We start from the raw sequence: 71,272 nt of genomic DNA, 5'->3' as shown, positions 1-71,272 counted from the left end.
GGACAGTGTTTATTGTACAGTGACAAATAATTATTCAAAAATGAATCATAAGCTGCATTCACCTCTCCTACATAAACCCCTTTCCACTGCTCTTTAAGAAGGTCATCTATTATTGCATCCGCAGTTCTTACCCTTGCAACCCTATAACCAACTTTTTGCATATTTTTCTTCATTTGACAATCATATATTGAAAACACAGGTAAATGATCGCTTATATCATTAATCAAAAGGCCACCTGTAATGGTATTTTGCATCACATTTACAAAAATATTATCAATGAATGTTGCACCAGTCAAAGTAATTCTACTTGGCTTAGTAACCAATGGGTATAACCCTCTGCTGTATAACCCATCCAGAAAATCTGATGTGGCTTTATGTATAGAAGTGTTTAGGAGATCAATATTAAAACATAATGAATGTTTTCTTTTCGTTTAAGCCTCCCATTATCTTTTCCAACTTATCTTTAAATATTTCTATATTTGATGATGGTGTTCTGTAAACACAAGTCACAACAATATTCTTTACATTTTCCATTTCAATTTCCACCGTAATACATTCCATTAAATCCTCTATTGCTGTCATCACCAATTTGACTGGTTTGCATTTTAAATCCCTGTCTGCGTAAAGGGCCACACCTCCTCCCCTCTTATTACCTCTGTTCATATGATGCAATTCATAACCCTCAATATGCAACTCAGCACCTTTTTCATCATTAAGCCATGTCTCAGATAAAGCTATCAACTTAAACTTACTTTTAATGTAACTCAAATACTCATTTATTTTACTGAAATTTGCGTAAAGACTTCTACAATTAAAATGAATTAACGAAAATGTGTCATTTAATTTCACGTTATCATTAAACTCATCATCAGTATAATATCTGCAAGTGTCAATGTGGTTAAACACATGACTTTCTGGGTCAACATCATTCTCATAATCATACATTTTATACTCCACAGAATCAAAACTGGAAAAAAAATCACTTTCCAGTGTTTCAGTCATTTATTCGTTTTAGAACAGCAATTTTCCCACCTAGGGAGACTGGAATTTTGTCTTTTTTATATTATCAAAGCATACCTTTTTAGTCCTTTTGTTTTGCATGCCAATCCATATTGTCCAGTAATGTCTTTACCTCGCACATCAGGTCACTGGCTGGTTTCCTCCCGCCCTTGGCGCGGGTCGTCTGCCAGCCTGCTGCCCGTGTATAGCCTTGAGGTCCGGCTCCATGGCAGGTGTATCCATGGTAATGCTGTACTCATGTAGACCCTCCACAGGTACTTTAGGGTTGTCAAAACACCTTGAATTTCCCGTCGCTGTGAAATATTTTCAGTTTGGCTGGAAAGAGTGTGTGTGATTTGAATTTTCTTTCCTGGAGTTGTTTCCTCACTTGTTTGTATTTGGCATGCTCCTCAAACACCTGAGCGGTGAAGTCTTCATCAAAGTAAATCCTGCGTTCATTCACACAAATATCCTTCTTTGCCCAGGCGGCCTGTAGTACTCTCTGCCTTTCGCTGAAGTTTTGAAAGCGGACTATTATTAACCGGGGACGTTCATTGCGCGTTGTCATCTCTATTCTACAGTTTCAAACGTTTTCTTGCACCGCAAAAAAATATCTCAACTAACTTCCCTGAAAAAAATCTATTGTTTTAACAATTCCAATGGAAAAATGTCAGAATCCTCCCAATATTTGGATTGTTTCTGGAGCTTAAATCTCAGCAGCAGCACTGGCAGCCATCCTGCAAAAAAGTCAGTCCTCCTATTTCATCCTAAAACAGCTGTTGAATTTGACTTCAGGTTAAGTCTCACCTTTTAACAACAACCTGGTTATAGATTCATATTCTCTTGTAGTTATTTCACATTAAGAAAAGATCAGATTTTACTGTAAAACCTCCTCAGGTATCAAAAATAGATACTCAGTGCTTTGAGTAAATCTTAAATGACTTACTTTTTACTTTTTCTTGAGTAAATTTACAGATTACTACTTTTACTTATACTTAAGTATATTTTATTCAAAGTAAGTGTACTTTTACTTCAGTACAATATTCTAGTACTCCACCTCTGTCAGAAATAAACCTGCTGATGTCCTACACCCTCCCTTTAAAACACATCCTCCTCTTTCTGAAACAACATCACATTTTAGGATTTAGAGCCATAAAACACAATACAGAAGGCTAGTAGTTCATTTATTTTACATGCTTTTCACCTCAATTATAAACCCTATTACAATAACAGAGAGCTAGTTTTATATAATAAACATTTACTTTACAGCTCTTTAATGATCAGTATTAACATGAAATCCCCTCCTTTAGTCAGATATTATGACTTGATGCAAGCTTCGTCTTGGCTAAAATGGCTACAGATCTGTAAAGTCACGTCATTACTCCAATTATGTTAACTGTTATGTCTGGATAAATTCATTAAACCGTCTCTTACCTGATCGTATTTATGTATCCCTGTGGTTTGCAGATGCTGTCTGTGTGTAGGAGGGGATGACGACGAGTCTGCTAACTTTAATCCTGTTTATGTCCTTTCTCCCGATCCGTACTAAAACAATTAGACTCTACACAGCTCGGCTTTCCGCTAAGAGGAGACTAAACTGTGTGTGGAGTAATTTGGTAACAGAAACGTAAGAAAACCACGAGTTTAACGGGACTCCAGTTCGTGTTTAGCATGCCTGTACTGCTCCGGCGCAGAGACGCTGTTTGACTGTTGTGTGGTGCATTCAAGAACATTACGTAAATATTCGTTTTAATGAACAGACTTGAGAAACAGCCTAAAAAGACGTTATACGAATCCCCCGATATAAAACATCGACTTAAACTATTGAATCTGAGGTGGGGCTCTGTTTCTTCCTGACCTTTACTCTCAGCACTCCAGTCCCCCTCACAGCCTGGCTGATCTCACTATAGTTTGCTTCTGAACTGCTTGAGAACATTGACTTCCTCGCTCTTGGGGCCCCCTGGTTGCGACGGGGCCGCTTATGTCGCTTATGCCTCGGGCCAGCTCTGGGTGTCCCATATTAATGGGCGCAGCTCAGATGTTTGATCACGTGCTGTAAAATAAATGACATTTCAAACTCACCATTGCCCCTCTGATACTTCAGCTCGTTTTCTGTTTGAATGCTTTTCCCCAGATAAATAATTGATTTCTTTTTGATAAGAGATGAGAGAGAGAGATGAGATTTTAGACGTTTTATTCTAAAGTGGCTCATCCCTGGTTCCGTTTCCACGGAGTATTGTTGTTAATAAAAGTTTATTTTAGGATAAACGGTAAGGACTGAGGTGAAGGGATGAAAAAGGAGAGGAATAGCGCCACATTTAATACCGGTTTCAATTTAGTGTTGTCAGTTAGGCTGGCCTTTGTGGATTAGGTGCTACTTATAAAGAGGCTGATTTGTATGTGAGCGACACAATTTTACACTGAATCTTGAATCCTCTTACTCCTTACTTGCAGTGCATATGTGAGTACCTGTAGTAAATCTTCCCCTAATTATATTTAAAAGAGAAGCAAATTGTTTTAAAAGAAACGAACTAAAACAAGAAAAACTAAATTCTGGGGTTACCATAAACCTTTAATCATTTCCATTATCAGTATGTAGGCTAATTTTTTTTTTACAAGTTACACACTAAATTTAGTCTTTTCACTGAAAACAGATCCAGATAAATGAAGTTTAATTAATTCTATAATTAACACAGAGGGTGAAATATTTGACTTAGCGAAATAAAACGTAAATAGGTGATTAATAGCTGAGATTTTCTGGAGATAAACTTGAACCCCGATCAATAAGCGTTGTCGTAATGACGTCATGACGTGTGGAAATCCCCGAGAATCCCCCGAGTCTCAGAATTAAACATTTCTACACCTGAGCGCTTAAAGGAGCTACACAAGAGAGGAAAACTTCGAGGGACAGAGAAATACGTGGATTTTAGGAAGTGCACCAGGATTAAATATTTCAGTAAATCGAGGACTTCTACAGGAAGAGTCAGAAAAATGTCCACCGCGGGATTAACCCGAGAAAAGTACCTGCTGACTTTGGCCGTCATTCGTGTGCTGGATGAACGTTACGGTAAAACATCACTTTTAAGTTATTTGGTTGCTGCTAAGTTATTTAATAAAGCATTATATGCTGAGGACAAATAAATATCAAAGTAACACAACACAGCCCGGCTGATTTGATCAGTTATTTCTAGTTTTGGGGAGTAGCCTAGCTAAAATGTTTGACTGGGGCCTTATCACGATTAAAACCGACTTATTGCAGTTCTTTCAGGGTAAAACTCCAACAATGATCATTAAGAGCATGACAGGAGTTAAATGTGTGAGTTTTTCATGTACAGTATTTTGTCAATTTAGTTTTATTGTAATGAATTATTTTTGGAAAGTTAACATTGAAAGTATAGGACAAAGATGGCGCCCGAGTCACTTCGTTTCCATGGCGACCGTGGAATTTTTGGGGGGCAGATGTATGACGTCAGTGTGGTCAACTGTCATGAGCTGGAGAGAATTATGAACATAAATGTGACAAACTAATGTCAAAAACTGTTAGTTTTTCTTTTACTGTTAATTGTCCACAAGCAGAGAAAGACCTTAACTTTGCTGATGAAAATTATATAAATATATAAAATAATCTAAAGAAATGATCAGTTTCATTTATACAGGTCTAGTTTGGCGTAGGTCATAACAGAGAAACCATATTAATTTTCAGTCTGTTTCTTTTGTTTATTTGGGAAACTTTTTAACCTCTTTTTGCCATTTTTTCTAAATTTCTTTTTACCACTTTTCATCAATCTTGCAATTGTCCCCCTAATTTGCCTCTTTTTTTCATCTGTTTTAATCAAATTTTAACCCCTTTTCATCACTTGTTCCCCACTATTTTTTTGCCACTTTTTAACCCCTTTTCACCACTTTTGTCCCATTTTTTCCACTGATAAACCATTTTTGCTCGTATTATCCCATTTCACCCCATTTTCTGCCACTTTTTTAAAACCCTTTCCGTCATGTTTTTCTTCCCATGCTGCCATTTTGTCACTTTCTGCCACCTGTTGTCAATATTAATGCCTTTTTACCACTTTTTTTGTTTTTTTTATTTATTTATTTTTTACCAAGTTATGCCAATATTTACTGCATTACAGTCTTGGTTATCCTTATTTTGTCACTGGTAACTTTTTTTTTAACCTTTTTCTGCCTGTTTTTACGTTTTGTTTTGTTTTTTTCAGCAATTTTGTGTCTTTCTGCCCAGTTTTTGCTTCTGTTAACGCATTTTTTTTTGCCACTTTGTACCTTTGTTTTGCCTGTTATCCCATTTTCCCAACTTATTGCTAATATAAAACTATTTTTGCCTCTTTAATCTTATTTTGTCACTTTTAATCCAGTTTCCCCACATTTTTTCTGCCTATTTTGCAACAGTTAAGCCATTTTGCCACTATTCTGAACGCTGTCCACCGTGTTTTTCTGCCCATTTTGTCTCTTTTAACCCATTTTTTGCCTCTAATAAACCCTTTTCACCATTTTTTTTTAAACCAATTTGTGCTGATTTTTTTTTACATTTGACTCTTTGTTTTACTCATTGTTGCCACTTCTAACCCTCTTTCACTACTTTTTTGTCCTTTTTCTTTTACAACTTTTGTGACTTCGGCTTTTTTTTTTTGTTGCCCTTTAACCCACTTTCTCCTCTTCTAATCCATTTTTTCCATGTCACACACATTTTATTGCCTTTTTTATTTTGTGTCAAGAAAATGAAATTATACTACGACATAAATAAATAAATAAATAATTTGTTGCTTTGATAAGAGTGGTTGTAATTCAGATAAAATCAAGTATAACATGATTATCACAGCTTAAATTTACAATGGATCAGGATTTTGCTGACTTTCACAGGCCCCCATCTGGCTGGGCTCCAGAAAGCTCTCCCCTTTATCCCCCATTATGGGCTTCTATGCTACCAGATTGCCCATTTTAGATCCTTGCAGCTCACCTTTATTATAACAGGGCTTACCTGACTAAAAGTATTATTCTGCTTTTTAAAGGGTTTTGAATCAGTTCAGCACACCTGCAAAAAATGTGTTATGATAAATATCAATATACTGTATATTAATAGAATAGAGACTTTAAATGTGTCAGAGGATAATTCAAGAATTCATCAACTTTGGGCGTTTATGACCAAAACATGTATTTCCTCCTATACCATTTGACATTTCTTAAACAGTTCATTAAATCAGAAACTTCAGCCCTGATCTGTTTAAAAAATCTCATGCCTTTCATTTTTGACTGTTTACCATGCAAAAAGTGCTACCGATTTTTCTCAGTTTAGGTCTTTAAAAGCCTTAAATTTTAATTTTAAAGACAGGTAGGAACCCTCAAATGGAACCCTTAGATGTCAAAAGCTCTTCTGATGTTTAAATCCAGGCTCTGCTGAGTCCAGTCCTGTTGAGAACCATGTGACTGATGCTTTCCTATGTTCTTTGCTCTTGTTCTCATAGATGTGCCGAGGCCTGGACCCATCCTCCAGATGGTGGCTACAAACTTGAGGAACAGGCCTCTAAGGGATGAGGACACTCAGACCTTGTGCATGTTCATTTATGGCATGTACTACGACCTGGTCACTGGGTCAAAGGAGTACCCAGTGAACATGGTCCAAGGCTTTGCCAGTGTTCTCTTGATGGACACACCCTTTGGCAGGCTGGAGCATTTGGAGAACAGCCCTTCTCCTGTGTTGCAGGCACCAGCTGGTGTGATGGGGCCTCTGCCAGGTTCCAACCCTCCCCCTCCGACCATGCGGACTCCCGTTCATCCAGAGAGGCTGGACCTCGCTGTGCTGACGTTAAACAGGGATAACATCCGTACCATGGTCTTCAATGACAGAACGATCACCAGAGTCATCTCCACTGTGTCCAGCAGTGACGGCACTGTACTGCCCAACCGCTGGAGAGTGACCATCTACAGTGAAGAGGGGCACTGTCTGATGTCGGTCCTCTGTTTCTTTGTAAGAAAGTCAGCGAGGTACGCACAGCCTCCCCGACAAGAGAGGAAGAGAGATCGAGAGGACGACAGCGACAGCAGCAGCCAGGCTCCACAAAAGAAACGCCTGAGACTGTGACACATATCTGTCCTCCTGCAGCTTTTGGTCCAGCCTATGAGGATTCAGCCCATGGACTTGTACCTAGATCCATGAACTCATGCTCCCCCATCAGAAGAACCTGAGGGTTTCTTCATGTTCATTTGTAAATAGTTTATTTCATTGTAATGGTGCCACACAGGTCAGTGATTTTGGTGCTTCTTGCACGTTTCTTGATTTCTTGGCACTGGCCTGTGTGTCAAACATTTACACATTTTGGAGGGAGCTTTCTGGAGCTGTGACCTCTAAAGAAGTGGATTTTTACTGAACAGCTTTATGTAGAAAGCTGGATTATTGTGACCTCAGAGGGCTGGTCTTTGCGTCTGGCAGGACTAACACCCTCGTGGTCGTCCACATGGTCCCATGATGCTCCAGTTGTTCATAGTTTATTTCATCATGGTGGTGGAACACAGGTCAGTGATTTTGGTGCATTTCTTTGCACATTTCTTGATTTCTTGGCGCTGGCCTGTGTGTCCAACATGGTGACAACTTTGAGGGAGTTTTTTGGAGCTGGGATTGTATTTAAGGACCTGGGCTGATCATCATCAACCTCAAAATTTACTTGAAGAAAGACAGAATAAAAGGATGTACCGGGACAGCTGCAGGACCAAAATAAAAGCCAACACCACTGATCTGAAGAGGAACACAGAGAGGAGGAGGAAGAAGACCGAAGAAGAAGCAGGAAGTACATGAAGAGAAGAAAAGAAGCCAGTGAAGATGTTTGCCCCTTCTTCACTTTTTAGTCAGAGAACCAGACCAGCCAACCAGAGAAGAAGAGAAGAGGAGACGCCTTGCACCTAAGAACTTTATCATTTATTAATCATAACCATAAACATTTACACTCAATCATTCAATTTATGTGATCAGAAACTCTTTAAATGTTCCTTTTTTTCTCGTTTTTACTCATAATTGATTTGTCTTTCAGGAAAAGAAGAGGAGACCAGATGAGACGGGAGAAGGAGACAGCAGGAGGACCAGATGAGAGCAGAGGCTTTGAACCAGGACAGACCAGGAGGACCAGAACAGACCAGGACAGGACAGGACAAGCAAGGAGAGACCAGACCAGACCAGACCAGGAAAGGACAGCATACAATGTAAACTTTCTTCAAAAAAAAGATAAGTAAACTTGATTGTGTTTTTATCAGACATTGAATCCTGATCAGAGTTCTTCATTTGAAATTGTTTTGACTGAATGATTAACTCTTTCCTCTCTGTCTTTTTCCCAGTGAAGATGAACAGCCCCTTTAAAAAGCTAAGTATAAATTATTTTTTACATTTTGGTCTTCAGAGTTTGATTTATAGATGTTATTTGTCCTGGCTGCTGAAGATGTTCCATCATTTGTCTTTCAGAGAGAGGAGAGAAACGACAGGAGGAAACAACACCAGACCACAGGTATGTAATCAGTCAGTGATTATTAAAATCACCTTTAACAAAATATGAAGTATTTTTGCTCTTTGTCAAAAAATATTTAAACTTATCAGGTGTTTGTCTTAACTCATTTGACTACGTTGTGGACTTTTACTCCACCTCTGTTATTATTTTCAGTGAAGAGTCTCCTTCATCAGCAGCAGCAGAGCTATCAGAGAGCGTTTAATGTCCTGAAGGAACAAAATAATTTAATAAATAATTATTAAATAAATACTATTTTTTACCCCTTTTTTTGTCTTTGATAACCTTGTTGTCACTAGTTGAAGAACATTTTGGACTGAGGATTATTTTTCCTCTTAGATTAGACTACTTTTAAGAACTCAGTGGTTCATCAGTCAGGACAGATGAGAACAACAAAGAGTTCCAGTTTAATGTTTGATTTCTTTGAATGGTTTAACTGGTTGAATTGGTAAAAAGTGATAAGGAGAGATTAATTACAGACATTAGTTAGTACACTATAGATTAAAACTAAAAAATGATCATAAACATCCTTCATTAGTGGAAATGAATGGGTGCTACTTTACAACATTTACAGCGAAATCAGTGCAGATTTAGAGTTTGGTTACAGACTAAGATTCACAGCTCTGACGAACAGATCCTGTTTTTTTCACCCTCTAAACCAGAGGTGTCAAACTCAATCACAGCAGAATTAAGGTCTAACCTGAGGGCCTAACAGGGTCGACATTTAACCTTAAACTGTCAACCTCATTTTCAGCAGAAATGAATTATGGGGGAAAAAACTTAGCACTGATGAGAAATGATTTAGGCTACAACAGCTTATCTACATAAGATGGACTGTTATTGATGTGTAAAACAATCCAAAATTAGAGTTGAGAATAACATGTACAGCATCATCTGCAGAAAACAATCAATAAAACAGTCATATTAATATTTGGCATGGGACTTCTCATTCTCATGAATGAACAGAGGGACAGTGCTTCTTCCTCTCTGACTGATCATCTGCCGATAGATGATAAGAGAGCTGGGGGAATTTCAATCATTTATTGATCTTGGATAGCTACAGATTATGATAAAATAAAATTGAGTATTTTAGTTTTAGTTTTATTTTATTATTATTTCATCATGCCATACACCAAAAGAAGTGCCCAGCCCTCACGGGCTTACAAGACACTGAAATACAAAACAAATAAGAGCAATCAAGCAAAGATGAGAGCAACTCATCACAGTACATATCAGACAGGAACAGATCAAGTGTTAACAAAATGTTGCTCATTTGCAATTAGACTTTACACTTGTTATTAGACAGCAGCTTTAGTCAAATATAAAGTGTCCTCTTACGCTGTTGAAAAGCATTCAGCACAAATTGTGCAAGTTGAAACACTTTGTGAGTAAACAAAAAGTTGAGTCTTTCTTCATCAGACATAGAAAACAAATCAGGACACTCTGCAGACATTTTACAGAAAAGCTGACATCTTAGGTTGTGATACAGAGGACAATAGAATAAAAAGTGCATTTCATTTTCGACTTCACCCAAATCACACAACACACACATTCGCTCTTCCTCAGGAACAGCATGGAAGCGACCTGTTTCCAGGGCAAGAGGAAGAATGCCACATCTGAGCTGAGCACAGACAGATCTCTGAGCTCTGGTTAGGTTTAGAGTGACATAAAGCTCTGGACTGTACACTCTTTTAACCAGATTATAAGTTCTTAATTTAGGTTTACATAAAACTTACTCAGCCCAATTTTGTTTATACTTCTCAAAAAGTATTGATTTGATTTGGTTGACATGACACCTTAATTTATTCCTATGTATATATATTGGAGACCAGCCTTATCAAATATTTTTGCTACTTCTCTTGCCCAGGTGTAACTATTGGACATGTCCCAATTGAATATTTGTTTAGTCAGTCTGCTATCTGGCATATTGATCAATCTGTTCCATAGCCACACCATGTCACCCATATGTCTCACTGCACAAGGTTCCCAGCCCATATCACCACTGAATGCAAGTTTTGGGGCATTTTTATGTATGCCTAGAAAGCAGCAAATAGCTCTATTCTGAACTGCTTCACATCTGGATGGACTACAGTAACCCAAACCCCTGCCCCATAGTCTAATAAAGGGCAAACACAGGATGTATAAAGCTGTGTGTACATTTTGTAACCAAGATCACGACAAAGTTTAACTTTATTAAGGACAGCTCCCAGAGCTCTACCTGCAGATTCTGATAAAAGTTTAACTCCTTCAACAAATGTAAAATGTTCATCAATAGTCAATCCTAGATACTTGTAATTCTCAGTAAATAAAAGGGGAGTAGAACCAAAACAAAATTCAAACTCAGTTTGTGGCTGCCCCTTCTTCCTGAAATGCATAATCTGAGTTTTATCTCTATTTATTTTGAATCTCCATTTACTGCACCAACAGCAAACACTATTTAACAGATGCTGAAGATCGTTTTCAGTCTCTGCAAGGAGGACTATATCATCTGCATATAGCAGGGTGGCTACCTTTAGATCACCTACTTGAACACCAGTTGCTGTTTGTTTAATTTCAGTGATTAAATCATTTATATAGATTGCAAACAGTGTAGGAGAGAGCACATCACCCTGTTTTACACCAAAAGGTGTTGGGAACCAGCCTGTTCTATAATCATTTACCTGCACACAAGATACTGGGTTTTGGTAGATAGCTTTTAGAGAATTATAAAATTTTCCATCAATACCTACATTTAATAATTTGAAGTTGAGAAGCTCATGATCACTACAATCGAAGGCTTTCTGAAAATCTATAAAACAACAAAACGTAGACCTCCCATCTTGTATTCTAGCACAGACTATTGTGGATAAAGAATAAATGTGATCAATACAGGCTCTTTTATTCCGGAATCCATTCTGTTCTTCTGCCAACAAATCAGATGCTTCCAAGTAATAGTACAACCTCTCATTAAGAATACTAGAGTAAAGTTTATAAACACAACTGAGGAGACTTATCCCCCTATAATTCAACAGAACTCTCAGGTCATTATTTTGGGACTTGGGGATAGGTTTAATAATAGATTTAAGCCAAAAGGAGGGAACCAGGCAATACTCAAAACAAACAGTGAAAAGATTAAAAAGAACTGGAAATAGGGAAGGTAATTTTAATAATTCATTTGACAAATTATCAAAACCAGTAGCTTTCTTTGATTTCAGTCCTTCAATTGCCCTTTTTACTTCTTCCTCAGTGATATGAGAATTTAAGTACTGGTTAAAGGGGTAAGAATTATGTTGCATGGAAGCCTCTATGTTATTCTTGAGATCCACCACCTCTTCAAAATAAATGTCATCCCACTCAACTGAGCCACAACTTCTGGAAAATAAAGAACCAAAATCAATTTCCCACTTTTTTAGCACAGATTCAGTATCAAAAACAAAAGCTCCATTTTCCAAAACTAGTTCCATTGGTATCTTTTTGATTTAATATAGAAAATAGAAACCTAAAGGATACACAAAGGAAATGTCCCCTGCAAACGCCATGTGCCTTATTTTGCCTTTTATGTGGAATTAAAAGAAAATGATTTTTTTGTAAATTCCAGTATGCCACTAACTATCCCATGCTAATACCAAAACCAAACAATGATGTGAGGAGAGCATTAATTCGTTTTTTATCGGAGGTATCCAGGTATTACTAATCATGTGTAAAAGTTGAATAGGCTTACTTGGCTCAATAAGTGACAAGACTGAATTCCTTTGCACAAAATGAACCAGAAGTCCCTGCTCCAGGTGACTGCTTCCTTCCACAATATTGTAGTGTTAGAGGGGCGGGGTCATTCTCTACTGTGGGCTCATGACATCGTGAGTCCACACATTGGCCCCGCCCACATGAAACCAAGCCAGGAAAGAGATGAAATGGCCTAAATCCAGAATTCAGTCTCATGTAGATCTCAGAGTTTTCACATGTTTACAGCAACCATATTCCAACATTCCTAGAGTGTTAAGACAAAAACTTTGGATTTCACTTTACAGGGTCTTTAATTGATTTCAGCCCTGCCCATTGTTATTTCAAATCTGGGGGGCAGAGTTTTCCCATCATGCCTTGGTGCAGAGTGTTTAGATGTATTTTAGAAGTTTTAGATGTATTCAGTTATGTTTAGATGTTGCCTGTTGTACAGCTATAACTGTTGGAATTCCTTTGCTCATGTTTCTGGTGAATTGTTGCTGTTTTTTTATGTTAGACACTTCTGTACCATGAGTGTAGCAGTCTGTTCAGTTGATCATATCCTGACTGTGGTGATGGATTATTTATTGAATGCTAAACTCAGGGCTAACACAGATGCTGTGATTGCCTTATTGCTCAGTACATGCCATGAGATGCCTCACATTATCTGAGATGTTTGATGTGAGCTGGCAATTTATATTTAATACAAATTACTTTGCACTGTATAAAAAACCAAGAAAACATTCTGAGTGTTAAAAACTGACACTGTGAGAGATATTAATTTAACACTTTCCAGAGAACTCATATAAACCCTGGAAAAGTGTTAACACCATGGGGGTTAAATCAACACTGATGATTTACTAAGGTAGTGTTGATATTTTACACTATAAGAGTTGTTAGTTAACACTTTGCTAGTGTTAAAATTTTAACACTGAACAAAGAGTTAATTTAACACTCTATCAGTGGTTCCCATATAAACCCTGGCGTAGTGTTAATTTTAACTCTGAGGGTGTTAAATTTGCAGTTTCAAATTTGCAGTGTGGCTTTGGCTAGCTGGTTAGTGAAGTTGTCTGTCTTGGAGACTGGAGTTCAAGATCCAATGTGGGAACCCTCCGCTTTGCTACACAATACATGTATCCATTTAACTATTGTATGGCATGAAATGATGGAAAAGACTGTGGCAGAACAAGTACAATGAATTGATAAGGGTATTACAGATACATCTGCATTAAAAATACTATTTGAAACATGGCTAAACATTTGAATATTTGAGGGTATGTTCACATGGCTGGTTTGTTATGAATCTGAACCTGAACACAGCTGAGTCGCTCTCTCTGGCTTTGATGATTTGAGAATACTACACACGACCGGAGTAGTCGGGGTCTGATTTCAGGTCTACAAGTCGATTTCCAATTAATTTAGTGAACCAGAGAGTTTCCACAACTTCTGTATCACGTTGGCCCAATCTTGATGGATATGTGTGCGTACACAGTATGACCAATGTTGATCTTTTCAAAGCACAGATTTTAGTAAAGAAAGTCACAGCTCAATCATTCTGACTGTGGACCACTGTAACAGCTCAGAAACGTCATCAGAATCAAGCTGGAGGCTGAAATTAAACTGGAAGCATGTGCACACTTCACCCGATGAATACAGAGAAACACTTTTTTATGCCCATGTAGGGGCATGAGACTGCAGGGCAGTGTGCAAACACAGAAGGCACACAGGAGAGGAAAATCAGCAACATATCAATAACATCCACATTAAAATAAACTGTAAAATAATCACAATGCTTTGAAATTCTTCAAAACTTCTAAAGTGGATGTAGCGCTATAGTCCAAATAGCGTACACAACATTATATACCACTGTGAAATGGTCTGAGGAATGCATGGACTCTTAACAACCCTCACACAAATGCATGGCCCAGCATAGGAGAGACAACACATCAGGTCAGGATTCAGCTGATCACATCTCTTTGTCACAACGTTTGGATTTTGGCCATGGAAGATTAAGGTGGGCAAAGCAGATGGATTTGACAACCTTCACGTCTGTCATCAGGCAAACCCAGCTTGTAAAGCTCCAACTGACAACGTTGTAAGGAACTGAACAGGAAAATTTCCTTTTAAAGTCTACATCTTTTAGGATGTCTCTAAAGTTTATTTTCAGTTTTCTGCACAGCACATTTCTGGTGCCACTTCAAGATCACTCTTGACCTGCCTCCTAATATGACTGTGTATGCTACTGATAGAAAAGATCTTGCCCTAAGGGCTTTTTGTGTTTTGCAGTAGGGCTTACCGCTGCTATCAGGCCAAAACCTTGTATCTCCAAAATCACCCCCTTCCTGGGAATGCAAAAAAGTTATTTTAAAATTGATTTAATACTGAATATTCATAGTCAGCGCCTTTTGGACACTTATTAATGCTTTAGAATTTATTAAAACCCACTGACCAATGTAAAGGGCAATTGATAGCACTGATTTATGTCAAGAAAAACTAATAATAACAATGAAAAATGGAGATACAAGTTTTTGGCCCAACACCAGCGATATGTAATAAATAAAGGAAAAGATTGGTTGATAGTCTATTTTAAACTTTGAGTCATACAGGACTGTGAAACATACAGTACATGCTTGTCCTTGATGAACACTGCAGAGCTGAATTGTGGTTGTTTCCTTTGGGGGCTGACTTGTGCTGAGACTTCTAAAAAGATCTGTAAGACTGGTGTTTGTAATGACACATAGCTGCTGTGTTATATTTAGATATACAGTCAAGTGTTAACCCTGATGAGAACAGAAAAAAAACAGACTTAATGCATTGGCAAAATATGCTTCTCTTTTTTGTAGGTGTTATTTTTTTCTCTCATAAAGGAAATGCAGACACTTGTAACATAAAGTCACTGGATCTTTCCATGCATCACTAACAGCTGCAGATATAAGGAACTGCTCTTGCTTTAGTATGTTTGACAATCTTAAATTCGGCGAAGAACTGGAGATACAATGATACAGAAAAACATACTTTAGAAAAAATAAATCACTGCACAGATGCAGAAATCACACAGATCTAGATAAGGTTGTTCAAAGAGGATTCTCTTTAATATAACAAATTCCATTCAGCCCTGAATCAGTAAAAATGATTGAATACAGTACCTGGCACAGAAAGAAGGAAGATAACAAATCCAGTCACTGCTTCTGTTAAAATCATGGCTGCTCCTCTTCTCCCTGTTTGACTTCAGAAATATAAAATGTTAGCATGCGTGACCTGAACAAGAAAATATAAATAAAACTGAGATTTAATCATATATAAAACAGTAGGGACGCATTTTCTCTGCAGCAAATGATCCTCTGTGGTCATCAGAAGGCAGAAGACGAGCTGTGAAAGTGGTCCACCTCCTTCCCCTTCAGGTTATTAATATCTTTGAAGTTACGGACTGACTTTCAGTCATGACAATGTTTTAGAACCCATAGAAGGCCCTTACAGTGTTGTATAAGAAAGAAACTGATGTAGGAAATAGTTTTATTAATATGGCTAAATTGCAGCCATTGCACAATAAGGACAAAGGGAACCAATAAAAGTTATGATAAGAGTTTGTACAGATGATGCTGTGAAAAAGTGGCCCCTTCTGAAATTCAGATTTTATTGCATATTTACCACACCTAAATATTGTGTCCTGTGTATCTTCACTCTGTCCAACTCCTTTCTGGGCCTACTGTATGTTTGTTCGTGTGTGTGTGGGTGTGTATGCGAGCTCCAGGACAGATACTGAGAATTAACCCTCGGTCCCTTGTAATCTTTATCTACATCTGTCCTCGTTTGTCCTGAAAACGGACATGCAGACAGGTGTTAATAAAATAATCATTTTTCAACATTTTTTTTTACTTTCACTGCTTCAAATCTCTTCAACAACTTCAACCCTGACCACTAATTTTTTTTTTTATTCAGTGTTACACTCTGTTTATGCCAGTTATTGTACACCATGTCACTGCTATTTTTTATGGTTAAAAACACAAAAACACCATAATTCCCATATAAAATGATCTAGAAAAAAAAATTCTTTTTTTCAATAAATAGAGCCTGGGCCATGCCAGTGATAAGTAGTAAAATTGATTTTGATGCATTGAATTTTTTTCTGTAGTGCCAAATGCCATATTTTAGCTACATCTGTCCTTCAGTGTTACACCCTTTTTATGCCCTTTATTGTACACTATGCCTATGACTTGGATTCGTCCATGCTAAACAGATGAGTCCATCCGTGCGTAAAACACGCCAGTTTTACCCTCATTTTCTTGCATATCCTCCTCTACCAAATCATATGCGAGTGAATGCATTTGTTCATATTAGGTTTATTTTATGTACAGGCATAAAGAATCAGAGGATATATGTAGGATATGAACCACGAACACGCGCATTTCCACCTCTAACCAAAATGTGACCACAAATATGCCAATTATGTGCAGATATAAATTTACTGCATCTTTGAGATATGATATATTCTCTCCTATTGATTGAAAGGACACGTGCATCCTCATGCTTGTTAATCCACTTGCTATGAAGTGAGGGCAAAGTTGAAATTGTCCAAATGTCCCTCTTCCTTAGTCCCAGGCTGCAGAATCCAGTGGTAACATATCCTACCGTAAACACTCCACTTAACAGCATGTCCACTTGTAAACATACATGCAGATTCGCACCCGATCACACACGTAGGAGTACACAAACTTTTCCTTACACATCTAGCCCACTCTCAGACATCCATATCTAGTGGCATGAATCGGTTCATTTAATTCTGATGATGTTTAGCGGGTGAAATGGCGCTCCAAACACTGTGAGCGCACGGAAGGTAAACCATGTCTGCGCTGCTGAAAGGGTTAAAATGGTGTGCTGGCACTATCCACTGGATCACTGTTGAATGGTGAAATTTACATCCTTGGTGATTGACTGACTGCAAAAAAAACAGTCGCTATAAGTTGTTTTGGTGCCCTAGACACACAGTCAAAAAACGTGTTTTTAATGGAATCCTATGTGTCCGATTTCGGAAAAACAAGGCTGGATGTAGCTATTTCGTGTCATGGGCATTCTATGGGTGACACGGTTTTCATTTTTTTTTTAATATAAAGAAAAATAATAACTTTGGCCAAATTTGATGCTTCAGTCTATAAAAATGTGACTATTAACTCAAAAAAACGATGATAAAAATGATGAATGTCCTCAAAACATAGTAGGGTCCGAGGGTTAAACAGTTACAAGGAACATTTAAACTTGTCAGACTCATATCTGCAGCTATTTTCCTCTCTCACTCACACGTGTCTGGGTTTGTGGTTTCCTGTCTCAAAGCATCAAGTTATCTCTATTGCTCTAATCACCCCCCACCCCCCATGTGTGTATTGTTCCTGATGTATTTCAGTAGAGAGTAGTTTAAACCTGTATTTTCAAAGCTCAGCCAAAAAAGTATCAAAACGCTCTAAAAGCCAAATGGAAAATTGAGTTGCTTCAACTCAGCTGATTGCAGTTGAGAACTGAAGGACACTAAAGATGAAAACTTAAAGCCCTGTCTGCAGGAAACAGCAAACCTGACACACCAGATCGACCCATATGCGTGAGTATATTTGACACTCATGTGGGAAAGCTCCCATAGAAAAGGTTTGGGAAGGGCGGGACTTTTATATTTTAGCTCAGTCAGTAGAGCAAGAGCCATGTGGCATCTACAGTCCTCAGTGCTCCAACCAACTGTCTCACTTCTGTCTACCCTACTCTCTCTTCTCCGTGTCCCACCATCTGCCCTACAAGAATTCACAGTTGTGATGAGATTATTTTTAGAGCTTCCAGATTGGCTTTGGTAGGAAAATGATGGCAGGATGGTATGCACCTTTCACCAACCAGGACAGGAATGACAACAACAGTCCCATGTACAAGAAAGCTACTAGAGGGGCTCAATAAGAATCTCAAGAGGGCGACCATGAAGATCAAGCCTTGTAGGTCCTGGAGCATCCAGAGGGAAGATGGTGGACAGGAAGTTTGGTGTAGATGAGGAAGAAATCCTTCAGTTAGGGAGGTCAGTGAAGAGTTTCCTACTGTCCACTATCGTCCCTCTGGTCACTGAGATGTTTCTGGACGTACTAGATTTGATCTTCATAGCATTAGTCAGTCAGCATTATTAGGGCCTGATATGGCTTTAAGAAAAAACACCAACTTCATGCATGTTAATAATTTGAAAGGGGAAGGAAGTAGGGCACTTTAACAGCTTGACTTCTTCCTTCTGATGACCACAGAGGAACGTTTGCTGCAGAGTAAACATCTCCTCTCTGTTGTAAGTAGACTTAGTTATTGATATGATTATTTATTGACTCAGGTCATGTTCAGTCCTTCTGCCAGGGTCTTATTCTGTATTTCTGAAGTCAAACAGGGAGAAGAGGAGCAGCCATGACTGTGAGAGCAGCAGTGACTGGACTGGTTATCATCCTTCTCTCTGTGCCAGGTACTGTATTCAATCATTCATTCAGAGCAGAATTTAAGTGTTTGTGTGTTTTTTAGAAGTGAAGGCTCAGAATGAGAGCTTCAGTAGATCTGAGTGTGCTCTTCATGTGTGCAGAGATTTATTTTTTCTGAAGTGTGTTTTTGTATCATCATGTTTCCACATCTTAGCACGTTTAAAGTTTTCAAACATCTTTTTTATTATTAATGTTAAAAATGATAAAAGTTACTGCGCTTCCTTTATTAGAGAAACAACCACTAAAAAGGAACCAAACTTTTATCACATCCCTGCCCTTATCATCTCAAAAAAACGGTTTCACAGTTTTTTATGAATCCTCAGCACATTTAGACACCAGACTGAATGGTGAGGAAACAGACTGTCAATAAGCTACAATGCATTCCTGCTCTTGCAGGAAATAGTTTGTGTTTCAGCTTACCCTTATCGGTGTGAACCTTCCTCAGTTACAGAAAGTCCTCATCCATTATACAGAAGCAATCCTTTTCCTTAGTGCTGCTCTTTTATTACCTCCACCAAGGAGGTCATGTGATCGGCAGGGTTTGTTAGTTTGTTTGTTTGTTAGCAACATAACTCAAAAAGTCAGGGATGGATTTTGATGAAATTTTCAGGAAACGTCAGAAATGGCATAAGGAAGACCTGATTAGATTTTGGAAGTGATCACCGTCTGGATCCAGGAATTTTTTAAAGGATTCTGTGCTATTGGTAGATAGGGCTAATGGCGCTCTCTGAGTGCTTTTCTGGTTTTTGTAATGTCTCTGTCTGATAAGCTTTGGGGAGAGAGGATTTATTGCCAAGCACTCTGGACAAAGTATTTCCATAACCTATCAGGTTACTCTATTATAAATTCTTGTTTTCTGTTGTTGTTATGGTTCTGATGGTGTTTCTGATCTGTGTTACAGTGGTCCACAGTCAGGATGGCTGGGCTGTGACTCTCCCCTCTCCTCAGATCTGTGCAGTGAAAGGATCAACAGTGGACCTACCCTGCAGCTTCACATATCCAGAAACAATAGAGGGGCAGTCCACTATTGTAGAGAGCAGAAAGTGGTTCACAGACAGAGGTTATCCTAACCCTGACCTGAAATCAGACCCAGCCTACTCAGGTCGTGTGCAGTATCCTCCTACTGGGAATGACTGCACTCTGAGAATCACAGACCTGCAGGAGAGAGATGCAGCTGAGTACTGGTTCAGATTTGAGACCAACCAACCAGGTGGAGGAGCTACTTCTTCATCTGGGGTCACTTTGTCTGTCACAGGTAACCTTTTCATCATCATTTAGGAACATGATGTGAATGCTTCATGTTCATTTGTGAACTTTAAATGGTTAAAATGACATTTTGGTTCTGTTTTCCACCTGTTCAGACCTTCAGGTCAAAGTGAAAAGATTACAGAACCAGTTTGAGCTGAAGTGCCAGAGCAGCTGTGATGTGGCTGATAATCCTTCATATGTCTGGTACCAAAACCAATGGAAAATAAATGAATGGACATCCACTTTAGGAGTCTCTTTCCAAGATATCAACAAGTATTCCTGTGCATTTAGAGGACGAGAGGAGTACCGCTCTCCAGAAGTGTGTAAGTAATCTACAGTCCTTTTATTTTGTTGATTCATTTTTTCCTGAATCGTCTTTATAATTGGCAGTCCAAATGATTTTTCATTCCTCAACAATCATACTGTCATCTTGATTTTATTCACCAATATTACCAATGATGACAATGGCATTTCTTTGGAAAATAACTTAAAATGCAGTGTTCCAAATTATTTCCAGAGCCAGTTCCATATTAACATAGGAGCCCTTCTTTGATATCATCTTAACAACTCTCTCATCCATTGAACTTGTACGTCCATGTAGAGTGTCTGCCTTTATTTCCTTTGAGGATGCCAGAATTGCCTCCTAGAGCTTCTGTTTTTAGGTCAACTGCCCTCTGTCCCCCTTCATAGAACTTCCTTTCAAGGAAGCTCCACAGATTCTCAGTAGGGTTAAAGGTCAGGGGATGATGATGGCCACACCAGGATTTTTTCTCCCTTTATACCCACAGCAGCCGAGGCCTCAGTGAGATGTTTGCAGCATGGGATGGTGCGTTGTCTTGCATGAAAAAAAAAAAGATTTTTCTTCAGAAGGCACAGTTCTTCTTTTTGAACCATTACAGGAAATGGGCAGTTAGGAACTCCACACATTATGCTGAGGTCATTTTTACACCTTCAAGCACCTTAAAGGAGTCTTTCAACTCACTTCTTATGATTCCAACCTAAACATCACTCCACCTCCTCCTTGCTGAGCTCGTTGGGACATGGTGGTCATCCACCACCCATCTTGAACTCTATCCATCTGGACCATCCAGTGTAGCAGAGCATTCATCTGTGAATAAAACTGTTTGAAAATTAGTCTTCATATATTTCTGAGTTCACAGCAATCATTTCTTCTTGTGGGTATTGGCTAAGGGTGGCTGAAATACAGCACGTCAGCCAGGTATCTGGAGGATCCTGCATCCAGAGGTTGTTAGGACTCCATGGATTATCAGTTGCATCGATGATGTTCTCCCTCTGCATTGATGCAGAATCATCCTCATCCTCAACCTGATGCATCATGGAAAGAATGACTTTAAACCCCTTTACTCCAGCTTAGATGGAGATGATGTTTATGACACTACTTCTTACACAAAGATAATTCATGTTCATTTCTTTTTCTCCTCAAGATGCTCCAACATCTTGTTCAGTGTTGCTGAGTCCCACTGGTGAAATCAGGGAGAACAGTGGAGTGACTCTGACCTGTAGCAGTGATGCTAACCCAGCACCTGAGTATACCTGGTATAAGCAGAATGCCAGAGAAGCTCTCAGTAAAACGTCAGAGCTCATCTTCACTTCCATTCAGTCCTCTGACTCTGGATACTACAGCTGTGGAGCAAAGAATGAGCTGGGGGAGAGGATGTCTCAGTACGCTCATGTGGATGTGAAATGTGAGTGAGACATTTGATTCTAAAGGCATTACTCAGTTAATGTCCAGTTTTACTTTTCTTTTCTGTTCATCTCTGATTCCTTCATCTCTCTCTGCTTCATCCTCACAATCTACAGCCACAGATCTCTGATCATCTACAATTAATGCCAAAAAACCCACAGTGTGACAGTTGTCTACATGTAAAGCAAGAGAAATCTAAACCAAGAACTTGCAGGTGGAGGAAAGGAAGCCAGAAAGTAAACAGTAAAAACCTAGCAACTTTAGAGCCTTAGATAATTCTCAGGTCCTTTAGATCCTATCCACCTTATTCCATCCTTATGATACTCAGCATGAAATCCAGATGTGACTTTTGTCAGACTGGAGTTTTCCATAGTGTCTGAATCTAGTCCTTATCATTGGAGCAGTTCACCCTCCCAACTGCTCCTGTCTCCTGATGCTCCAAGGCTTCCCTCTGTGTCATCGAGTCCCTTCAGGAAAATCATGGAGGGAAGTTCAGTGGTCAGGGGGTCAAAGTATAATCCGTTTTTCTGTCAAAACCAATAAACAAAAAAAAGGAAAAAATGGCGCCCTTTTTCCTTTTCAACCAAAAACGAAAAAAAAAAACGTTTTTTTCTTCCTGAACAAAAAATGAAAAACGAATAAAAAAAAATCAAAATTAAATAACGGCCCCAAATTGGTTTTTGGATTTTCCCTTTTTCGTTTTTCCGTTTTAAGTCTGGAAACGAAAAAACGGAAGCGCGTGACCATGACGTAAATGGAGTCCCTACCAAAATAAAATCCAAACTTATAAATTAATAATAAAAAGATAAGTTACATTAAATAGCGCTTATATTTTTGAATAATGTTACAGCGTTTTATTATATACACCATTAGGATCATTATGATCATTTCAGGAAACAGAAATTAAAAATATACATAAAAATAATAGTGATATTGCGTGGCCACGAGATGTTTAATGAGCCGATATGAGATAGTTACTGCTGGCTAACAGTTAATTCACCTTCGCATTGGTGTGGTGTGGCACTCCGGTTGATGCTATTTATAGACGGTCATGATATAAATAAACACACCGGACCTGTGCAAGAAATATGAACCGCACTGTGGCCCACAGCCTACGATTTAACCCTCTGAAATACTCGCATAAGCCAACAGTCAGTGTGGGTGATTTATTAACCATGTCATTAGGAGCATTAACTTTGCAACATGAGCATCTTCATGACGTGTGCAGATACATTAACGTATACTGATAACTAACCAACAAATAACTGACAGGATCGCGGGTACAAGCGGCTGATATGATCCTCTGTAGGGTGTCTGGGCTCTCCTGAGAGACGGGATGAGAAGCTCGGTCATCCGGGATGAGCTCGGAAGTAGAGCCGCTGCTGCTCCGCGTTGAGAAGAGCCACATGAGGTCGCTCGGGCATCTAATTAGTTAGGATGCCTCCAGGACGCTTCGCTTGTGAGGTGTTCAGGCCACGCCCCACCGGTAGGGGACCCAGGACATGCTGGAAAAGCTATGTCACTCAGCTGGCCTAGGAACGCCTCGGTATCCGCCGGGAAGAGCTGGTCAAAGAGGCCGGGGAGAGGGAAGTCTGTCTCTGCTTAGACAGCTGCCCCCGCGACCCTGACAGGGACAAGCGGTAGAGAATGGATGGATGGATGGGATGACATGTAGGCTACTACATGCCATGGGTGTCACCAACCATGGAAGTCACAAGAGTAGAACATTACTTTCAAAATAAAACACAATGCACGGACTCCTGATCGTAATTCATCACTTTATCAACATTACGTCTCATCCTGCAGAGAGCAAAGGGTCACCGAGAGGTCAGTGGGTCACAGAGCTACAACAGCGTCATTGACCAGGAAAAGTTAACTTTTGGGGATATTTAGCCAAAGAATTTTGCTTAAAACCACAGATCCTTTAAGAAAACATTAACCTTTTAACCTCCTAATGTACTCACTCATTGGTAGAGTTTAATTTCTGTTTCCTGAAATGATCATAATGATCCTAATGGTGTATATAATAAAACGCTGTAACATTATTCAAAAATATAAGCGCTATTTAACTTTACTTGTCTTTTTATTATTAATTTATAAGTTTGGATTTTATTTTGATAGGGACTCCATTTACGTCATGGTCACGTGCTTCCGTTTTTTCGTTTCCAGACTTAAAACTGTAAAACGAAAAAGGGAAAATCCAAAAACCAATTTGGGGCCGTTATTTAATTTTGTTTTTTTGTTTTTTTTGTCATTTTTTGTTCAGGAAGAAAAAAACGTTGTTTTTTTTGACAGAAAAACAGATTATACTTTGACCCCCTGACCCTTGAATATGTATATCTCTTTTTTTTCAGCAGTTATTGCATCTTCAGTGGTAAAATGCAATCATTTTTACATGTCATTAAAACACATTAAGACATATTTTTCCTCTCCAGATGCTCCAAAGCCTCCCTCTGTGTCAGTGAGTCCCTCTGCTGAGATTAAGGAGGGCGGCTCAGTGACTCTGACCTGCAGCAGTGATGCTAACCCAGCAGCCACTTATGCCTGGTACAAAACACCATATTCACCACATCTCAGCACTAAAAACACACTTGACTTCAGCTCCATCAAGGTCTCTGACTCTGGGCAGTATTACTGTATGGCTAAGAACATCCTGGGGCAGGAATCTGGATCTGTTACTGTTGATGTGAAGTGTAAGTGAAACTACTTCTTTATTACAGAACATCCAAACAGCAGCCAGTTCATTCACTGCTTCACATCTAAAGAAATATTCCCATTAAATCACAGTTTAGAATTATTTTATATTAAAATGATCAAAAAATTTTCTTATGTTCTTCTACCTATGGAGAGTTCACAATTTCACAGCAGCTGCTGATATTATACAAAGATAAAAGATCTGAATCTCTGTTTGAGTATTTCTGAAAGGTCTAGACACGGGGGATAAATCTACAGCCAATGTCAGTATGCATCAATTATTCTCTCTCTCTGCATTGATGCAGAATCATCCTCATCCTCAACCTGATGCATCATGGAAATAAGGACTTCAAATCACTTTACTCCAAGCTTACACAAAGATAATTCATGTTCATTTCTTTTTCTCCTCAAGATGCTCCAACATCTTGTTCAGTGTTGCTGAGTCCCACTGGTGAAATCAGGGAGAACAGTGGAGTGACTCTGACCTGTAGCTGTGATGGTCACCCAGCACCTGAGTATACCTGGTATAAGCAGAATGCCAGAAAAGCTCTCAGTAAAACGTCAGAGCTCATCTTCACTTCCATTCAGTCCTCTGACTCTGGATACTACAGCTGTGGAGCAAAAAATGAGCTGGGGGAGAGGACGTCTCAGTACGCTCATGTGGATGTGAAATGTGAGTGAGACATTTGATTCTAAAGGCATTACTCAGTTAATGTCCAGTTTTACTTTTCTTTTCTGTTCATCTCTGATTCCTTCATCTCTCTCTCTGCTTCATCCTCACAATCTACAGCCACAGATCTCTGATCATCTACAATTAATGGCAAAAAACCCACAGTGTGACAGTTGTCTACATGTAAAGCAAGAGAAATCTAAACCAAGAACTTGCAGGTGGAGGAAAGGAAGCCAGAAAGTAAACAGTAAAAACCTAGCAACTTTAGAGCCTTAGATAATTCTCAGGTCCTTTAGATCCTATCCACCTTATTCCATCCTTATGATACTCAGCATGAAATCCAGATGTGACTTTTGTCAGACTGGAGTTTTCCATAGTGTCTGAATCTAGTCCTTATCATTGGAGCAGTTCACCCTCCCAACTGCTCCTGTCTCCTGATGCTCCAAGGCTTCCCTCTGTGTCATCGAGTCCCTTCAGTAAAATCATGGAGGGAAGTTCAGTGACTCTGAACACAGAAAGAAGAAACAAAAAAAGGGAAAATGACTTGCTTTTCTGTTTGTTTGTTTTTTTTTGTCTTTGTTTTTTTTGTTTGTTTGTTTGTTTGTTTTTTTTGTTTTTTTTCCATTTTCCATCAAAAACAAAAAGAACTGAATAACAAGAGTTTTTCCTGACTTCTGAGGGTTTCCAACAGGAAATGGAACAGCCAGAAAATACACTGACCCATGAGATGGAGATGTCTAGAGTTTGATTTCATGGGAAACAGAATCTCTTCATTTTGTCCTTGAACCTGTATATCTCTTTTTTTCAGCAGTTACTGCATCTTCAGTGGTAAAATGCAATCATTTTTACATGTCATTAAAACACATTAAGACATATTTTTCCTCTCCAGATGCTCCAAAGCCTCCCTCTGTGTCAGTGAGTCCCTCTGCTGAGATTAAGGAGGGCGGCTCAGTGACTCTGACCTGCAGCAGTGATGCTAACCCAGCAGCCACTTATGCCTGGTACAAAACACCATATTCACAACCTCTCAGCACTAAAAACAGACTTTACTTCAGATCCATCAAGGCCTCTGACTCTGGGGAGTATTACTGTACAGCTAAGAACGGCCTGGGGCAGCAATCTGGATCTGTTACTGTTAATGTGAAGTGTAAGTGAAATAACTTCTTTCTTACAGAACATCCAAACAGCAGCCAGTTCATTCACTGCTTCATATCTAAAGAAATGTTCCCATGAAGTCACAGTTTAGAATTATTTTACATTTTCTTACTTATGTTTTTCTACCTACGAAGAGTTCACATTTTCACAGCAGCTGCTGATATTATACAAAGATTAAAAGATATGAATCTCTGTTTGAGTATTTCTGAAAGGTCTAGACACGGGGGATAAATCTACAGCCAATGTCAGTATGCATCAATTATTCTCTCTCTCTGCATTGATGCAGAATCATCCTCATCCTCAACCTGATGCATCATGGAAATAAGGACTTCAAATCACTTTACTCCAAGCTTACACAAAGATAATTCATGTTCATTTCTTTTTCTCCTCAAGATGCTCCAACATCTTGTTCAGTGTTGCTGAGTCCCACTGGTGAAATCAGGGAGAACAGTGGAGTGACTCTGACCTGTAGCTGTGATGGTCACCCAGCACCTGAGTATACCTGGTATAAGCAGAATGCCAGAAAAGCTCTCAGTAAAACGTCAGAGCTCGTCTTCACTTCCATTCAGTCCTCTGACTCTGGATACTACAGCTGTGGAGCAAAGAATGAGCTGGGAGAGAGGATGTCTCAGTACGCTCATGTGGATGTGAAATGTGAGTGAGACATTTGATTCTAAAGGCATTACTCAGTTAATGTCCAGTTTTACTTTTCTTTTCTGTTCATCTCTGATTCCTTCATCTCTCTCTCTGCTTCATCCTCACAATCTACAGCCACAGATCTCTGATCATCTACAATTAATGCCAAAAAAACCCACAGTGTGACAGTTGTCTACATGTAAAGCAAGAGAAATCTAAACCAAGAACTTGCAGGTGGAGGAAAGGAAGCCAGAAAGTAAACAGTAAAAACCTAGCAACTTTAGAGCCTTAGATAATTCTCAGGTCCTTTAGATCCTATCCACCTTATTCCATCCTTATGATACTCAGCATGAAATCCAGATGTGACTTTTGTCAGACTGGAGTTTTCCATAGTGTCTGAATCTAGTCCTTATCATTGGAGCAGTTCACCCTCCCAACTGCTCCTGTCTCCTGATGCTCCAAGGCTTCCCTCTGTGTCATCGAGTCCCTTCAGTAAAATCATGGAGGGAAGTTCAGTGACTCTGAACACAGAAAGAAGAAACAAAAAAAGGGAAAATGACTTGCTTTTCTGTTTGTTTGGTTTTTTTTTGTCTTTGTTTTTTTTGTTTGTTTGTTTGTTTGTTTGTTTTGTTTTTTTCCATTTTCCATCAAAAACAAAAAGAACTGAATAACAAGAGTTTTTCCTGACTTCTGAGGGTTTCCAACAGGAAATGGAACTGCCAGAAAATACACTGACCCATGAGATGGAGATGTCTAGAGTTTGATTTCATGGGAAACAGAATCTCTTCATTTTGTCCTTGAACCTGTATATCTCTTTTTTTCAGCAGTTACTGCATCTTCAGTGGTAAAATGCAATCATTTTTACATGTCATTAAAACACATTAAGACATATTTTTCCTCTCCAGATGCTCCAAAGCCTCCCTCTGTGTCAGTGAGTCCCTCTGCTGAGATTAAGGAGGGCGGCTCAGTGACTCTGACCTGCAGCAGTGATGCTAACCCAGCAGCCACTTATGCCTGGTACAAAACACCATATTCACAACCTCTCAGCACTAAAAACAGACTTTACTTCAGATCCATCAAGGCCTCTGACTCTGGGGAGTATTACTGTACAGCTAAGAACAGCCTGGGGCAGGAATCTGGATCTGTTACTGTTGATGTGAAGTGTAAGTGAAACAGCTCATTTTTTACAGTGAAGTTGTTCTGCATTGAACAGTGACTGAGTTTTTATGAAAGTGCTTTTTAAATCAAATGTTTTTGAGTTGTTTTTATTTTGTTCATTGTGGAGTACAAAATCATCATTTAGAGTTAAATAAAAACACTTGTTAGAGTAAAAACAACTCTGAAATCATTCCTCTGCAAGCAGAGTGAATTTTACTCCAAATAGACTGGGACCAAATGTTATATTTTTCAGAGAAAAAATTTTACTCAATTTGAGTAAAATTTACTCAGGTAGATTTACTGTGTACAGCTGTGGAGCAAAGAATGAGCTGGGGGAGAGGATGTCTCAGTACACTCATGTGGATGTGAAATGTGAGTGAGACATTTGATTCTAAAGGCATTACTCAGTTAATGTCCAGTTTTACTTTTCTTTTCTGTTCATCTCTGATTCCTTCATCTCTCTCTCTGCTTCATCCTCACAATCTACAGCCACAGATCTCTGATCATCTACAATTAATGGCAAAAAACCCACAGTGTGACAGTTGTCTACATGTAAAGCAAGAGAAATCTAAACCAAGAACTTGCAGGTGGAGGAAAGGAAGCCAGAAAGTAAACAGTAAAAACCTAGCAACTTTAGAGCCTTAGATAATTCTCAGGTCCTTTAGATCCTATCCACCTTATTCCATCCTTATGATACTCAGTATGAAATCCAGATGTGACTTTTGTCAGACTGGAGTTTTCCATAGTGTCTGAATCTAGTCCTTATCATTGGAGCAGTTCACCCTCCCAACTGCTCCTGTCTCCTGATGCTCCAAGGCTTCCCTCTGTGTCATCGAGTCCCTTCAGTAAAATCATGGAGGGAAGTTCAGTGACTCTGAACACAGAAAGAAGAAACAAAAAAAGGGAAAATGACTTGCTTTTCTGTTTGTTTGTTTGTTTTTGTCTTTGTTTTTTTTGTTTGTTTGTTTGTTTGTTTTTTTTGTTTTTTTTTCCATTTTCCATCAAAAACAAAAAGAACTGAATAACAAGAGTTTTTCCTGACTTCTGAGGGTTTCCAACAGGAAATGGAACAGCCAGAAAATACACTGACCCATGAGATGGAGATGTCTAGAGTTTGATTTCATGGGAAACAGAATCTCTTCATTTTGTCCTTGAACCTGTATATCTCTTTTTTTTCAGCAGTTACTGCATCTTCAGTGGTAAAATGCAATCATTTTTACATGTCATTAAAACACATTAAGACATATTTTTCCTCTCCAGATGCTCCAAAGCCTCCCTCTGTGTCAGTGAGTCCCTCTGCTGAGATTAAGGAGGGCGGCTCAGTGACTCTGACCTGCAGCAGTGATGCTAACCCAGCAGCCACTTATGCCTGGTACAAAACACCATATTCACCACATCTCAGCACTAGAAACCGACTTTACTTCAGATCCATCAAGGCCTCTGACTCTGGGGAGTATTACTGTACAGCTAAGAACAGCCTGGGGCAGCAATCTGGATCTGTTACTGTTGATGTGAAGTGTAAGTGAAACAGCTCATTTTTTACAGTGAAGTTGTTCTGCATTGAACAGTGACTGAGTTTTTATGAAAGTGCTTTTTAAATCAAATGTATTCTGACTATTATAACAGCTTGTCCAGCCAGGCCTCATATCCACATAAATCTTTCCACAAAATCCTGTTTTATTTTGATTTCATGTTAAATGATTCAAACATCTTTATGAATGCATTGTTTTCCCTCTGTGTCTCTGTGTCACACTGGTGTCTACCTGAATAGATAAGAGGGTTTCATCCAATGGACTTAAATGCTCTAACAAGTTAAAAAAATTATTCTTATCCATGTTTTACTACCTGTGAAAAACTCACATTTTACAGTACGTGCTGTTATTATAAAGATGAACAGATCTGAGTGTGTACAGGACATGAGGGCTCTTATTCACTATGTAACAGCTAAATGAGGGGCATAGTTTTAGTATTTTACCAGCTACATGATATTTATTAAGAAAATGTAATAATTGCAATCATGTTATTCCCTCTTGTATCTATTATTTTCTTCAGATGCTCCAAAATTGACCTCAATATCAGTGGATCCTGGTGAGATAGTGGAGGGCAGCTCAGTGACTCTGACCTGTAGCAGTGATGCTAACCCAGCAGCTGTTTACGCCTGGTACAAGAAGAATAGAAATCAGACCCTTCAAATGTCGAATAAAGGACCACAGCTTTCCTTCAGCTCCATCCAGTCGTCTGACTCTGCAGAGTACAGCTGTGTAGCAGACAACAAACTGGGAAAACTGACGTCTAAATGGATCCTTATTGATGTGAAATGTGAGTGAATGTTTTTTTAACTTTATTACTGTATTTGTTCAAGCCTAGATCCGCCTGTCGGTTCAGAGCTCTCAGATCTGGTGAAATCTCATCTTAAATTGTGTTACAATCAAAATCTTTTGTATTTGACTTCCTCTATTTGGACAGTATTACCAGACTAGAGAATACAGTATTAAAAGTAATGGGGCTGAGGGAGCATCCTACCCTTCAGCAGCTCAGTGAGGCAGTCGTCAGACAGACAAGGAAACCACTGCTGACTTGGGCCGTACACTAACTACGGGTATATTGTCATGTGATCCTTGATATTTGTATAAATACAGGTGTCACAGAATAGGTGTGGACACAAATGCTGTGGCTGAGGTTTTAGAATGCACATCCCTTACAGTACAGTTAACAGAAAAGGTAGCAGTAGATGTTAGACTGCATGATGCAGGACACGCCCCATATCAGAACAAAGTATCGGTAACATGGATGAGAAAGTCTACAGGCTGACAGCAAGACTGGAAGCAACCTACACTCAAAAAAATGATTTTTGACTGTCCTAGGTATTAGATGAACAAATTAAATTGGTTTTACTCAGTTACTTAGTTATTCTAAATAGATAAAACCAATGTGATTCTTTCTAAGTTTGAGTGAATTCAAATGAATTACATGAAACCAATGTGATTTGTTTACATAACGGTTCGGTCAGTAGGTGGCAGTATGCATCTGTAAAGTTGTATTGTGGTCGCAGGTAAGACCAAAGAACAAGAATAGTTGTTGTTTCTTTGGAGGAATGTTGACTCCTTGTTGTTCAACTAATTCCTATGACAGTCAGAAATCATGTTTTTTTTTAGTGTACCGTGCCATATTCTAACCATGCTGAATCCCATTTGACCCCCTCCCCTGTCCCCCCCCTTTGGCTTGCACTCACACTGCTACACGCATCCAGGCCTGGGCATGGATACGTCATGCACCGACGTCATCACATGAAGCGTCCACCGTTGATGAATTTATATGAGTTGATGACTCAGTATATACAAGTTTTGTCTTTTAGGCTGTAAAATCGCAAAAGATTGATACGATCTCTGATCTGACACTGGGATTATTTCAGCAGATGTGGGATCAGTAGCTATGTTAATTATACAGAGCCCAGTGAGGAGAGAGAGAGAGAGAGAGAGAGAGAGAGAGAGAGAGAGGGAAAGCGGTTCATAGCTGAGAATTATCACTCATCTGGAGTCTGATCAGAGCTCCAAGCACTTCTGATGAATGAAACCTGGACTTTAAAACTCAGATGAGCCCCTACAGCCGCTGTTCTGCGTGTCCTTATACTAACTGAATCCCGTGGAGTTCTTTTACAGGCCATGAACTGAGCCTTTTCTCTGCATTTGGATGCCTTTCAGTGCTTCACCAAACAAGCTTTCATGTCACAGGACAGCCTGTGTCCAGAGCAGGATTAAATGTTCAGATAAAAGATTTTTTTAACAGTGATGAGATCAATTTTAACCACCTGATGAGAGCTGGAGGTGAAAACGCCTCAGGACTAATAAACGATGTTCAGTTCAAACGTGATCAAGATCACACTTTCACTTCTTGATGACATGAAATAGAATTAGAGGTAAGTTGATTCAGTGGATGATAGTATGATATCATAATTTCACAATAAGAGAGGTTAAATCAGCTGTGAGATTAACCCCGGCACACACTTGTCCGTGTATTTGACACTCTTCTTTACACACGGAGGATGAAAAGTGTGTGTCATCCCGTGAGCTGCTGTTTGTGACTCAATTAAGGGAAGAAGCTTTATTTCACAAACCAAAAATCCTCTCACAGTGGTTAAAGCCTGACTTTGCTCAAAACTGGTCAGAAATGTGGACTGGACTGGGATGCATTAGAACGAGGTCGTAGTGAAGCTGTGAAGTTAAATTCTTCAGCTCTCGTTGAAATTCAATGAGACAAAATCTATAGTTCTCTCTATCTTTCTAGAAAAAACATGCTGTCTCTAGCATGCAGCTGCTGTGCTCTCTGTGCTCTGAAGCAGGTCCCTCTGTTGTTACTTCACGCTACGTCACATTCCCACACCTGTGCTCCTTCATTTGCATCCGTGCTGCGCTTAGGCCCACCTCGTCCTTCTGTGCCAGGGCCGCGAAGTGTGCAGCGCCAAAGCACAGAGCGACTGCACTCACACCGGCTAAACGTACCAGACTTTAGGCTGAAACGGGCCCAGGCACGGTACAGATGGCCTGGTGTGAGTACACCCTTAGTCAGTGTGGGAAAGTGAATGATTGTGGGGTAAATGTCGCTCAGTACGTGGTTGGCCGTCCCACATTCAGAAGGTCGTGGATTCTATCTATTCTATACTGATGTGTCCTTGGGCGAAATACTCAATCCCAATTTGCTCCTCTTCTGATTTGTGGGTGGGATGTAAATGGGTATGGATGCATTTGAATGGGATAAGCTAATGTTGAAGGGCTCCATAGAAACCTCTGACATCAGTGAGAAATGTGAGGTAGATGGGTGGGAACGGGTAGGTGTGACCTGCGGTGTAAAAGTCCTCTCAGAAGTCAGATGACTAGAAAAACACGATACAAGCTCAAGTCCATTTACCTTCATAGATTTCTTTCTTTTTTTTTTTTTTTTTTGCTTTTCTTGGATTTATTAATGAAAATAAATTATTTTAGATCATAAATCTTAGACACTGATGTTTTCTCAAAAGCAGTAAATAGGTGTGGTTTAACAGGACATGAGGACTATGGCTGTACAGACGATTAAATTCTCCATATTGTATTAAAACACAAATCTTTTCCTTCAGCTGCCCCAAAACAATCTGACTACCCAGACTAGTCTGTACCAGACTTAAAACAGTACCAGAATTTTTAATTTCCATCCAATAATAGTTAGAATCAAATAATACTGATACTGTACAGGACTGGCACTGCTATTTTTTAAATAATTTCAGCATTTTATAATTTCTATTGGATGGATGGATGGAAAAAATACATTTTCAGAGTACTTTTGTTCTACCTTTAAAAGGGAATATTAGCAGCTAGTAAATAACCAGGAAAAACGCGCATGACTGCCTTCTTCACTCGTCTGTATTAAGTAGAGAAACAGAGCGCAGACTCTCCTCACTGCAGCCCCTAGGCTTAAGCAGTCGATCCCCGAGAAGTCAACCCTTATAAACAAAGATCTAAATGAACTTTTACCGTTCTTTTCTTATAAACACTGACAAAATAACCTCAAGACAAATACTAGTGCAAATAAACAACTGAAGATTAAACAATTTCTGTTGAAAAAGAGCAAAACTATGACAAATGCAGTACAGGAAAAAGAGATGAATGAATAGTTATGCCTGGCATATACTTTATTTCGTCAGTAGAAAAGTATTAAAACGGCAAAATAACCTTGGAGAGGGATAGAATGGATTTCACTGTCTCTGTAATGGTTGCTTTTGTGCTGTTTTCATTTTTTCCATGAATAATCTTTATTAAACATATTTTTATGTTGCAGTCTTTTGTCCAAACCTTGAGGACAAAATTAATAAATCTTAGCTCTGAAATTTACATTTTTGAATCAGTGATTCCTTCTAGAAGGGTAGTGGAGGGAAAATCTGACTCTGACATGTAGGAATGATGCTGTCATGCTGTGATAACATTTACTTCTTTTCATATTTGTTACCTTCCAGATGGTCCAAAGCCTCCCTCTGTGTCAGCCAGTCCCTCTGCTATAGTAGAGGAGGGCCAGTCAGTGACTCTGGCCTGTAGCAGTGATGCTAACCCAGCAGCTAATTACACCTGGTACAAGCAGAATGAAGACTCACCAAAAGCTGCAGGGCACAATTACACTATCAGCAATGCAGGATCTGAACACAGTGGGAATTATGTCTGTTCCACCCGAAACACAATAGGGCATCATAACTCCACTATACATCTGACTGTGATGGCAGCAGGTAAGCTTTACTCACTGCTCTTTAAATCAGACCTTCTAGACTGGGTTGGATGTAATAATTCAGGCTGAAGCAACATTGTTATACTAACACAAAATATGTTATCATGCCAAATATTCTTGTAAATTGCAGTTTGCATCCCCATAAAGCCAGCGGGGATGCATGACCTTAACATCTTAAAGAAAGGTGTAAAGAATATCTCTAAAGCTGGAAAACATGGCAGCATGGCTGTCAGACCTGATCTGCTCCTCCCTGAATAAAGATTTGCCAGTCAGTGATCTCCAGGTGAATCTCATCCAAACCCCAGACCTTTCCACTCATCAGCTTTTATTGATCTCTACTAGAGGAGTTATGGGAGCTAAAGTACTTATCGTATGCCTCTTTTAGTTTTTGTAAGGGTTCCTCTAAGTTCTCTGAGCACAGCTCAATAAGGTCAGAGTTCCTTTTAGCTTCCTGGCACATTCATGCTGCTTTCAGAAATCTCTGGTCCAGCCTAGCATGGACAGACTCTTTCTGAAGTTGAACACTCTCCTTCAACACTGATTTCTTCTTGAAGGCTTGAAGGTTGACACCTCATCAGACATCATGTCCCCTTCCACTACCTAAAGGCATTCAGACTTGAACTTGGATTCCCTGACCCAGCTACCAGGGATACAGCGGACATTTTTCTTGTGGCAGTAGTCAGCCAGTCAATCAGGCCACATTGATCAGCTGATAGGTCAGCTTTTCTGCCAAAAACATACCACCACAGATTGGTCCAGAACATCACAAACTCCTTCAACCATTAGGGGCCTGTGTCTCTAGCTGGTGCTGTTGGTGTTGGCAGCGCTTGTTTTCAACACAAAGCAAATGCAATCAAGCATTTTCAGCACACAGCATCCTAAGCAGAAAAATCCTCCTCAGCATCAGGTGTTTGGACGCTGCGCTCCCAGTGCTCTTAGTTGAAAAGTTCAGATTATAGAACAGCACCACGCTCCACATTGTCACAGGGGGACTTTTGGTAACAGTGGACGCATAAATGATCAGACTTCTCTCTTCAAGGGAAAAGTTTTCAGGTCTACAGCTGCTACATTCAGAATGTGGTTTTTTTTTTACCTGTTGCAGTTTTATTGTCAATCTTTAAAAATGTTGATCACTATGTTTGCTTTTCTGTTTGAGGAGCATGGAGAGTAACTACTTCTGTGACTGTTCCTGCTATTCTTGTCACCATCATTCTCATCTTTGTCTTCATCTGGATCATGTGAGCACTTTTCTCATCAAATAATAGTTTATCTTCAAATGGATTTATTGTACAATTCAAGATGATGCTATGGCAAATTTATCTCCATAAATTCACCTCAGTAGAAAGAGGAGGGCCTCCAAGCAACCGTCTGAGCCAGGAGAAAGAGCAGACAACAGTGAACAGGTGAGAAAGTCTACTTTTATGAATTAGTGGTAGCTGAACACTTTAAATTGTGTTTGACTTTTTTCCCCCAAAGTCATAAGCTCTTTCTTTTTCATTTGAGTAAAAACCACGTCCATCTTTATGAGTCAATGATTCCTGAAGCAATGATAGGGGGCTTGGCAAGGCTTTATAAAAAAGTGCTCCTTTACGTGCTGCCAGCACAGTGTGAGAAATGTTGTAAGACTTCCAGGTGTATGTAGGGCTTACAATTTATTTACAACAGACAAGGCTTGAAAACTCTTAAATCTGCATGGTAGAAAAAGTATGGAGACCACTGTTTTAAGATAAAACAAGCTTGAATTAAACCCTCTCTCTAAGTCCAACTATTTAGATTTATTCTTGGTCTGATTTTCACAGATACAGCCATCAGAGCAGCAGGAGGAGCTTCATTATGCCTCTGTGAACTTTAACAAAAACCTGGCTGAACCTGTCTACTCCAACATTCAACCAACTAAGCCCAACAGACACAAGAAACAACAGAAGGAAGACGAGATGGTGGAGTACGCTATGGTTAAATTTCATGGTGCCAGTACAGTCCAGAGGTAAACCAGAGAAAAAAACATGCAGCATTATAATTATTTTAATAATGTACCATAACATCTGCATGTTCTGTTCCTTTTTCAGTGCCGGCAGTCAAGAGGCTGCAGAGGATCCAGCTGCATTGTACAGTACAGTCAACAAACCCAGCAAAACCCATGGACAAAGACACTTCTAGCTTCCACAGAAATTCCAGTAGAGAACCCTCTAAAGCTGAGGCCAGGTTACACATTTGAGCTCTACTGTAGTCTGATCTGACAGCTGTAGGGTGTGAGAACCGTCAGCCTTGAAAATCAGTCCTTTTTCCTTGTGCAGTGGGTCTGAGTTAGCGTTGAACGCCTCCTGACCTCCTGACAGAAGTCTGGCATCTTTGGAGTTTGTCTTCTATAACATGTTATATCAGTGAAGTTGACCAATGAGAGTACAAAATGCCCTCCATGTGCAAAGGTCACAAAGGTAAAAAAAAAACTATCTGATGAAACAAAAGGAGAATGATGTTCTGTCAGATGAACTATGAGACAGAGGAAAGGTTTGTCCAGCTGGTAACAACATCCCTGCATTTATTATGTGACATGAAGGAACCAACATGACGGACTGAAAAAGAGAAATGTTGGCAGACATAAGAGACATTCTTCAACAACCTGGTTAGTAACGGCTGTTAGCAGTTTCATCAGGCCAGTATATCACTCATCTTCACCTTTGCTTAGAGACAAGAATACAGGATTGTACAGTTAATGTGTTTATATGTTATCTATCTTTGTATATCTTGTCTTAACTATGCCTTGAACGGTGATCTTCAGTGCTTTGAAAGGCGCCTGTAAATAAAATGCATTACTTTTTATTATCAGTTTCATATCAATTATATATTTAAATGAAACTATAAGCTGTTTTTATCCGATGTGGTTCAATGTGGCGTGATATACCCCCTTCTTTTTTGTTATGTGGCTGCTCATAACAGGAGCGTCTGTTGAAACTGTCTGTTGAAATAAAACTTTGCTCAAACTCCTCCATTTATTGGAATGAAGATTTCCATAAATTAAAAATAATGCATAATGCAATGATTTCATGCCACAGATTTAATCTCATTCAAGTTTTTGAGAGAATCAACTTTCTAGAGTTATTAAATTATTTTCATTGAAAAAACAATTAGTCTTAATCCCAGTTTGATTATCAGTTGTTCTTTTAAACTTTGGAACATTTAACCAAAGTTGGGTTTAACAAGACAAATGTTTTATTTTATTTCTTATGCAGTGATTAAACTTCTCTAGTTTTGTATTTGCACACATCTACAAATAGACCGGGTTGCTGCTGCACCTGTAGAACCGAAACCTTGCTGACACACTCAAAAAAATTACATCTTGACCTTGATTAAAAATTTAATGGAAACTATTTCCACATAAAATGTTTAATTTTATTAAAAATTAAAAATGTTAATCATTAAACTTGGGCTACAGTAATGTAGGGATTTTAAGTTGAGCCAATGTAAAAGATATACTTAACATTAACTAGAGACATTTAAGTTGGCCTAAATTAATTTCTTTATGTTAGACCAACTCCAAAAAGATTTGTTACATCAACATACAGCATGCTGACCTCAATTAAATATTTTATGGAAACTTTTTCCATGTAAAATGTTTAATTCTGTGTAAAGCAAAAATTTCCAGAGTTCCAAAAGTTCCAGTTTTGTCTCCTCTGTCCATAGGACATTCTCCTAGAAGCTTTGTGGCTTGTCAACATGCAGTTTGGCAAATTCCAGTCTGGCTTTTTTATGATTTGTTTTCAACAGTGGTGTCCTCCTTGGTCGTCTCCCATGAAGTCCACTTTGGCTCAAACAATGACGGATGGTGCGATCTGACACTGATGTACCTTGACCTTGGAGTTCACCTTTAATGTCTTTAGAGGTTGTTCTGGGCTCTTTTGTTATCATTCGTATTATCCGTCTCTTCAATTTGTCATCAATTTTCCTCCTGCGGCCATGTCCAGGGAGGTTGGCTACAGTCCCGTGGATCTTAAATTTCTGAATAATATGTGCAACTGTAGTCACAGGAACATCAAGCTGCTTGGAGATGGTCTTATAGCCTTTACCTTTAACATGCTTGTCTATAATTTTCTTTCTAATCTCCTGAGACAACTCTCTCCTTCCTCTGGTCCATGTTTAGTCTGGTACACACCATGTCACCAAACAGCACAGTGACTGCTTGTCACCCAGGCCGTCTGACTGATTACAACTTTATAGACACCTGTGATGCTAATTAGAGGACACTCCTTGGTTGAACATGTCCCTATGGTCACATTATTTTCAATCTTTTCTAGGGGTACCATCATTTTTGTCCAGGCCTGTTTCATGAGTTTGTTTTATTTTTAATAATTCTGTTGAACCACAGTTCAAAAGCAATGTCTGATTTTTATTGGTTAATTTTCATTGAATTTTTATTTATTATCACTTTTGTCAGATTCAAGTTATTTCTGTGACCATTGTGGGTTTTTCTTACATTAACAGAGGGGTACCAACGATCTTGTCCACGTGTGTATATTTTTTACAAACCAGCTCATTCAGCAGGGTGTAGCAGGGTAAACAAACTGAGCTTAATTTCACTAACTAAACTGTTAATCAGTGATGTCATGGTAAATCACAAATGTGATCCTACAGGAAAATTAAAGCATAGCTACACACAGACAAAAAACATTAAATGACTTTTGAATGTATTACCTTCAAATCATGTTTATTTGATCCTTGCTCCATCAGCTGAGTCTCTTACTGCCTTATGCAAGGGGGTCTGGCTGCGGCCCTCGAGCAAACCTCTACGCTTGGGCGTTCGGCTGGAGACCTCTACGGTGGGGCGAAACCTCTTCACTGGGGCGTAACGTACATTGCCCAAGCCTACGCTGGGGCGTGCAGTGTGTTAGCTGTTGTTAGCATGACTACACTGCTGTGCTTAAGACACAATAGCATAGCCCCGTACGCTGGGGCTATATTTGGGCATGCAGCAGCACAACCCCAACCCTACGCTGGACCATGCAGAAGCAGACACAGACCCATATGCTGGGGCAAAGCCCCAGCGTATTGGTCTACGCTATTAAAACCCGACTGGTTCGGTTTAGGCATTTAAATCCGACTGGTTAGATTTAGGCATCAAAACCCAACTGGCTAGATTTAGGGTCAGCCTGTTGGCAAGCAGATAGAGCTGAAATTTTGTCGCAGGTGATATATACGTCACGCCCCAGCGTAGAGGTCCATGGCTTGGGAAATGTACGTTACCCCCCAGCAGAGAGGTTTTGTCCCACCATAGAGGTCTCCAGCCGAACGCCCCAGAGTAGAGGTTTGCTCGAGGGCTGCAGCCAGATGCCTCTCGCTTTATGTCCTACTGAGCACCTGTAGCTTAATGACACAAATACAGACAGAAAACAGTTTAGGACTTTAATTTCTACGTTTTCAGTCACTTGACATGTAGATAATATCAAACATCTATCACTAGTTACTCATTTCATAGACAGGACCCCTTCACTTACAACAGAGCTCATTTGTTATCAAACTAACATGTTTTTGCCAATTGAGATGAAATATCAGTGACATTACATGTTCATGCTGAGGAATTTAACATCAGCTGAATTGAAAAGTGTTAATAACTGAGTCAAACGAAGTCTTACATTGAGACTGACAGTATTTTCTTAATGTTGCCTGAGAAATCAATGAATATATATTTGGAGTCAGGTGATAGCAGCTTTTTAAGTCAAACTCGACTGTTTTTGGATTACCAGCTTCATTTGAAAGGACTTTTACGTCTAAAATAATGGGCTCCACAGAGAGTTTTCTCAGTGGAAATAGTTTTTAAAGACATGCAGAGTTCAAGTGGTTTCATGTGAGTCGATGCAAGGCTAACCTAAAACATTCCAAAATCAAAGTTTCATTGTGTCTCAAAGAAAAAAAAAACGTACAAAAAACACAAACAAATGCACTCAGAAAAAATATTCAGGTTGAGAGAAGCTTTCTCTTACCTCTTTTAGCTCAAGGATAGTCAGATAGTCTGCCAAAATTTGAAGATAAACTACTATGGAGCAGCTGTGCACCTGTGCAGTTGTCATCAATTCAAACATCTTCTTCTTTGGCAGTGATGGGTTTCTGTTCCGCGCTACTACCACCAACTGGTTTTTAGAAGTATTACAGCTCTCTATGAGGTAACTTAAATACTTTATGTCAACCACATAAATGTAGTTTAAAGGAAACAAGTGACAAATTTACATTTACTTTAATAAAAAATGATATTTAAACCTTTCAAAAGATATATTTTTAAGTTACCTGAAAATAAAAAATATCATTAAGGTGAACAATTCCTCTAGTTCATTTTTCTGAGTGTGGGATTTAAATCAGGAACCTTCTTGCTGTGAGGCAACAGTGGTAACACCTGTGCCACCATGCAGCTCTGCCCTTGGATTTACTGTAATACTATTCTGAGACTTTTAGAAAAAACATTTAAAAAATATATTATCATGAACTAATTTGATAGTGTGCAATTCTGCACACACTGGGACAACAGCTCACCTCTATGTGCAACTGACAGTAGCAATAGTTCTGGACCACATCACTGTACATCATCAGACATCATTAGACATCTATGGATATCTTTACACATCACTAGACATTACGGAGAATCATTGGACATCATTAAAAATCACTGGACATCAATAGACATCATTAGATATAAACCAACATCACTAGTCGTCACTGGATAGCATTAGACATCATTGGACATCACTGAACATCACTGAATATTTTTTGACATTATTGGACATCAAAGACATCAATGGACATCGCTGGACAACATTGGACATCGTTTAAAATCACTGGACAACACTGGACATCATAAGACTCACTGGAAAACATTGGAAATTATTAGACATCATTGGACATCGCTGGACAACATTGGACATCACTGGACATTGACATCACTGGACATCACTGGACATCAGTGGACAACAGTGGAAATAATTACACATCATTAGACATCATTGAACATTATCAGACATCATTAGACATCGTCAGACAACATTAGACATCAATGGAGGTCACTAGATACCACTGGACAACAATGGATATCATAAGAAATCTTAAGACATCAATGGACATGATTAGACATCACAGGACATCGTTTTACATCATTGGACATCAGTAGACATAGTTGTGCCACACTGGATATAATTGGCATCATTGACATCATTGGACAGCATTGGACATCATCAGACATTACTGGACATCAGTGGACAACACTGGTTATAATTAGACATCATTAGACACCATTGAACATTATCAGACAGCATTAGACATCACTGGACATCAATGGACATCATAGGACAGCATTGGACATTATCAGATATCGCTAGACATCACTGGACAACAATGGATAGAAATAGACATCATTGGACATCAATGGGCCAGGCTGGATATCATTAGGCATCACTGACATCATTGGACAGCATTGGACATCATCAGACATTACTGGACATCAGTGGACAATACTGGATATAATTAGACAACAATAAACACCATTGAACATTATAAGACATCAATGGACATGATTAGGCATCACAGGACAACACTGGACGTAGTTTGACATCATTGGACATCAGTAGACAACACTGGGCCACATTGGATATCATTAGGCATCATTGACAGCATTGGACAGCATTTGACATCATCAGACATTACTGGACATCAGTGGACAACACATTATCAAACATCATTAGACATCACTGGAAAGCAATGGAAATCATTAGACATCATTGGACAGCATTGGACATTACTTGAAATCAGTGGACAACACTGGATATAATAAGACTTCATTAGACATCATTGAACATTATTAGACATCATTAGACATCATCAGACATCACTGGACATCAATGGTCATCATTAGACATCAATGTACATCGCTGGACAACACTGGACATCATGGACATCATTAGACATCACTGACCTAATTTCACAGCATTACACATCATAATCACTTTACTTCATTGGGCATTCCTTACTGGACATCAGTGGACAACACCGGATATAATTAGACATCATTTGACATCAGTGGACATCATCAGACATCTATGGACATCATTAGAAATCCCTACACATCTCAGGGCAGCATTGAACATCATTAGACATCAATGGACATCATTAGACATAACTCGACACCACTGAATAGCAATTGACAGCATTGGACATCACTGAACATCTTTAGGCATTTTTGGTCATCATAGGACATCACTAGAAATCACTGGACATCACTGGATACCAGTAGACATCATTGGGCCCCACTGGATATTATTAGGCACCACTGGACATCATTGGAAAGCACTGGACATCATCAGACATCACTGGAAATAATTAAACATCATTGAACATTATCAGACATCACTGGACATTAATGGACATCATTAGAAATCATTAGATATCATTGTACGTTATCAGACATCACTGGACATCAGTGGACAACACTGGATATAATTAGACATCATCAGACATCATTGAACATTATTACACATCATCCGACATCATCAGACATCATTAGACATCAATGGACATCATTAGACATCAATGGACATCAGTGGACAACATTGGACACAACTGGACATTGTTTAACACCACTGGACATCACTGGACATCAGGACACATCACTTACCTCTTTTAACATAGTTGGACATAATTGCACATCATTGGACATCTTTAAACATCACTGGAAATCATAAGACATTACTGGACATCCTTCAACATCACTGAATATCAATGTACATTGCTGGACATCACTGGAAATCAGCAGACATCACTTGTCTTCAAAGGAAATCACTGGACAACACTGGACATCAATGGACTCACTGGAAAACGTTGGACATCAGTAGACATTATTGGGCCACACTGGATATCACTAAGCATCACTGGACATCAGTGGAGAGCACTGGAAATAATTAGACATCATTGAACATTATCAGACATCTTTAGACATCACTAGACATTAATGCACATGATTAAAAATCATTAGACAGCATTGGACACCATCAGACATCAGTTGACAACACTGGATATAATTAGACATCATTGAACATTATTACATGTCATTCAACATCATCAGACATCATTAGACATCAATGGACATCATAAGAACTTGCTAGACATCAGTGGACATCAGTGGACATGATCAGACATCACTTGACATCAATGGACATCACTGGACATCATTGAACATCATCAGACATCACTGGAAATAAGTGGACAACACTGGATATTGTCCACAATGTCCAACGCGAGCTAGCAACTGTTTAGTCACAGTTTGTTTAGCCCATTTAATTCATTATGTCCTGGAAACTTTCAGCCACCTTTGATTAACCTTATTAGATTTGATACAAGGCTGGCAATTGCTTACCACAATTCTTACTTACTGTTTAGTAACAGTTTGTTTAGCATTTGATGCAATATGAGCCAGCAACTATCAGCCACCAGTGATCAACCTCATTTGATACAATGCAAAGCTGGCAACTGTTTAGTCACAGTTTGTTTTACCTTACTTTATTTAACACCAAGCTAGCGACTGTTTAGACACAGTTTGATTTTGCTTACTTTATATGATGCCGCTGTTTAGCTAAAGTTTGTTTTACCCTGCTTCCTTTGATGCAATGTAAATCTGAAAAATGTTTAATGAGTTTGTTTTACTTTAATGTAATACCAAGCTACCAACTGTTTAGTCATAATTTGCTTAGCCCCTTTGATGTGATATGAGCTTGAAACTTTTAGCCCCCACTGTTTAACATTGTTTGATGCAATGCAGATCTGGCAACGATCTAGCCAAAGTTTATTTTACCTTATTTTATGCGATGCCCAGCTTGCAACATTTAGCTAGTTTGTTTGAGGGCTGTTGCTGGGAGATGTGAAGCCAGCAGTAGCTTAAGGACAGTTTGCTTAGCTTCGCCAGATTGAAACGCCCAGGACTTTAGTTAATTTACAGTATTCTTGATTATGCTGCAAGTTGTTTTATTTATTAATTTATCTGTTTTTTCACTCCCTTGATTCTAGTTTGTATGACTGGCTTAAGAATAAGTTACTTAAACCCACCAAACATTAGATATTAGCTAGCAATAGCTTATCAGCAGTTGCTCCATCTCAACAGAGTTTGATTGGTTGCGCACAGACACGCACACAAAAAAAAACTTATTTAGAGGCTTGTAGTTAGTGATGAGAGCAAATGGCGAAACCCCTCAGGGACAGTTTGCTAGGCCCCACTTCAGGTGAAATGCACAACCAGCAGTTTACTTAGCCCCACCTGCATTTTTTAATACTTACAAGTAGCATAGCCCTGTGTGGGACAAAGGAATTCTTAGGTCAGCAATGGGACTGCAGTACTTGAATCTAGAATGAGATGCAGAATTTGTGTGAGCAAGCTTTGGGTTTTTAAAATTAATTAGTGAATTAATTAATTTTGCTGACAATGAGAAATTGTTTCATCAAAATTAGATGAATTATTTATTTATTTATTACATATTGCAAAGGCCAAAGTCAAATTTAGACTAATGACAGAATATGTTAACATGAGCAATGACTGCAGTATGCTTCCATAAATAGATGTATTTATGAGTAGAATTGGTTGTGGAATTTATAGATTTGTCTTTACAATTAATTTTTTTTAAGAGCCTTAATACTTACCACATGGGAAACAACATGGTCACAACAGGAATACCTTGAATTTTTTTTGTTATTATTATTATTATTATTATTACAGTAATACCCATGGTGAATGGACAGTAGAATGACAAATGTACGTTGTTAATGACGTGATGAATTTGACTGAATCAAAGAATAGAGATTCTGTCAGCAGATTGCACTATTGCAGGCCGAAGGAGCATATGAGCGAACTGCTGAGATTATTTAAGATGGTAAACATTTTATCTAAGTTAAAAAGAAACATGGTTAATGAAGAACGATCACCATTACCAAATGAACTGATATTATCCCCTGGAATAATTGATTAAATTAGGTAAACAGTACATGGGCAATACTGACACTGACCACAAGCCTTGCTGAAGGATGGCCATGCATTTGACACTTTTAGTTACAGTTTGTTTAGCACAATGGATCCTGATCTTTGCAAGTAACAGATTTACTAACAGATTTTTCCGATTTCTTAACCCAGAGAATGTGTGATGCAGACTTGCAACTACTTGCTTGTAGTTTGATTAGCCCTAATGGATAATGATTTTATTATTATTTTTTCTAATAATTATTTATTCATTTGTTTTAATTTGATAAGCTTGAGAAGATGATTGAGGAGCCGGCGAAGGCTTGGGGATTCTTGTCGAAGAGAATAACTGCTACTTAACTACTTAACATAAACAAATTAAGATGCCCGGTTTACTTATTTACTGTTTGTCTATTTGTTTATTTAATTATCTGATCTTTAATGTATCTATCATATTTCAACATAATTAATTCAATCCAGTCGTCTAAATAGTAATCTATTTTACCAAGCTCCTCAGAATGATGCAGGAATAAATCATGGTATGGAAACTTAATTGAGCTTTGGATGATTAAATTGTGACAGATCACACACTGTGATTAATGTGAAACCTCATAAATAAATACACAAACTTTTCCCAGATGAGCAGTTTGGATAAACAGAGTTTGTACCTTTGGTGGGAAATGTCCTCCTTTAGACCACGCTTTGAAAGTGAGGTGTCTTTGAAGAATCATTTTTAATGGATGCTCTTATTTTGAAATCATTTACCTCTTTTAGTGATCACAACTTTCCTTTCGTTTTTTCCTGTACTTTATTTTGAAGAATATTTGACATTTCCAGTACGACGTAACTTTCAGCAGATTGACACTGCGAAAGAACGGCGAAATCGTTGATTTTACGCTTTTCAAGGATATAAATAGCCTATGCTGGTGCTCGGGATGTTAACCCTTTGGGTGCCAGAGTTTTTTCAAGAAAATATTCAATTTGATATCAAGATTTCAAAAGGCTGTAGCTTGAAAGTGGTTAGAGATAAAGGCATACTGTAAATGAGAAAAATCTTAAGTATGACCCAAAGTGTGTGTGATGGGAGTAAATTCACTCATCTAATTTGCATATTCTGACATCACTAGGCAGCCTCCACCACCATTGGCAGTGCATTTTCTCCCATGGCTTCTACCATGTCAATACCTCAGTGGTGTTTGTCATTCCTGATCTCCATCACCACTCGTGGTGGAGATCATTCATACCCCTGCCCCCCCACAGTTACCCTCACTACATCTCCATGTGCCCCCCACCAAGTCATTTGCTAATTACTCTCCCCGGCAAGGGGGAAGCATGGTGAGGTAAAGAATTGGCTTTACCACATGTGGACTGCCATGGTATGTGCACTGCCTGCCGGTGCCAACAGACGCACCGACAGTCTCACCCATGGTCTCACTGGACGACTGAAAGTCATGGCAGAGAGTGAATATTCCTCTATTCCTCCCAGCATTGTGAGTATTCTCGCTACAATTTGCTGTCTTTCTCTCTGTTGCACTCCGACTCGTCTCCTCGACTGGGTGTGCGTCTTTCAAACTCTATAAACTCCAAAACTTTGAATAGAAACACACCCAAAGTGCTGCTGGGATTGAAGTTACTTATGTCCATCATCACCTGGTGTAAAGTAGTAACAACATTAGGCACCATATTTGCAGCTAGAGCCCATTTAATACAGCAATGTTGCTTGTCACAATTTTGCGAATTTGGTGGTGAAAGGGTTAAATGACCCATGAATGTATGAAAGATACTTAACATAATTACAGATAATATGAAAAATGCAAGTGTGACAGTTAGCAGGGTTTGCCTGAGGAAAGTTTACATTTCAAGGGGATGCAATGAACGTGGCTTTCTAAGTTTCTAATGGAATTACACAGACGAGTGTGTTAGATTTTGTACCAGAGAGACGGTTCAGCAGTGGAGGCTGAGAAAGTTGAGCAGCTTGCTAAGGTAAGAAAGTGAAGCTATTGTATCTTTTGATACTTATCTGCAAGTGCAGCCGATGACTGAGGTTGATTATTGATAGCATGCGTGGGTTTTTTGAATAAGTTACCCACTTGTGGTGATCGATTTTGATACCAGTCAGGTGTCCAGAATTCAGAGGAAGTTGTTTGAGGCAAGATGATTTGAGATAACAGCCAAATCCTTCCGTATGAGGAATTTTTCATTGTTTTATCCTCGACGAGAATTAAATCGTTACTGTAACTTGTGATGAATGCACGAGATATCTGAATTCCCTCGGGACCACACCATGAATGAACTGATGGAGAAGAAAAGCACATTTAAAAGGGGAAGCGATGATTTGATAGGCTAACAATGAGGAAGTGGAGCAGTGCGATTGGATAGGTGTGACCAGGTGATGTGAACAGCTGATTATGATGTGACAGAGAGCAGAAAGAGGGAGTGCATGAAATAGTGCATGCATGAACTACTAAACCCACATGGAGAATATGGTCTTCCTGACTGAACTTACTCTAAGCTTCATTTGTTTTCTCAAATCAGTTGATGACGAGGAACTGTCACCACTTTTAACTAGGGATGATCAGATCAACAGGTGAGATCTGTGACTTGCTGTTGTACCTAGTCACTGTTCTTCAGACATTTTTGTTGTGCTTTGTTCATACTGAGTCCACGTGACTGTACTCCAGCGCACAAAGCGAAGACTGTAAAGCAGGGGTGTCAAACTTAATCACAGCAGGGGCTGCATTCTGAATTTAGATCTAACCTGAGAGCCTAACAGGGTCAACATTAAGACATCACTGGACATCAATGGACATCATTGGACATCATTAAACATCATCAGACATCATTAGACATTATCAAACATCATTAAACATCATCAGACATCATTAGACATTATCAAACATCATTAGACATCATCAGACATCATTAGACATCATCAAACATCATTAGACATCATCAAACATCATTAGACATCATCAGACATCATTAGACATCATGAGACATCATTAGACACCACTTGGCATCAATGGACATCAATGGACATCATTAGACATCAGTGGACATCGTTGGACATCATTAGACATCATTGGACATCATTAGATATCAATGGACATTTTTAGACATCACTGGACATCAATAGGAATCATTTGAAATCACTGGACATCAATGGACATTTGTTATGGTTTGAACTGTGGTGGACCCAAAATGCAGACCAGAAGAAAAAGGTTAAACAGAGTTATTTGGGATGTGCTCAGGGGAGGGGGGAATCCAGGAGTCCAGGTTTTCTCTTTCCACAGGGGAATTCGTGAGACCTGCTGATTCAGACATGTAAGTGAGTGAGGGTTTTCTTTCCACAGGGGAGTTCGTGAGAGCTGCTGATTCAGACTTGCAGGTGAGTGAGAGTTGTCTTCCACAGTGAAGAGTTAGCCTGCTGCTGGGTTTTTAGGGCTGGTGCGAGGCGTGGAGGGAGGCACTGGAGGAAAAAGAGACACATGAAAGTTAAAATGTTCACAGGTAAAGCACTGGAGATCAATCATAAATTTTACAGCAAGTGTCACTGGTAGTCAGGGAGTCTTGTACCGCTGAGCGTGGCAGACAATACACTGACGCCAAGACAAGAGGCCGCGGCAGAGAAGTAGTGTGTCTGATTAGTCATCTGCAGCAGGTCAATTGTCTCAGCGTCAAGCCAGGGAAGGAGCCTCGAAGAAAGCAAAGTTGGATACCGTAGCACACAAACGGAAATTGGCATTTCAAAATAAAATGAATGAATGATCAAATCACCACAACATTATTGGACATCAATGGGCATCATTGGACACCAATGGACATCATTAGACACCACTGGACATTAGTTGACATCATTAGACATCAATGGACATCATCAGAATCACTGGACATCAATGGACATCATTTGACATCACTGGACATCAATGGACATTATTAGATATCATTGGACATTATATGACATTATTGGACATTATATGACATTATATGACATTATTGGACATTATATGACATTATATGACATTATTGGACATTATATGACATTATATGACATTATTGGACATTATATGACAACATTGAACCAACCAAAGGAAGATAAGGATGTGTGCATGTCCTTTACCTTTTGCTTGCTCACATCTATAAAAATAGAAATATTCAAATGTATCAGATAGCATAGGGATTACTCACAGCAGAAAGAACATCCACATCTTTGTACAGAGATGTGAGGTTCTATTCAGACCAATGGAAAACATTTTTGTTTTCTCAAATCAGTTGATGACGAGGAACTGTCACCACTTTTAACTAGGGATGATCAGATCAGCAGGTGAGATCTGTGACTTGCTGTTGTACTTAGTCACTGTACCCCAAAGCGTTCAGACATTTGTGTTGTGCTTCATTCATACTGAGTCCACATGACTGTACTCCAGCGCACAAAGCAAGGATGGTAAAGCAGGGGTGTCAAACTCAATCACAGCAGGGGCTGCATTCTGAATTTAGATCTAACCTGAGAGCCTAACAGGGTCAACATTTAACCATAAACTTTTTATTTTTTAATTATACGAGTTGAAATATGAGATGAAAGTCAAATTATAACTTTAAAGGTAAATATATGGGTTATATCTCAAAATTAGGAATGAAAAAAGGTCAAAATACTTGATGAAAGTTGAAATCATAGGTTTTAAAGGTCAAAGCAGAGATGAAATTCAAAAACTTGAGTTAAAAGGTCTAAGATATAGGATAAAAAAAAGTGACAATTATGAATTTAAAAAAGTCAAAATATGAGAAGTTTGAAATCATGAGTTAAAAAAAAATATATGGCTTTAAAAAAAATCAAAATTATGAATTGAAAAGGTCAAAATATGGGATAAATATTTAAATCTTTAGTTTTAAAGGTGAAAATATAACTTAAATTATAAAACTGTGAATCAAAAAAGGTCAAAATTTGAGTTAAAAGTGAAAATAACAATTTTGAGTCAGGATTTCTGATTTTATCTCATATTTGAGCTTTAAAGCACATGATTTCAACCATTATCTGATATGACCTTTAAGAATCAAAATTTTAAATTTTAAGTCATATTTTCACCTTTTAAATTTATGATTGTGATTTTTTTTTTTTTTTCCACAGTTTCACCATGTTAATAACATGGCCATGACCACAGAACCATCCCAGTACTACTTCTTGACCCCCACTACTGCACTCTGACTGTCCTTTGACTGGAAACTTATTGATTTTTTTTCCACAGAAACCCTTTTGTTACAACAGGAAGTAGTAGATAAAGGACCTGAACAAGCAAATGAATTCACTGTCACAATTTTACATGTATGCAAAAAGTACAACAGATAAAGTTGATGCATGAGAAAAAGCATTTTATCAGCTACATCTACAGTCAGAGGTGACAAGAGAGTACGGATGACCATGGAAAAATTTCTCCTGACCATCATCGCTGCATCAGGAAAGTGAATCTTCATCTCTAAAAATATTTATTTCAGCATTATCTTTTACACAGTGCACATGTTTATTTAAAAGTAATTTTCCTTTGTCATAGTCAGGTACAAAGAAGAGATTTAACATGATGGACAAAGATGTCCAGTGAGTCGTCGAAAATAAACTTGCTTTGAATATTGTAAATTTCTTTTAATGTTTTGAAGAACACTTAAAAGTGTCTTTATATCGAACGTATTTGTCTCTAAGGACAAAAAATGTCAGCTTCCCAAAAACTGCTGTAAAAATAATCTATATTAAAAAATGTTTCCACTCAAAATGAGTTAAACTTTTAAAACTACTTCAGCCTGAGATATACATATCAAATATTAATTATATTTTGGGGATTTTAATCCTCAAAGGCCAGCATGTTTACATAACTCCACTGTTTTTAATGATAATAATAAAATAATAATAATGATAATTTTTATAAAATACATTTCAAGGAGAACTTGCTTATCACTAATGTTAGGCCTTGAGTTAGGTCAATAATTGGCATCAACATTATTGTTTACACTTTGATGATTTTCTTTTTGTTTGTTTTTTTTTTTTTAATCTCATCACTGTGCTTCTCTTCACTACAGGACTGTGTGCTGTTGTCTGCCACTCTCAGCGTTGATATCATTTTGTTTCTGCGCCAAAGACCATGACTGAAGCTCGGGAGTACTGCAGAGAGAAATACACAGACCTGGCCACCATAAACAGCGCGGATGACATGAAGATCCTGAATGAAAAGGCAGACTTAAGCCAAATGGTCTACTCAGGCAACGTGAGTGAAATATTCCCTGGTCTATTTCCAAGTCAGTGTTTATAATAAAGCAGTTTGAGCACCAATGGAGTCAGTCAAGGACTGACACTACTCTTAATGTTTCTATCTGGTTATGAGGCACTGAATGTGTTCACCAAAAACAGCCCCAAAGACGGTCAAAAAAATCAATCCACACAGGATTTGTATGAACTCTGGAATCAGAGATAATCCAGAGGGACATCTGTGTTTCTGATCCTGTGTGAATCAACCACGTCTGTAATTTGGGAAGAGAAAATCCCTGGTTAGGTTATAAACCATATTTTAGAACTCCATAGGTAATACTAATCCTGATCGACTCAGCATCTCTGTTATTTATGGTGGTAACTGGGATTTCTATAACGGTCCATGCAACTTTTCATGTCCAGAAAAATGATAGAGGATGTGTAGGAGATTGTCTTCAAAGTTCTGAGACATTTAGGCTATTTATGGTGATTTCAGTTGATTTCAGCTTTTATCGACAAGTTACCTTGCAGATTTACACAGCTCATCTGCCTGACCTCATATCAGGTTTTTTTTAGATGTGTATGTCAGACATAACAGCATTTATGATGTGAAATGTGCTGCTCATTATTCAGTGACCAGACTACAGCACAGTGGCAGCTGGTGCATTTTTCTTTGGGGGGGGGGGGGGGGCAACAAAATCCCAATTTGATATGTTATGTATGTAAGGTACATCAAAGGATGTTACTGCACCGAGAGTTCAGTTATATTAATATGCCTTTTTTACATCCGCATTTGTTTGGTAGGTGAACAAATATTAAAATAAGATGGCTATAATAAGGGTCATCCGCAGCCACAAGTAGCTAACTCTTATCACAGTCAATTTAACCCTTTAACTTATTGTCCAGTCACCTGCTGATACAGGTGACAGACGTGACTTCGATGCTTCAAGAATGAGAAGAGATCGTTCACTCTATTATTGATCACTAGAGGTGTCCAGTTAGGAGAAGCAAGACTAGCACTGCTAGCCCTGTTAAAAATGAAAATCTATTAAAAAAAAATGTATGAAAAATTTTTCTTAAATGTGTGTGGAATCAGTTACTTGTTAGGGCCCAAGCACTGACCAGTGTAAGAGCCCTGTTGTTTCTGTAGGATTTTTTTTCTGTCACAACAAATTCCTTTTTTGTGCACCTTATCATGCCCCAAAACTCACCAAATTTGATGGCTTGATAGGTCCTGGTGCAAAATTTCATATTCTGGTGGTTTTTATTTAATCTAGCTAAAGAATGGCTCCCTGGGGGCCCAAAATGTCCTTTTTTTTGGGCTCCTCCACAGACTTTTAGCGATGTACATGAAAATTGGTTGCATATGTATCAAGTCTAGACGAATAAAAAACTGTATTCAGGTAGTGAGATCATAAAGGAAAAGTGTTCAATTAAGGCCGTTTTGGTCAATTTAAAGTCCCCAAGTGTGATAAAACTTGTCCAAGGGGACCGATCTGCTTGACTCAACAATGGTTTTGCCTCAAACTGGAGAAGTGTGACATCTCAGCTTGTGTGATGCAGGAGTTTTCACCACAGGGCGTAGCAATTATTAGCCAACAAAGTTGGACGATGGTTCTTGGCACAGTGCCAAAAATCTTTTTCTTAATAAGTCACCAGTGATGAGGTCAATCTTCATGAAACTTCACAGGCATGTTAATACCTCCCCCCTGAATACATCCATGTTCAATATCTCATTTCATCACAGAGCCCCCGCTGGCAACACCAAGTTACTTTTTACATATTGTGTCCTCATTCCTACGTGGTTGGTCTGATCTTCCTGAAGTTGTTCTGGAACAGTCTTAACACCATGGGCATTATGCCAATCCAGGCCTCAAACACCTGCCTCTTACCCTGTCGCCATGGCGATGCCTCAAAAGTCAAAAAACAGGAAGTTGTGTTTTCATTAGCTTATCAGCATCATACAGTCACTAAAATTCATAAACATGACCTCCTGCTGGTCACTCTTACGGACCATATGATTTTGCTGAGTGACATGGCTTAACAACTCAATTGCATCACCTACAATAATGACTGTATTATGACTCGATGACCAAAAAATCTTCTTGGGGCCATCCTCTAAAATGCACAGGAAACAAGATCATAGCCATTTTTGGCCCAATTTTGCAGAATTTCTGTGAATTTTCAGCCCTCGCATCTGATCGAACTTATCTGAGGGGACTTATCTGCTTGACTCTAGAATGTTTTTTCCCTTACATTAGACAAGTTGGACATATCAACTTGTGCTGGGCAGGACTTTTCACCAGGGGGGCGGGGCCATAATAAGGGCCCCAACTTTGATAACCACTATTTGACCAATTTTCTCAAAAAATGTTTTATTGTTTACACCAATCAACACCAAACTTTACACAGATGATCACACATGGAGCCTCTATCAAATCATGCACCAACATCATAAATTCATAGCAGTTCTCCCTTATGACAAACCAAAATTTAATTTGTCACTTTTTCCTCTTTTGTTATTTTAAAAATTCATCCTCCCAGCACTGTTGAACTTAGCCAGATGATCTTTGGTGAGCACATGCATCATGACCACAACTACAAAAAACCATATTGGACCCATGCCAAAATTCCAACTGGAAGTCCAACTGCTCCACAGGAATTTCAAAATAATGTCTTGTTTTGAAAAATTATTCACTGAAAACTGATGAAACTTTGGGGGAGATCATTCTATGGTGTTCAGAGTTTTATGGCAACACAACAGCATCACACTGAACAGGCCCACATGAAAAACAGCTCATCTTAGCGCCCTCTACTGCCAACAGGAAGTGACAACAAATGGGTCATATCTGTATTCCTCTTACTGTGTTGAACCTATCATGCTATGCTTTTAACCTGAAGTCCTCAGTATCTGTCCCAACATTGACATGTTTCATTTAAGATATGTTTGATCAGGGTCTGCCTCTCTATAGATCTCTCTATAGATTTCAATGTTCATTTCATGGTTTTGCTTTAGAGAAACATTAAGTGTGTGTGTGTGTGTGGGGGGGATTTTTTTGTACCACGATTGGATTGTATTTTGGATGAAAGCTGATTGGCGCGTCTCATTTGACTGACAGATAGCTCGGCAAGCAGAGGCTCCGTTTCTGTCAACCGGAATGCTAGCTAGCAGGCTGACAGGAAGTCACACTTGGTGGGCGGGCCATTAGGTTGATCCAAAGTTCGGTTGAGACCACGATTTCAACATGGAAGCCTCCATGAACGGGCTTCAAGAACCGTTTGAGTCTGCCTATTGTAAGCAGATGACTGATGTCACATGGGGTTTGTCCAATTCTTTCTACAGTCTATGATTATTTTCCATGATAAACTGTCCTGCCTATCTGCTTATCAGAAGCTTCCTTTGTCACACTGCCACCTACTGTTGAAGGGCAGTATTACCTCATATACAAAGTGCACTGTGCGGATGTTTTTAATGTAAGGACACTGAAAGAAGGCTCTATGTGGTCTCGCTGCAGCACAGTGTACATGTCTGCTAACACCCGATTATTACCACACACGGGCGGTTGTGCCAATCAAATTTTGATGCGTTATAAACAGAATGCTCTAAGGACAAGCATGGGCTGTGTCTCAGAGCCAAGGAAGGACCCTCGAACCTTTATTTTTAAAGGACACTACATCATCGGCTGATGTTGAAGGACTGTTTCAATCTCGAGGATCTACAAAATCTTTCCAAGGACTGAGTCCTTCAAACAGAGAATTCCCAAAGATGTGCCCCTTTGCGATCGTTACAGTAAATACACAGAAAGTGGAAAAAAAAAACAGGCAGAAAAATGGCAAAAGGCTGCAAAAGTGAGAAATTAATAGGCAAAATATTTTGCAAAAATTGGTATGTAAGGGGCAAAAAGGTGACAGAAATGGGTGAAAAGGCAAAAACAACATAAAGTAGTGGCAAAAAAAGTTAAAAATCAAAAAAGTGGCAAAGGGTGAAAAGTGGCAAAAATGGAACAAATAGACAAAAAACAGGCAAAAACATGGCAAGGGACAGCTAAACGTTGCAAATACATGTGGATATTGCAGAAATTGGCAAAAAGTGGAAAAAATTTGGAAAAAATAAAAAAATTTGCACAACTGTTTAAAAGTTGGCATATTTGGGCTAAAGGGGCAAAATGCGAAAAATTTGCAAAAAACAGGCATATTTGGAGAATTGTCATAAAGCAGCAAAAAGTGGTGTAACAGGCAAAAAATGCAAACGACTGCTTAAGTTTAGGCAAAACAGACAAAAACATTTGCAGAAATTAAAAAAAAAAAAAAAAAGTGTGGGGGGGGGGCAAAGTGGTTATAAGGAGACAGAATTTAATAAGAAGGCCAAAAATGGGATAAAAGTGGCAAAAGTAAAAACAAATCTATGAAAATATGTGTCAATAATGCATGGAAAAGAATAGTGAAAGTGATTTAAAAGTACCATTAATCCATATTCCAGCATCAGAACCCAATAGAAGCTTGATGCATTTCTCAGCAGGAAACTGTTAGCCAGGACGCTAGCACCAATGCTACTGATCCAACATACTGATATCATCAATAAATCAAAATTAGGGAGGGCTCATTCTCTTGGTTTTCAGGGTTCCAGACAATTCTGTGGGCCGGCCTGAGTGTGTATCATGGTACTCTGAGATTTATCACTAATTGTAGATTTCTTACTCACAATTGTTCTTTATACTCTAAAGTCAGCTGGACTGCTTTAAGTCCACAGCATCCTAGACATTAGTGTATCTTTATTTATAAAGACATTCTGGGAAAATTTCTGAACTACCTTTCCTCTCTCTCAATCTTGAAGGATGGATTGTACAACCATGTATCATTTGAAATTGTTCAGTTTGTTGTTCCCAAGGTCTGAACTGAGTTGGGAAAGTAGGTTTTTTCTGCTCCTCTTTTTTTGGAACAATCTCCAGACTGATTTTAAACAACAAAACTTACTGACTCTGAATGTTTCTAAATAAAGTACATGTACATAAAAAAAAAAAAGGGTTGAATATTTCCTCCTCTCCTCCCAGCGGGCTTGGATTGGTCTTCATGCTGACTTGAACGGCTGGAGTTGGTCACTGATGGACACAAGTTTCTACAAACCTGAAGAGAGGGAGTTTAGGAACTGGTACCCTAACCAGCCTGATAACTTAGGGAACGAGTACTGTGTCCATCTTCATAAGAATGGACAGTGGAACGATTTTCACTGTGAAGGAAAATGGCCCTCAGTCTGCAGCAATGTCACAGGTGAGAATATTAACGATGTAAAGATGTGGTCTGCTTTGCTTGTGTTTGCTGTCAGTCACATGAACGTTTTTCAAAACAGATCGATGTTAGTTCAGAGAGCAGTCACGAAGCTGCTTTACATAAAAACTGTTAAATCATGAGGCTCCATTCCCCAAGCTTTAAAGACAGCACTGTCCTAGTTAAAATGTGGTGATAGAAAAGGAGTAACATCATTCCTGATGTGGGACTATTTACTATTTTATGTGCTAGTGAAATAATTCTAATTTAATGAGAAAAATACAACAAACCTCCCAAATATTCTCTGAAGACGATAAGACCAGTTCTGATCAGTAGTCCTTAATATGAAACATAATAAATATAAATAATCAGTCATCCATATTTTAAAACTAGATTAATATTTTTGGTCAGTAATCTTAGATAAGAAACATGATGAATATTTATGATCAATTATCCTAGACATGAAATATGATCAATATTGATAAAAAGACCTCTAAGATATGAAACATGATCAATATTTATGACCAGGGATCCTAAATATGAAACATAGTCAACATTTATGATCAGTGATCCTAGATAAGAAACATGATCAATATTTATGATCAGTGATCCTTGATAAGAAACATAATCAATATTTATGATGAGTGATCCTTGAGAAGAAACATGACCAATATTTATGATCAGTGATTCTAAATATGAAACATGATCAATATTTATGATCAGTGATTCTAAATATGAAACATGATCAATATTTATGATCAGTGATATTTGACGCACAGTCATTGCGATAGACAACATACATCGTCATTCTAGCAGCATGAACTGACCCTTTTCTTCCACATACTCCGTCTGCACAGGGCTCCCAATGCCCCACAAACCACCAGAGCAAATTGTTGCATTTGTAGCATAGCACAATTAGCCCATGATCACAGAGTGGAGGCCAAACTATCTGCTACTAACCTGTGGTCTATTTTCAGGGTCTACTGTGACGTTCGTCCTAATCACCATCAGCATGACGTGGTCCGAGGCCCAGAGCTACTGCAGAAAACACCACACAGACCTGGCTAGCGTGAGAAACATCGAGGACAACAATAAGATAAAGGATATGCTTCCTAATGACTGGATCGTCTGGCTTGGCCTCCACAGGGGCTCCTGGAAGTGGTTGGATGGGAGTAACTCCACATTTAATTTCTGGAAACGGTCTACTAACGAACCCAATCTCAGATTGAATGAGGCGTGTGCAGCAGCGGACTTCAGCAGCAGTGGTGAATGGGAGGCCTGGCAGTGTAATGACAAGAAAGCATTCATCTGCTACAGCGGTAAGCCATCATTCTCCAACATTAAAATGTGGATGGTGCCTTATGAGGGATAGCTCTAGCCTGCTTTGATAGTTGTGACGTACAGATCCATAGCCCATGAGTCGCTCTGTCACCTCTGGTCACTTGTAGTCTTTAATTGAGGTGGGTTTCAATGAAACCAGTGCTCTGTGTAAATCTTAATGGGACTGAAATCAATGCATTAAATTCAGATAATCACACTGATCCCACCGATCACATGCTATTTTGCATTTTAGGGGTGCTGCAGCTTGCGTAGCGTGGTAGCAGCTGGATACTACTTGTAGCATCTGCCTGCTGTCACAGTGATGAAAAATATGTCTACTACTGCTCCTTGAGTGTCTCATTTGAGTTTAAACAAGACTTAAACAAGGTTTAAACCTAGTACAATGCCATGAAAAAGTATTAGCCCCCTCTCTGATTCCTGATGTTTTTGTACATTTATCACACTTAAATGTTTCAGATCATCAAAGCAATTTTTATATTTCACAAAGATTATTTCTTTTTTTTTTTTGGGGGGGGGGTCCAAACCTATCTGGCCCTATGTGAAAAGTACCCCCCTTGACTTGTTAAGTCATGAGTTAACTGTGATCAACCACAGTTCCTGGAAAGCTGAGTTCAGTTTCACGGGCCATACTCAGGCCTGATTACCGCCAGAGAAATCGCTTGAATAGAAGCTGTCAGACAAAGTGAAGTAGGCTACAACATCTCAAAAAGAAATGCGTCATGCCACGATCCAAAAAAATTCAAGAACAAATGAGAAACAAAGTGATTGAAATCTATCGGTCAAGTGGAGAAAACTGGGAACAGTGGTGAACCTTCCCAGGAGTGGTCAGCCAACCAAAATGACTCCAAGAGTGCAAAGACGACTCACCCAGGAGGTCACAAAAGAACCCAGAACCACATCGAGAGACCATGGCTTGATCTTGTGTTGTTGTTAGCATTAGCATCTTTGCTAACATTAGCAAAGATGCGTTTTGCCTAGAGGTGGTACTTCAGACTCATTGTGCTTCGGTGTAAAGACGTTCATCACCGCAGTATGTACACATGACTTTTGTTTCATCCAGACTCCCATTAGGCAGCTTTTAAAATCGAAATTTGCTGTGAAGCAAACCTGGGTCTGTCTCCTCACTCATCACTGCTGACTGCATTTGACCTGCCTTTAACCTTTTCACCCCACTGATGTAAACATCCGCAGGAAGACTGCTGGAGGAACTGTGGTCAAACTTAGTCATATGATTAATTTTTTTTTTTTTTTTTTTTTTACGCGTTAAGCTTTTCAGGTTAATCACGAGTGTTAACGCGTTAACATTTACAGGCTTAGTTTTGATAACTTTTTACCCTTAATGCATAAAATAATCATTTTAAAAACTGCATTTTCTATTTACTTCTTTGTGAAATATAAAAATTGGTTTGATGATCCGAAACATTTAAGTGTGATAAATATGCAAAAAACTCAGGAATCAGAGAGGGGGCAAATACTTTTTCACTGCACTGTATATGGCTGTCTGCAACTATCTGGAATGCCTGTTGAAATGCCTAACTAAACCTGACTGAATTGTGTGTTCTGGCAGAGTGATTTTTTGTTGGGGTGTGTAATTGTGCTGTCCCTGTCCCTCAAAAGTTTAAACATAAAGACATGCCAGGCAGGAAACAGCTAACCTGGCACGCCAGGTTGACTCATATCCATTGCATGAATATATTCGACATACATCTGGGAAAGCTAATAAAATAAATAACACTGCCTTGTCTAAATATTTCCAAAATAAATCAAACTCTAAATGGAGCATAGGGACATAACTAAACCCTAAAACTGAAAGAATGACTATAGTTTACATAATGTTTTGTATAAAAGCTATGTTACACAAACTGGTACTGTCCTTATTTATAACCCTTCTTTGCCCCTTTTATGCCAGTTGTGGCCTATTTTTGCTCTTCTTTTTGTCACTTTTAACCCATGTTTTACTGCTTTTGCACTTGTTTTCCACATTTTTACCCATTTTTGCCACTCCTTTGCCACTCTTTACCTCCTTTTGCCCATTTGCTATTTATGTAAAAAAAAAAAAAAAAAAAAAATCCAGCATTCGACTCCGTACACGTCATAGGACTGGTGCTTGTCTCAAAAGATATAGCTTTATTTCAAGCATTCACAAGTTTTTTGCTATTCTGAGAACAAAAGGATTTAATCCAACATTTTTTTGAAAACAAAAAAAAAATGCAGTTAAATCAATCAAAGCTAAAAAAAAAAAAAAAAAAAAAAAAAGTGCTTGCTTTTTCTTAAGTTTAAGCTGAAGTGGTACTGGATGAAGTGCCATTTGGGAGCTACAAGAGCCGTCTCTCCTTGCTGAACTAAACCATATAATCCTGATCTCTGAATGGAGCAGGAATTAGTGAGACATTAGTGACATTAGTGCCAGCACAAATACACACTGTTACAAAAAATCACTCTGCCAGAACACATTTCAGTCAGGCATTTCAACAAGCATCCCACAAAGATGCGGCCAGACATATACTAGGTTTTAAACTCGTCTTGTTTGTTGCTTTTTGCCCCTTTTTTGCCTCTGTTTGTGTTTTTTTTTTTTTTTTTGCCACATTTTGGCCATATTCAAAGTTTTTTGCTGACTGCAGTAGTCAGCCCTACACTGTAAAAAATGTCCGTAGAAAATACGGCAAAAGACTGTCAAATAGCAACAGTAAAAGACCGTAAAACAAATAAACATATATTACTGTATAAAATACACAGAATTGCTGTAAATCAAGCAACGGTATGAAACATAAATTTTTACAATTAAAGTACGTAATAATTACAAAATTGTACCGTTTAAACGAAAGAAGATTGTGAAAATAAAGGAAAAATACTGTAATCTTCAAGACGGGCAATTACTCTAAAAATTACAGTAGTATTTTGTTAAAATTACAGACTTTTCTCTCATGTACATTTAAATTCACAGTAAAAATCTGTGAAAAAAATTGCAATCACATACCGTAATTTTAGCAGGGACAAGAGGTTAAAAATACTGCATGATCAGGAAAGTTCTGTAGAAAATACAGTAAAAACCTGTCAACCTGCAAAACCTGTGAACAAGCACCAATTTGTTGTTATGTCCACATTTGTTTCTCAGTGCTACACCACATGATGCTGCCTTGTGAAATAAACGAACAGTTACAGTTAATATGAAAACCTTATTGAAACCAAGAATGGTACCAAACATCATTTTGTTTGTTCTTAATTTGATGGATGAAAGTGGTCAATTATTTTAGTTTAACTGATTTATTGGAAAAGAATGATGTTAATTGCTCTCACAAAGAATGCCATTGCATTTGTAAAGCCATTCCACTTCCTTTAATGCATCTAACACAAAATACATTGATGTACTTTAATGTTTCAGTCAATCTTTCAGAACTGAAATTGGATGACACATATTACCGATAGGAAATATGACAAGAACTATTTTATATATACATAAAGAGAGAGAGAGATACATACTGTATATATAATATGTATATAATACAGTTGAATATATAGTATATACATTATATAAATACAATAGTTATTTTTACTGGTTAAACAACTTAAACATGAATGCAAATAGAATGACAAGAAACCCTCCATAATCAGTTTTAAAAATGAATGGGAACTGTACATATAGTCTATCAAATTGATTTCTAAGGGAAAAAAAATTCTTAAAAAAAAAAAAACAATATGAAACCATGGTTTAGTTTCTGAAATTTTAATGTACTTCTCATACCTTATGTAATTTAATCTAAACTTCTCTTTACCTGTATGTAGGGTTATTTATGTCTAGTAAATACGTTTTGTTTCATGTGCCAATGCTGTATTAACATTGGAATCTGTTCAATAAAGTTGTATCAATATAAAAAATAAATATATAAAAATAATTTTGAAAAACTGTTCAACCCTGTCTACACAGGAACGTTTTCTATTCTGTCTGTACTAGAACAGCGATTTGGGTGTTTAAAAATGGAACAATTTGGAAACGAGCTACAGAGTGAACAGTTTTCAGTCACCTCCTTCCACGTACACTAACAGTGCTGCTTTCTCGAAATGCGTTTGCGCACTGTGGTTGCAGTCAATTGCCATGCGCGAATACGGTTTCGCGCAGGCGCGGGGAAAGAAGGACCTTATACGCATGCGTGTGTGGTTCGTTGGAAAATCAAACCGCCAACGGCTGCCTGGTAAACTACAGCGTTTTCGTGTCTTCTGTGGAAATATTTCATAAAGTTGCTGTCTGCTCGTAGAACGAGCTGCAAACGAAGATGGAATACAAAGCAGGACATTGGCGTGTATTAATTCGACGTCACCCGGAGCATCAGCCTACGAGCTATTGGTAAGGTATGTAGAACTTCTTTTGTCGTAGTGTCAAATATTTCTTGAGTTCTTTTCATTCAGTAACACCACGTGTTTATAGGTAGAAGTTAAATGGGTCAGGAGCCATTTTGTTTCAGTTCTAGACCAGTCAACATTGCTGTTTGATTTGTATTTTTTGCTGTCATTTTAGCGTGGAGAACGTTTAACACTTGCTGTGTCGGGGTCCATAAGTGAACCCCAAGCTCAGAGCTAACTCCGCCCACTTCAGACTTTTGAAAAATGCACAAAAAATGGGCGGTTGGATACTGGGAACACTGGGAAGAGGGTAAGAAAAAGGACTGAGTTTTCCAGATGAGGTGGGAGTGACCGTGAGGACCCTGATGTCCCCTAGCCAAAAAGTGAGAGTCCCGCCACAGCACTGATGCTTCAGAGCGACCTAAGGTGAAGGATCTTTCCCCTTCAGTCACATTCATATCTGTGTTCAGTCACATTCATATCTGTGTTCAGAGTCACATTCATATCTGTGTTCAGAGTCACATTCATATCTGTGTTCAGAGTCACATTCATATCTGTGTTCAGAGTCACATTCATATCTGTGTTCAGAGTCACATTCATATCTGTGTTCAGATTCATATTCATATCTGTGTTCAGAGTCATATTCATATCTGTGTTCAGAGTCACATTCATATCTGTGTTCAGAGTCACATTCATATCTGTGTTCAGAGTCACATTCATATCTGTGTTCAGAGTCACATTCATATCTGTGTTCAGAGTCACATTCATATCTGTGTTCAGAGTCACATTCATATCTGTGTTCAGAGTCACATTCATATCTGTGTTCAGAGTCATATTCATATCTGTGTTCAGAGTCACATTCATATCTGTGTTCAGAGTCACATTCATATCTGTGTTCAGAGTCATATTCATATCTGTGTTCAGAGTCCCCTGAAGTAGGCTTTCCAGCTTATTCCTACCCCTCCATGAATATGGGCGCAACTTCCGCTCCGTTCTGTCTAAATGGGACTTTGCATAGAAACGAGATGCTAAACGTGACTATTAAAGCAATTTTAATACCAAACTACATAAAGTTAGATTGCTTCACCTCAGACGGGATAATATTATTATTATTTCTCTAGCCTCTACTGTAGAGTTCAAATTGATGACATTACTTTAGATAACCTACACGGGCATATTTAGCTAACTTTAGTAGCTTTATATCGGTATAAAAAGATACATTTCTAGTTTGTGGAGTTGCTGAAATTCTCATTTTACAAACTAATCCCTCTTAAATATGGGAATTATATTTATAAAATTATCCATGACTCAAGTTGCCAGCTCTTCAGTTTGGTAAATGTCAAGTTTTGTATTAAGAATTAATGATAAATTAATACTAAAAGAATCACATCCCCGATGCATTTAGACAGTGGACAGCATGTTGTGAGAGACATATTTAACTTTGTCATAATATTAGTACCATGAACATAGCAGCAGGTACTGAGCATTACAGAAAATATGATTAAAACATTTCAGCTCATTGATTTAACAAAAATGAAGCAGTATTTATTACAGCAAATATTTATTTATTTCAGAACAACCACTGTTGACACTAAATCACTTTAGTAAGCCTTTGGAAAAATCATGTTTTTGCTATTATTGTTACTGTACTGGAAGTTCCACTTCCATTCATAGCTACAGTAGACCCCAGGAATAATGTGGTATCCACCTTATTTACTTATCTACAGCTTATAATACAAACAATGTGAACATGTGATAACAAAAATATAAATATTTACAAATTCCAGAAGAATTCCTATTGAAACAACTGTCGTTCTTTGTTAGCGTCTATAGTTAGTTGCTGTACTAGAATACATGTATTTAATGTAGCCTACTTCCGTTTTGGCACCGGAAGTTTCGCCCATATTCACATTTGCAGTAGCGGCCCCAGGAATAAGGGGGATAGTGTGGTGGTGGACTGTGGTGGTCCTTGGCACTACCTGTTGGCTCCAGCACCTCCTAAATGCACAACGGGGATATGTGCACGTCAGTGTCATGGCACTAAAGATTTAATAGCTCACTTGATTTTTGCAGGATGCCACAAAGTTCAAGATTCAGAGAGGACAGTTGGAGGGCTGCTCAGAGGACATAAAGGGCTTCTCTCCTGTTTCGACAAAAAAGAAGACAACCTCTTTTGTCTTGTTGAAACATTCTTGCCAGATGGGGTACCAGTGGAAAGCCTGCCCCATGTATTGTTTTTTGTAGTAAGTGGATCTCAGAAACACTTTAAAGACTCATTTGGATGGTAATGGATGATTTGCTTGTAATTCTTTTCTACTTTTATCATCCTCCCAGGAGCCTCTTGCTAGGCTTCAAGGCAGCTCATGCTATGCATTGACCAGCATTGGGATCCACTCAGGAGTTCCTACAGAGGTAATAATTTTTCCTCTTTAGAGGTAGTTATATGGTATAGTGTAATGCTGGCAAAATGTTTTATTTCCTTCCAGCCGTGTGCATCATATGATACAATATCAGTTATTTTTATAACTGTGTTATCGTCACCTGTAACAACTGCTATCCTGAGGAAGACGGTTCAGGACAATAAGAGCCAAAACTAACAGACTGAAAAACAGCACATATCCCAGAGCAGTTGCAATAATAAACTAGAAAAGCACTCAGAGAGCGCAGACCTCCGCCATTAGCCCTATCTCCCAATAGTGAAGAGTCCTTTAAAATTCCTAGATCCAGACGATGATCTGGATCAGTCCCAAAATCAAATCAGTTCTTCCTTTTGCCATTTCTGACATTCCCTGGAAATTTCATCAGAATCTATCCATAACTTTTTGGGTTATGTTGCCAACAAACAAACTAACAAACCCTGCCGATCACATCACCTCCTTGGCAGAGGTAATAATAATTGCACTGAATGGAACTGTGCAAAATTTCGTTGTACTTGTGTACAATGACAATAAAGATTCTGGTTCAGATTTTTAGGTTTGATAGTATCCAAATTTTCAAATTTAAAAAACAAAAAAGAAATAGATGTGCAGCATTTTTTTCTAAACCAAAACTGTTGTGAGCAGAAAAAGCGCAAGGGCAAGCAAGATGACTTACAGAGCTGTGGGATCAACACACACTCTAAGTGGAGGGTGGCACCAGTCACAGCTTAGTGTTGATTTTAGAAGAACATATAAACACAGCAACACCCGTCTGATAACTGCTTGACAGCTGGATCACTCTACATATATGTCTGCATTTTGTGTCTGCTGTAGCTTCTGCCACAAAACACAAGGGATGTGACAAGACATTCAGCTCACGGGACAAGAAGAGATTGGGTCCCTCCTTTTTGAGTGAATTCAAAATTGGATAGTACTTTGCAATCAGTGCATACATAAGTGTTCAAAACTTCTAAGTTGACATGATTTGGTGCTTTACCTTGTCTTTCTATTTTTCCTTACTCTTTTTTAAGGTCCTGTTTCTTCTGCTAGTGGTGACTAGGACTCCATTACTTTATACTGTCTCCGGTATTCCACTCTTCTAAAAAGATGCCAGTTATCAAGGATTACTAATGGTAAGCCTTGCACAGCATTTGTACATACCTCAATAAATTCTTTAGATTAATCTTTCTTTAAGCAACATGAAGCCATTTTATGTTTATTTTATGTAGTTTACACCAAGCACTGCATTAATCTGGTCATGTAGAAATACCCAGAATACTGCCATGCCACTGCTTTGTCCAGCTTGTTCTCAGTGTTCTGATGATCACACCATATGGGGGCCAATACAGTTTTCTGTGTGAGTCATATGTTTTCATTATGATTGATTTAAAATTCAGCGCCCATCATCTTTGTTACAGCAAAATCCTTTTGTACCCCAAAGCATTTAGGGTAAGTGTACCAATTAGGCCCACCAAAATCTAAGTTCACGTATTTTTCATAGATACTAAGATGGTTTATAAACATGATCATTTGTTAGAATGAAGGATTAATCCCTCATTTGAAGGTATATTTATTTACTTATGCATATTTTAAAGAACAAATTAAAGAAATGTTATGAATAAAGTCAAAAGTCTGGCATGGCCTTAATTGGTACCTAAGTACCATTTAAGCCCACGTGTGTTCCAAATAAGCCCACAGCCACATTTATTGACAGAAATTTAAAAAATTATTACATTTTTCAAGTAGTAAACATATATTAATTCAGTAACATGTTATACATGTTACACAAAATTGTTTTTTTTTTTTACTTGGATTTAATGTTTGGCTTGTAACAATGGACCACCACAAACATGACTAAGTAGGCCTAAAACTAATTTTCATTGGCTTCAGCATTTAACATTTCATTGAACATTTTATTTAATATTTACAAAATTTGATTCAGTATTGACAAAATAAAAAAAATATTTGTTTTTAAAAGTATTAAATAACATTACAGTGCATCAACAATATCTTACTGAACTTGGATTTAATGTTTGGCTGTAACAATGATGATTTTAGGACAGTTGCTGTAATTCCTCTTTTTTGTTGGCATTTTTCTCACTATAAACAAATGATTATGCAAAATTAACTGACATAACAATTCTTCTGGTCAGTGTGTGATCTGTGATGTACTCGTGTTAATGAAGTTAGTATAACAACATCCAACATGATGACAGCGAAAAGCTATCAAACCTCAAAATTTCATTTTTTTCTATTGAAACACATCAGATGGGCTTAAATGGAACACACTGGGCTTAAATGGTTCTACAGTGACTACCAGGGAAATGAAGATAATATGTTCTCACCAAAATGAAACAAATGTTTAAAGAAATGCCTGTAGCCTAAATATGCTGTAAAACTGGCCATCACAGTTATTCCTCTTCTGCCAAACTTTCTGAATTATCAAGGAATTCTTGTTCAAAGTTTTATGTAAGATTTATGTAAAATGAATCAGAAAACACTTAGTTTGTGTACTTATCATTTTTAATCATTAAGCAGTGTATCTATCAGTAGGGCTACATGTATTGACTAGTGATTAGCTCGCTACGCTAGCTAGCATGACTCATCTTTTCACATAAAACTAAATAGTAAGAAATTACAAAAAACTACCTGTTTATACACAAAAAAACAAATCAATAATCTCTCAAATTACATAATATGAATGTACTTAACAAGTCAGTGGCTGAAAATGGTTGAAAAGAGGTTTTTTCTGAGGGTCCCAAAACACCAAAGTTTTGAGGCGACTTTATCTGAGCCTCCTTGAGACTGCACAAATGTAGGCGGGCCTTATTCAATATCTACAAATGTGATTGTGTCAAACAAAAACTGACATATAATTAAGAAATTGTGTGATTGGACAAAATAATGTATAGCATAAGACAGGCCCCTCTTTTTTTTTTTTTAATTGACTTCAAAGTCGCAAGTGGGCTTAAATGGTGCCTGGGCTTAATGGGTAGGCTTACCCTAATAATACAATACAATAATACAATACAATAAAACTTTATTCATCCCCAAAGGGAAATTATATAGAAATTATATATAAAATTATATATTATATTTACATGTAAAAGCAAATTCTATATTTATTTGGGTGGTCTTACAAGTAAATATATAAATAAAGAGCATAGTTTGCAAATATTTATCTTGTGGTTCAACTACCTAAAATCACAATATAACCCTTATGAATGGTTCATACCAAGGTCTTTTGCTAACACTTGTGGTTTGGGCTATTGTGTGTAGCTTTAAACCAGTGTTAATTTCGTCGACTAAAACTATGACTGAAAATGTTCATCGACAGCTGTGTTTTCCATGACAAAAACTAGACTAAGACTAACAAAAATAGATCTGTGATGACTAAAACTGACAAAAACTAAGTTTAGTTTTTGACTAGAATGTAATGTAGTTTTCGTCGGACATTCAAAATCCATGATATCTCTCCACTGTGGGTAATTCTGTCAAAAAACAATGCAGCTGGAGCTCTTCTGTCTCTCAGCTGTAGAAAGCAGGGACCCCAGGTTTGGCAGGGTGCAGAGAACATCCCACTATGACTTGGTACCAGATTTAAGCAAGACAATAAATGCTTGGACTAAAAGTCCAAGCATTAAAATGTGAGGACTTTTTATGGACTAAAACTAAATGGACAGAAATGACTAAAATGTGACTGAAACTAAAATTCATTTCACTTAAAGACTAAAACTAAGACTAAAATTAAAAATATCTGCCAAAATTAAAACTGCTTTAAATAATGACATCAATTCAAATTTATGTTTAGTTTTTACAGCAATAGCTATGTCACTTTTTTGTGTGGGTCCATATCTTCTTGGATATGTGAAGGAGGGGGGAGCTCAGTGGATACAAGCCTGGGCACCACAGCTCTAAACTATAAAGGAAAAGCAAATTGCAATTAATATGTCATAACTGTCTCATTATAATCAATAACGGAAAAAGTAATTGGCTGTTGTTAGGTGATTGCTGACTTAATAGCTGGCACTTGTGGGTACATTTGCGTTTCTTCACCATATTCTATTATAGAAGCGATCTGTATGTACTGTACACACTGTTTATTTTATTCTGTTGTGCTGATTGTAAGCATGGCTTATTAGAGCCTAGTTTTCTCAAATTTACATCTGTGTAGGCATTAAACTGAAGCACTGAATCACTCTAACTTTGTTTTGTATCTGTACTTCCTGCAGAGAGGATGGAGCCAGTCCAAAGTAGAACACCTGATGAACTGTGCTCGAGTCTTCAAGAAGATGAAGTTTCTTGGCCATGTGAAGCTTCCCAAGTGGAAGGCCTTCTTCAGTCAAGACTGGACTCATTACTCTTGAATCATTTAGGGGCAAGTGACTTTGTTTCATCTTCATGCATTACACCAAGGACTAACTGTCATACATATGGACACAAGCTTTTTTTTCCAAGATCTAAACTGCTTTGTGAGTATACAGACAAGTTATCAGATGTGTTGAAAGGTTTTTTATTGCAAACATATAACTGCAGAGTTTCTTATTGTTTATCAGAGAGCTTGAATCCTTTGTTAAAAGTAGGAGTATTAGGGCACTACTGCAAAAATCTAGCAAATTAACTGAAATTTCACATGTTTTGTACTGTATTTTTTACAGTAAATTTCTGGCAACCACAGCTGCTGGTAATTTACCGTAAAATTTAAAGTAAGGCAGTATTAAGCTACTACTGTAAAATCTGCAAACATCAGCTGTAATTTCTCAGGTTTTGTCCTGTATTTTTTACAGTAAATTTCAGGTAACCACAGCTGCCAGTAATTTCCTGTAAAATTTAAAGTTGGGCAGTATTTTGCTACTACCGTAAAATCTGCAAATATCAGCTGTAATTTCTCATGTTTTGTACTGTATTTTTTACGGTAAATTTCTGGTAACCGCAGCTGCCAGTAATTTACTGTAAAATTTAAGTAGTTATAATAAAATACCGTTTAACATTATACGGGTCTACTGTTTTTATTACTGAGATAGATTGTATTTAGGTTTACAGGATTTCTGGTGTTTTTACAGTAATTTACCGTAAACAGGTTTGTTTCATTATCGTTATTTTTACAGCCAATCCCTGTAGAAAATGTTGTAATAGAGCTGTAACTTCTACATCAAATTACAGTAAGTTGTACAGCAAATTACCGTAAATATGGTTACAGTATAACTGTTATTTTTACAGCAAATCCTTGTATAAACGGTTACAATATTGTATTTTTTTAACAGAAATTTACAGTTAAAAAAAAACAGGTTTGAACTGTAATATTTACAGTTGTAGAATGAAAACACCGTTTTTTCTCATACATTCTCACCGTAATTTTTACAGTAAATCTCTGGTAACCACAGCTGCCAGCGTTTTACCGTAAATTTAACGGAATTTTTTTTACAGTGTACAGATGGGTCTGTCTGTGTCTGAGTGAATGACTGAGTGAGTGATGCTACTTTCAGAGTTATACCATACAGAGTTGGGTGTAGTTGTACTGAAAGCCCTCTAATGGCTGCCTCCACAGCTGGAAAGATCTCAAATATAGCTTTAGCATTTCGCCCCTTTTCCTAGAACTGGGTTACATTTCTGTAGGAAATAAAGCTCAAAGCTTTTCATGTTGGGAAAGATGTTCTCACATTTCTGTCGACCTGCTTGGCATGAGTATGTGATAGTTATGGAGAAAGAGTTCATTATTGTGAGTGATTGTATAAAAGGCCTGCTAATGGAGTGATTAGCTTGGATTTACTACGGCAGCGTTTTTTTCTGAATTCTACAACGTGTCTTTACTAAAACAAGGGCAGAGAGCCGCAGTGAAAGCTTTCCCTGACAGACGAAATGTTTTTGCTGGACTCCCGGTCTGTTTTGGTATGGGTCTGCAATCATTATGGTGGGCTTGTCCAGTAAATCCACAGATTGCTGCCACAGTAGATGTTAGTTTGGATGTTGCTGTAGTTACCTCAGAACTGGACCACATTCCTTGTTAAAACCAGAGCAGAGAGCCACATTGGAAGCTTGTCTTGGCAGAGAAGATGTTTTGCCTATCTCCTGTAGTGATGTGTCCCCTCCCTGCACAAAGAGCGCAGAATAAAGGGAGGATATTTTCTCCTCACCATATGTGTTTGTATGTACGACTTTTAACCAATCAGATGCCTTAAAAGAAAAGCTGGAGGGGAGAGGGGATGATGTTGCTCAGCACTAACCCTGCAAAGCAGATGGATACACCTGTTTCCTTGTTTCTCACTGGCAAATCCATCTTGCAAAGCTCCTGTTCTGAACCGTTTGGGACCGGTTAGAAAGTCACAGGACCAATCAGTGATGAGGGGCAGTACTTTCATGCGTGGTGGAGTCTAACGTAAGCAACAAGAGGCCGGTACAATTATGGCGGAAGAGCTTAGCGTGGATGCTGCTAAAGCGCCAGTTTATCAGAACTTGACAACATTTCTTTGTCAAAAGAAACACAGAAATTAGTTGTTTTCTTTTCAAAAA

The 71,272-nt window shown here is 38.4% G+C and overlaps 2 protein-coding genes and 1 long non-coding RNA gene across 3 annotated transcripts; all 3 read left to right on the top strand.

The window, feature by feature from the left end:
- Positions 1-18,475: 18,475 nt before the first annotated feature.
- LOC121521959 (B-cell receptor CD22-like) lies at positions 18,476-24,336 on the top strand. Its single transcript, XM_041806182.1, has 6 exons — positions 18,476-18,501; positions 18,590-18,669; positions 19,584-19,937; positions 20,044-20,253; positions 21,376-21,636; positions 24,071-24,336. The coding sequence occupies exons 2-6, from the start codon at positions 18,615-18,617 to the stop codon at positions 24,334-24,336; spliced, it is 1,146 nt and encodes a 381-aa protein (XP_041662116.1). The 5' UTR covers positions 18,476-18,501; positions 18,590-18,614.
- A 464-nt stretch (positions 24,337-24,800) lies between these two features.
- Positions 24,801-26,665, top strand: LOC121526308. Its single transcript, XR_005993306.1, has 3 exons — positions 24,801-25,002; positions 25,889-26,146; positions 26,548-26,665. It is a non-coding gene; the product is annotated as an uncharacterized LOC121526308 (long non-coding RNA).
- A 32-nt stretch (positions 26,666-26,697) lies between these two features.
- Positions 26,698-36,980, top strand: LOC121521950 (B-cell receptor CD22-like). The gene is made up of 9 exons (XM_041806169.1): positions 26,698-26,808; positions 27,696-27,953; positions 29,209-29,466; positions 30,001-30,267; positions 33,932-34,195; positions 35,351-35,432; positions 35,534-35,597; positions 35,994-36,178; positions 36,261-36,980. Exons 1-9 carry the CDS (start codon positions 26,778-26,780, stop codon positions 36,349-36,351), a joined length of 1,500 nt encoding a protein of 499 aa, XP_041662103.1. The 5' UTR covers positions 26,698-26,777; the 3' UTR covers positions 36,352-36,980.
- Positions 36,981-71,272: the final 34,292 nt, after the last annotated feature.

This window comes from Cheilinus undulatus, linkage group 2, assembly GCF_018320785.1.
Source record: "Cheilinus undulatus linkage group 2, ASM1832078v1, whole genome shotgun sequence".
NCBI lineage: Eukaryota > Metazoa > Chordata > Actinopteri > Labriformes > Labridae > Cheilinus > Cheilinus undulatus.
The sequence above is the reverse complement of the archived record's forward strand: the minus strand, read 5'-3'. Positions and strand labels throughout refer to the sequence as shown.

Bases quoted from the DNA above. Each gene is read 5' to 3' on its own strand.
- LOC121521950 (XM_041806169.1), top strand. From the start codon at position 26,778: ATGTCTCAGTACGCTCATGTGGATGTGAAAT. The intron at 29,467-30,000 runs GTAAGTGAAACA...TATTTTCTTCAG, and splicing joins TGTTACTGTTGATGTGAAGT to ATGCTCCAAAATTGACCTCA. The intron at 30,268-33,931 runs GTGAGTGAATGT...GTTACCTTCCAG, and splicing joins GATCCTTATTGATGTGAAAT to ATGGTCCAAAGCCTCCCTCT.
- LOC121521959 (XM_041806182.1), top strand. From the start codon at position 18,615: ATGACTGTGAGAGCAGCAGTGACTGGACTGGTTATCATCCTTCTCTCT. The intron at 18,670-19,583 runs GTACTGTATTCA...TCTGTGTTACAG, and splicing joins CATCCTTCTCTCTGTGCCAG to TGGTCCACAGTCAGGATGGC. The intron at 21,637-24,070 runs GTGAGTGAGACA...TTTCCTCTCCAG, and splicing joins CGCTCATGTGGATGTGAAAT to ATGCTCCAAAGCCTCCCTCT.